Raw genomic sequence first — 72089 nt, 5'->3', positions numbered from 1 at the left:
GTAGCATGCAGCAAAACAACGTGCTTGTACGCAGTTTGACTTCTGCTGATGGTTAAATAGCATAGACAGGCAGTCTTCAAACGATGCTTTATTTAACGAGCTTCGTGTCGTGAATGGTGACACAGAGAAACGACTTTGTATCTAAAAGCCACAGAGGATAGTTATCAGACTTGTGCTTTTTTGAGCCTATTCGATGCTTAAACTTACCTGCCTTAAATAAAAAAAAGAATGACATAATTTCAGTGTCAGAAATATGAGCACAGAAATGTTTACCATATTTAGAAAAATGGGTCCGACGTCCGATAGCAATTGACAATACACAAGATGGCTACTTATTGCCAATACTACATCGAATTGCAGAAATCATAGTCTGAATCAATGGTCACTACGTTAGCACCGATTAAATCGAATGAAGTATTTCACCAACCTCTCTATGTTTCGGGTTCTACATCCGGTGTCATCGCAAAGCATTCCATCAAACGGCTAATTTTTAGCACGAAAAGAAGTCCGTCTATGCCCGGGTTCGTACCTGCACCGTGTCCCTAACGTTAGGAACCAAATACGTTCCCACTACGTTTTGTAACGACGCAACTACCAGCTTACATTTACGTAACTATCTTTGTAGTCAGCATTTTTTTGGAATCATGGGCATTATGTGTTACTTACTGCTCAATGAACTTTAAGGATCTAGTTGTTTTGTAAACTGTTTTGTGCTCGAAGTGGCACATTATTAAAGATGCCTATCGTTCCAGATGATACTGAAAGGAGCTGGACTATGGCTATGCGTTCTTATCGTTTCTTTGAAGGTTTGCCTGGCACAAAGTGCAACAAAGTGCTGGTGCTGCGCTATTATTTTCAATCAGACCAGAATATAGACTTTCACCATTCAGTCATCGACAGATTAAGGCGTCGCTTCCAGTTATCCGTATAGAATGACGTGACCTTACCGCGTGACGGCGAGATTATGTAAACAGCTGTTTGTACCTGAAACGATTGCAATAGCACTGGTGAACCTCGGCGAAGGTGGCAGAAATCATCTTATGAGGTTAAGGTTTACCACTATGGTTAGTAGAGGCCTATTATTAATCGGCCCAATTAATTGGCATGATGCTACTACAGACAAGTAAACCTGCGAAACGCACGTAACGTCATTACGTTTCAATCATGAACGTCTTCCACCTCGTAAGACTATTTATTTTTTTCGATACTTTTTAACGCCTAAGTATAATAAAATATGAAATGGAATAATTGGTAGCCCCACAAAAGCTACTTCTGCCCTCATTATTCCCCCTCATTCGAATCGGTAAATCGAATGGAAAAAAGGCTTCTTTGAATATGTGGTTGTAGTGATGACTATCTGTTGATAGGAATGACAATTTCATACAATAATAAGAATAATAACAATGATGCACACTTGACAATCGTTCTTTGCAAGATATAGCAAATAGCTTACATATTAAGTGAAAGACAATAAACGACATCCGTGCGGCACGCATCGTGCAAACTTTTGCTTATTTGCGCCGCCTCTTCTCAAGCAGTCCTAAGAAGTTGGACGAATCAAAGCCCACCCTCTTAGCATCGCGCCGGCCGCTGTCGTCGGTCACAGGAGTTCGTATCACCGGGATTCTTCACTTTCCAAATACAGGCTATAGTGTAATACCATTATTATTCAATATGCATGTATAGCCGATGGAGGCGCCATCTAACGTGACGACGGAAAATCACGGGGGCCAATCTGAGCTGCTCTTGGTCTATGCAAATGTTATTTACTCTACGGAATGGATGCTAAACGTGATTATAACAAAGATAATAAAATACGATAGTAGTTGGAAAAGACAGTTACTAAGTACAGGCGTGTATACATCAAGTTCGGGATTACTTACGTAGATGTTTATTATGGCGTGTGTGTCAAGCAGGCCGGCATTAAAAACTGTTTGTTATAGACGAGCACAGTTGTGTAGCTGTGTAGCTGGTAGCTAACAGCGTCTTGAATGTCATCAAATGATTAGAAATTTTCCCGTTGATATTTTTTTCCCTATGCTAGCCTGTGACATATAGGCGAAACCAAATACGTCCATGTGCATTGAATTTATCTTTGTCAGAATTATATAAAATTAGAGAATCACAAAGCAGTATACGTTGTCGCGCAATATTGTCCGACCTTGTCCCGCTATAAATGCAGCTACGTACAAGTCTATTGAAAAGAAGGTATCTTCTGCGGTCCAATGATTTTAAACAGCACATCTCAATGATACAGCAGACAAATTGGTTCTAACAGTCGACGTTTGTCCCCCCCCCACCCCCCCCAACCCCCTTTAACGAATCATAGATATTGCGTATAACGTCGGCTATCTAGAAGCGTGTCGAGGAGTCACCGGATGACCGTTGAACTCACAGGTAATTTTGTAGCGTCAACTATCAATCGACGGCTTGGGGTCTGTGCAGATTCTAGAACTGTAACGTACGGAACTTTATGAAGAAGTTTTACATTGGCCGACAGAGCCTTTCACACATATCAGTACCATATTTATCACCTATCGAGCTACAATATCAACAACGCATTGTATCGGTCGTTCCGCTAAGAGTCGTTCTAAGATGTACGAAAAATCATAAAGATTACAGTTAGTAGTGGCGAATAGGAATAAAGTACTACGTCAGCCAACGGACGTAAAGGACATCGCACGGTAACTTAAACCCGATTGTTGAAAGTTATGGCTAGAGCTAACGTCGCTTCAAATCTCGTGCGTACTACGCATAACTTCATGCGTTGTGTAAATGAAATAAGTTATTTAATAATTAATAGGGCCAATATAGCCTAACCGTACGATACTTGAATATTGAGACGATATGTATCAAATACACACTTCATGCAGGCTGGTGCATGAATTTATAGCGATATTATAATATAATAAAAGAAATAATAAGGTAATATTAGGTGAAGATACTACAATAAAAATAATATTTTCACCTAATATCCAAGCTGATATAATAATATTCCCAATCTCAGTAGGCCAGCATCCTATCAGCCTGGAATTTCAACATTCGTCCAGGGTTAGCAAGCAATGTAGACAAGCAAGATGTAAATCGTATCAGATTCAAATTATACTCAATGAGGTGCTACTTAAGGTTATTAATCGGCTTGAACTTTTTCGCTCTAGGTAAAGCGGCAGGTTTTACAGAGCCCCAGATCTTCTACACTTGAGGACGCAGCGCTATCGTTATGACTCGTTTGGTCGGACAGCTGAAGCCTGGCATAAATGGTGTTTTCCGTTTCACTCCTGTGCCAATCAGTATCCCGTGTTCATCTCAGCCAAGAGTGCATTCGCTGGGAGACGAATGTTTTACCGGCTATCCATGAACTTATCGCTTCGTAGCGAACAAACACTTTGCCCACTCTTCCTTTTCTCAGGTTTCCCTTAAGAATAGGCGACGATGACCTGATCTCTCGAATATGCATCGATAGGCTACTGAGACTTACGGCCCTATTTTAGCAGGCCCCCCTGTTCCCCCCGTCCCTGTTCCTCTTTGCTCGACCCGTCGCTCCCAGCGAGTAGAGAGGGAGTAGGCTAGTGTGTACAGTGTCTCCGTGCGTCTGTCTGCGTATGAGCGCCGCTCTGTGCTTTGGTAGGCGTCGGTTTCCTGTGAGACTTCCCGTCGACGCTCAGTTCCCAGAAGAACCGAGAGCGAATTCAGTCGTCTCAGGGCTCTGCTGCTTCTGATCAACATTGACTCGAACCTTACTTCTACTGCTACGTCAGTACTGCTCTCCAAGTCCTGTTGCGTCGTCGGTCAGCAGCACCGGTGGTCTGTGAAGTAATACACACATACATAGAGACAACAAGGGAGCAAGTTAGCTAGCGGCAGCAAGTGGACGGAAGAAGGCTGTCGCTGATGCGGGGAAGCTAAGATGCGACACGCTGCTCGATGCAGTAGCAGAGAGACAGGTTGCAGGTACTGAACGACTCAGGCCAGGAGAGACCTGCCTATGCGTGTGACCTGAGAGAAAAGAGTCAAAAAGATGAGGCAAGAGAAAGAATGAAGGTCTAACTGAATATTCCAAGCTTAGGCTATGCGATCCGATGCTATCCGCATCCAAAAACTAACAGAGTCTTAGGCCTCCCGTGAATCAGTGTCACACAATTTGTATGGGGCACAATCGCCACGGCGATGCACGGATCAACGAATATCAGAAAATTCTACACATTGAAAAACAGCGAACACGCTCTTCCAAGGCGAGCAAACCAGTCTTCCCGTTCTACTCCGTACCGCGATGTTTCGCCCCCTTTGCGCCGCGCCGGCTAGTTAAATACATATGCTACAAATTGTCATACTCGCCCGCCTTCCGACACAAAGATAGCCGCATAAACACAGCGAGATACATTCATTTGTAGCGTATTATGATTAGTTATTAGTTGGGGGGGAATTGAGACGAGTTACGAGTTTTTCTGGTCTTGACAATTCTGGATAGCTAGCATCGGCAATAATTAGTATCCGGAAATTGTTCAGAATCAATTGAACGCGATAAAGTGAAATTGAAAGATGTGGACAGAATCCTATTTAGAGATAGAGAGAAAACATTTGACGTACCTATCGGAACAACTAGATTGTTAACTACTGTATGTAATCTTGGGCCTTTTCTTCTGAAGTCTAGCCTTCCCCTTGGGGTTTCCTTCAGCGCACGCACATGTGCACGTATAGTAACGCCTATTGCACTAGGACATCAAAATGTAAATGAGACACCTAACTCGTTTGGACGTCATAATACACAAAGATATTTCTGATTTATCGAAGCACATGCTCCATGGTCACTTTTGATAGGGCTAAAGTACGGCAGCGATAGCAGATTACATTCAAACCGAGATCGCGTTGGGCCTGCTGATCAGAGAACGGGACCAATATGGTCTGGGTATCGTTTAGGGAAGGCAACAACACGTCACAGTGGTGCACTACCACTATAATCTATCGTGACTTGAAAATGCGCAGACTAAATCTTCGGAGTACTCTTTTGTCGCCGCGGTTTCTGACACTTGTGCAGATAAACTAAAAAATCGATAGGACCAAATGCATGTACATGGCTAGCCTCGCACAAACACCCTAATCACACGTTGGAGACGAATCTCGGTTCAGCGCTATCATCCTCGTCCTGCCAAACGTTGTTCGAGTCTAACTTTTTAGACGGATGCAGCTAATAAAAAATCAAAACGAAAACAAAAAAAAATGAAAAAACAGGTGAGAATCTTCGAGATTCGGTGCTTTGAAATTGAAAAGCTACGAAGTGTGTTCCCTAAATCGCGGGACGAAGAGGATATTACTATTATGCGCATGAGACACATGATTCTCCCTTGCTTCTCGAATATGGACCTGTGAATTTGAGAGTGCTGTCCCGTTCGATCTCTCCGTCTGTGTGAAAGCATGTTCTAGCTTCGTAACGAGCGCTACACAAGCGCAATGGCGTTGGTTAATGGTGTAGCCTGCAGAAACGGATCATTCCCACAGTTAAAGGCGAATGGCTTTTGCGAGCGTAGGTACAACCTTAAGCAGGTCAATAATGAGTCTCGACCTTAAAGGACACAAAAAGATAGATCACCTTTCACATTTTGAAAATCGTTTATGTTCTATGATGTAAATAATGTAGTATAAGGCACTCTTCTCAACTGACGTTTTACTCGACGCAAACATTTCCTCTGTGAAATTACGCTATCTGAAGAGTTTTCCTTCAACGTTTATTTGCTTGCTGAGGTAAAACCTGCTATATATAACTGCATTTTATCTCTGCAGCAAGCCCCCTACAATTTCCTGCCACCCAGCTGCAGTAACTCACTATCCCTTTGTTGTAACCCTCTGTATTTACATTTACCTAGGGTATTTTTTTAACTGTCTTACGAGTCTCTTCCTGCACTATCGCCATTCTTCTACCCTAATACGGTTAGAGTCGCTTCTTGAACTCATGATTTTTAGCTTGGCATACATGCATATGTCATAAAATAACGAATGAGACAAAATTAACGGGCAAACGTTTCGCCACTATTACGTGCACGTAATGATAAAACCACACCTGCAAACAAGTCTGGCTCGGTGCGTTTAAAAATTCAAAGAGCAGCTCACACATTACCTATGGAAATCTAATTCAGAGTAGTGATCGTGACGCTAGCTAGATGTTTCCATAGTCTTGAATCGCGTTGTGCTCCAATACTAGGATTGCATAAAATTGAACAGGGATTGGAAATTTGGAAATGAGTCTTTATGTAGAAAAGAAAGATGTACCTCAATCAGCGAACACTTGAATCCGCAGGTTTAAAAGGATGCAATTTTGAGAGGATCTTCAAACCTAAACGAAAAACGCCCGAACGTACCCCAAATCTTCTAATCTATGACCGAAATCTTGTTTTACCGTGGCTATGGAATACCGAACGCGTCGTTGAACTCTTATGAACGAAATGCAAACGTCTTTACCGAACGCAGCAACATAAACGCTCTCTATTATATCGTTGACGCACGAACGTCTAAAGAACGAATCAAAGGGCTGTTTGTGAAAGCGCTTGTTTGCATAGACTAACCCCACAATGCGGAAGTATGACTCGGACAAAGGGTGTATATTGTATTCATTATAGAATGGAAACTTAAAAATAATAGCCCTACAAAAGGCAGCACGGCCTATGGCATGACGGAAACGGACGGAAAATATATAACTATAGTACAAGTGTTTCTCTTATGCCGATCTGTCTTCTCTATTCGACGCGTTCCTTCTTCAATGAGTCATTTACAACACTCTTGCTATCTGATCTCAAATCTATCAGCAACTTATTTTCCTCGAGATTGGTGATAACAGTTTTTATCGAAGACCTACTATTATAACTACAGCAGAATTACAGATTCTCAATGCTTTTCCTTATTTATTAAAGCCATATTCTTCACTGTAGTGTTGGGTGAATCATTTGTTCTAAAACTCACGTATTTGTAATTACGTTCTTTGAAGGTTCATCAGTAGCTCTTGACCTTTCCTAACTGAAAGTTCTCATAGAAGAATAAATACGTGTTTTAATACAGACTAGCACATCAAAAAAAAAAAAATACACGCGAAATGCTCCAGTTTCTTTTTCTCAACAGGCAGATCGTAAAGGATGTTTTTCAGGAACGTATTAGAATGTATTCCAATACTCCCTCACAGAACCATAACTCTAAGGACTTGCCTATACGCCGTTGCAGGCTACGGGACTCTCAACGAGAGAAGCATGATCTATAAAGCCAGAAAGAAGTTAGACGGACTGTATAGTGCGGCAAGTGGCTCGGTAAAAATGACCCTGGACTATCCATGCTCAAATTTGTCGCGCTACGTAAACAACATCTCTCTGTTTAAGCGGGTCGCTATGTACATTGGCTACACAACATTCATCGGTGACCCAAATCGACGTAACATTGAAACTTTACGTGTATTATAACGAGCAACAATTGCACTTTTCGATACAAACGCATTTGCTGCTGAGAACGGAAAACGTACCTGAACGAAGTACCGAAATCGGATTAGAAATCGCACATCGATAGGACACAAAATTTATGCGAACAAGCCTCTTATACCAACAAAGTACTATATCAACTGAGCGTTATCCCAGAGTAATCCGCCCCCCAAACGTGCGATTCATGCGCCTTCATCCATGAAACCAAAATGTCATCATCGGCCGCAGTACCTCGAGACTGGCCCCCTATGTAGCGTGAGGCAAGTTCTATAGTGCGATTCGAATTTCGGGAATTACGAACTATGAATCTGTTCGGTAAAATTATATTATGGATCTTGAATCTTAAACTAAACGAGCTTCACCGAGAGCCTTCGACGGATAAACCTGTTACAACATACGTTCATAGTTAAGACCATTAAGTTGACCCATAAGAACAACTTACCTCTCTGACTGTTTATAACTGATAGATACTATAAGTATCCCGGTGAAATTCCAAAAAAAAAGATCATTCTATTGTTATCAAACGTAGACTTATAGTAAGTAGTCTGACGACTATTTGAAAAATATGGTGCTAATTCAAAGAGCGGCATATGAGTGAGACATTTTCTGGAATGACAAAGTATTTTTTGTCCCATGGCTTTTATCCCTTCGGTTCTTCAGCGACCCAGCTGTGAAATAGTAGCGATATAGTCCAATTTCGTATTATTGCTATTTTTCCGCTTGTGATTACTATCAAAACTTAATTTCCCAATAATTTTCATACAATAGAAATATGGTTAGCTTAATGGCTCAGCCTTAGCTAGTAAATGGTTTTTCTATTTGGCTATTGATCACGAACTAACATTTTGCCTAGGGCATTTAAATCTGATTCCACTCGTAGAGGTGTGGATTTATATCTAGGCTGTAAAATCGAAGGGTATGAGATAATACTGGTTTTTCGCATTTTTCTGATTCCGTTCCGTCAGATCCAAGGTCCGGCCCTTTTCGATATTTGTCCATTATGCAAAATCATCACCCCCTCCCCCTCAAAACATTCGGGACCCTCAAATGAGTTAAGGATTTTCGATTAGCTTCTGGTGGTTAGATCATACCAAAGCTGAGACGATAGCGGCACTATACAGGACGGATCCGGCAATGGAAGCGTTCTATCCAACTTGCCATATCACCCCGAACTGTTATGGCGCCGCCGCGCGGTTCCTCTCCGCTTGGTGTCCCTAAAGCTATAGCAAACACTGCTTCTAGTACTCCCCTCTAATGGGAAAGCCAACGACACTCTGACACGAGAACGAATGGCGAACTGATTTATCCCATGATCACGGCTGTTGAAGGGAGGACAAGGTTTCCCCGGCGACAGTTACTCGAGCCCAATGCGACAGCACCGCTTGCTGCTGTTTCCATAGTCACAGGGGTTGAGGGGGATGAAGAAGCCGTTGGCGATAGGGCGAAGAGATGGCTAAAAGCCGTTGTGAAAGTGTTTAGAACTATGTCCGCCCCCGACAACTGCAGCAATTACCTAATAACCAGCACTGTCAAACTTCCGAATGATATACACGTACCACAGCCGTGTCGTCTAAATTTTCACACGTTAAATTCGTTTATTTATGCTTTTTAACAGTGAAAATAGTATAGAACATGGAACAAATTCGTCATTAATATATAATGTATGGGTTTGACAGGATCGACTCGTACTAGGATCAGCTGAAATTTTCGGAAAACGCCACCCATACAGACACCACTGATTGTGCCTTAAACGCTTGTGTAAAGTAGTCTACAGAATTTATTTCGAGTCAGGTACGTATACAAAAGCGATATCAAGCATAAGAGACTATTTGACGCCTCGCAGATACTTACATCTGTCACAGACCTTCTTTTGTTTCGTGTGATAATATAGACATAAAGTTTATTAGTGCCAATAGACAATAGAGACATGATAAGTGTTACCAATTCTTAATAACCTGATCAAACAGAAGGGTATGTATATATGTCATGCACGACATTTAAGGCTACGTCTGGGTACAAAGACCTGCTTGCCGTCTATGGAGAGAACACAAAATGCAATTTATTTAATAGCTCCAAATACCTAATATCTATCAATGATCATCAAATTCAGTAACAGATTCAGTAACATGTAAAGATATTCACACATTGCTTCATAGGGCATAGGGGGTCGTCGCCTCAAGTCCGCCGTGAGCTCGGTGCGCGCACATCGCGCTAAGCATAACAACCTAATGGTTTAAAAAATGACGACAGCGCAGATACAAGGTACAATAGAATCTTATCACTACAGTGGCCTTAGGGGAAGTTCGGTGACAGCCTTCACCCTGAGAATTGAATCCTTCTGATCTTTCGCGATGCAGTTTAATAACTACTTTTTGTTGTTGTTGTTGTTATTAGTGCTAGGAGTGGTTCAGCGAGGCTAGATATTAAGTACTAAGTAACGATTGGGTGAAGACGGTTGTAAGTATTGCATCGTTAGTCAGCACGGTTTATATACATACCTCTGATCGCTTATCCGACAGGCACGCGAATGCTTCTCACACTGACCTGTGAGAATGACCGTTAGAAGCAAAGTGTGAGAGCGGAGATCCAAGCCAGACATGAATCTAGGCGGGTTGGACTGGGCTGGTCTAGGCTGGGAGAGAAAAGCAGCGAGCATCAGAAGAACGTATGGGAAGCAGCCCGCGCGTGTTGAGGCACGAAGAATTTAAATTTTGGCGGGAAGGCTAACGATGCGAAAGAGAACAAATTATCTAGCATTCATTTGTCTGTGTCGTACAGAAGACGATTCAAAGCGGGTAAAGGTTATCTGTTCGATTTGTTAATATAAATAATGCCTAGCGATATTCTCAATCAACTGATATGGACCGTAAACAAGGAACAGACGTGCACGTTTTTTTAAATCTACTATTTTCACCATTACTTTGTCTTTTGCCAGACTGCATACGTGGATTCGCCATGAAGTACTGCATTGCTACACGCTAGCCGACTAGCTGGATAGCGTCCTCAAAAAATATGTGAAAATAAAATTTCGACAATCTGTATTCATTCTTTTTTCAAAGACAAAATGTCATAATTAGTTAGTCATTATATCGAAATAGAACCGTTAACATCTGCTTGTGTGTGGGAGCTCTCGGTGACGTTCACAGCCAGCGATCCGATACGACCGTTGGATTCAACACATCGTCATGGACTTTGTGTGCTCCGGTCTCTGCATAGCTATCGTACAGGGTAATAAGGCCTCACCTACTGCTCCTCAAAATCACTTTGAATTCTTTCACAGATTTTATCATATAAGTAGTCAGTAAATATAGGCGTTGAAGCCAGATTGAGCTAGAGCAGCGGTTAAGCTTGACGCGCACGCACCACATATAATTATGATTGCGCGTAAAAATGTCAAGCTGACGTAAATCTGTGGTATAAGCCAATTCCCTTTAGTGCGGTCACGATGTTTTATTTCCATCTGTTTACGAGGAGATTCTCCGACAAAGACAAACGCTTTTGGCCCATCTGACATGTACACGAAGTGTTTTCCGTAATGTATCCGTCTGTATCTTATCTCATCTAAAACGAAATCGAAGAATGTATACGTTTTCTAGAGCGGTACACTTAATGTGATTTCAGTAGCATGACGTTGCACCCGAACGAGCATGTACTGCTGTGTATTAGTGAGTATTTATGATAGACATCAGCCAATTTGGATAAACTACTTCGTGAAGCACTGCAGTGCATGAAAGGTTATATACTTTGCGGAGGAAAACCTAATAACTGTAAGGGGTAGTCGCTTTTTAACCATTGGACGTATAGTTTTTAGAAACAAATAACGTGTGTTTCCTTTTAATACATAGATTCATTCGATGATCACAGCCCATCATCGGTTTTCAGCTGAAGGTTTGGTTATTCGCTCTTCATGTGAAGTAAGAAAACGCCCCGTATTCCCGATACACAAACGAATCGCTGCTACGGGGATGCAGACACGCATTATGATAATAATTTGTTTATGCTGGTCTGGATAGGAGTTGGAGCAAATATTAGAGCTTAGTGCTAATAGACGTTGCTATCTCTGTGACGAGCTGAGTAGATGGCGTTTGGCCAGTGGAGCGAGACGACGATCAGAGCACGTTTATTCTGTTCTGTACGTACAGCTGCTGCTGCTATGTAGTGAAGCCGGGTATTTGCCGCCGCCGCCGCCGCCGCCGCCGCCGCCGCCGCCGCCGCCGCGTTATGCTATTGCCGCCAGCTTTTGATTCAGTAGGGAGAGGCGCAGGAGGACGGAGGAGAAGGAGAACAGCTTCTAGTGGCCTTTGAAACGGCTGTGATGGCGTCGGCGTTGATGACGGCGCGAACACACCAACGGACCAAATACGTCCGTCTGTTCGTTCATGTATTTTTGTCCGATTGCGGTCGCTTGTCATGTCGGCGTCATCTTGGCGTTCGTGTTATTTGTAGCGCGCGTTGCATTCGAATTTAGGCTGTGTTCTGTTGTTTGGCTTTGTTTAGAATTGCAGCCGAGCGAGCAACAGCACAAGGCACAATGGACAGAACTTATGATCAAAGGACGTACGGCCAGACTGAATTGAGCTTCGCAGCTGTAGGGCGGTGGGCATTTGAATCGATCGGATTACAGTTCATCAAATCCAAACGTATAGAAACTTCAGATTCATCGGCAAAAACATAACACAATTTATCTTTTAGGTAGCTAATATTGATACATTCATAGCTCTGTCTAAGGCCACTCAGATATGTGCTTCATGTTGGTTAAGGATATTGGCGCTGTCCAAGCGTACTTCCGCGTTAAAACGATGTCTAAGGCCCAATTAACATCGTCACCAATGTATATTTACGGCAATACATTGCTCGGTCGATGGTAGGTACTGCGTCTAGGTACTATGCTTCCATAACAGGTCTATTTCTAAATGACGTGTGTATTTCTGGAGTTAACTCGGTGAAAGATATACGAGGTACGATTTCTTTGGCGTTTGATATCACTATCCACGCAACAGGTATTTATTTAAACGTCCCTTATAGTTGAAAATCTCCAGTCTTTTTTTTTAGTATAAATCTCTACAAAGATTTTTATTTTTCCAAAAAAAAAAAATGTATTTTCATTGCTCTAAAAAAAGAAGAAACACATAAATGCTATTGAACAGGTTCTTCAGTGTCGCCTTTGGGTGCGGCATTACTTCTTCTTCTTCTCATCATCATCATCATCATCACCCTAATTTATTTTGTAAGGTATGTTTTTTATTATCGAATATATTCTATAGGCTTTTTTATTCCATAAAGTATCTGATAACTTTTGAGAAAATGCACGCCGCAGCAGACAAACGACATCAGCGTTACCAGTGACCCGAATTATAATAATGCTTTGTAATGGAAAACTTTGAATTCAAATAATATCATTTGTATGGTTGTAACATAGAAATATTATTAGTATGACCTGTTAAAATATTCGAAATGGATCGTTGTTCGATTATTTTAATGTAATAAAGGTAACTTTAAATTAAATAAACTTTATAAACTTAGAAAAAGGCGACTGTGGTAGGAATCGAAACCACGGGGCCATCTATCGGGTAATTAGACACTAAAACACCCCATCCTATCAACATAGAATGGCTTTATTTATTTTATAATATATGAAATGTTATATAGAAAATTGAGATAAATTATGGAATATAATAACGAACAAATAATCCTATGGCAATTGCGTATCTTAAATTGTTTTTTAGAGCAGAATCGGCACTTGCGATGAAAGTTTTTTAATTCTAATATTTATATGCTTATGAGATTGACGCTATTAGAATAATTAATGTACATTATCGGGAGTATATATTAGGTTGGGTGATAGGTTTGATTTTTTTATTCCTGCAACGATAAGTTAGGTATGCTGTGTCACTGCTCACAACTTTTGCCTTCTTTCCGTCAAATCCGTGCCGTCTCGCCTGAAATTGGCAGGTTTTTTCTTGATGTTTTACGGCCACGTTTTGAATTGTATCCTATGTCGAAGACACTGCCGCAGAACTGATTGCTCTGTAAACGACAAAAGTGAAAATCCGTCAACACGTGGTCCGGACGATATGGAGGGTGCAATAAAATTTGCGATTCGAAAACCAGAAGAGCCGCTTTGACAACGTTTATTGTGTGGGGTCTCGCGTCGTCATGAAGCTGGATGACCTGACATCGTCCGTCGGGCCTTTTCTCTTGAAGTGCCTCGTTGACTTGATTCAATTGAGCCAATTACACGTACCGATCAACTGTCTGGTTCGTAGAAAGCAGTTCCTACTGAATCCTCGCAATCCTACCAAGCCCAAAACATAATCCTTTTTGGGCTTGAACTTTGGGCCCCGGCTTTTCTCCCGCCGCTGTCCACTGTGATTCCGTGTTATGGTGACGTAGAGACATCACTTCTTATCACCGATAAAAACTCTGTGCTAAAATCGGTCATGGTAGGTCACGACGCTCCAACCAGGTGAGGTGTTGAGATGCAGCATTAAAGCGTGACTTCTTATTGGATGAAGAAGGCTGTTGAGGAACCTAGACTCCAAGGCTCGGTGTAAACTCAAGGGACTTGAGGCGATTAACGACATTCTTGTGACAACCGCGTATCTTTTCGTTCAAATTCCAATTTGTTTGTTCGCCGTCTTCTTTAAAAAGTGCCTTAGATTATTGTCATCAATCTGAATGTCCCCACCAAGAGGGGGGCATTTTCTAACTCTCAAATACCGCTTTCAGACTTGGCGTTTCCAGCGATAGCGTTGCTTCCGTACACAAAGCAGATGCCCTTGACTGTTTCGACGGCGTTATGGCCTTAACAAAGTCTACACAAAACGCAAGGGGTATCGAAAATGTTGAAACAAAATGTTTAATTTAGAACATATATCTTTGAAGAGTTGCTTGAAGCTGAAATGCACTCGCAGCAAGCACCATTACAACAAGCTGATAAATCAGAGAAAGCGCATTCAATCGCTAGACCGGATTTTACTTCGCATCTATTCGATAATGGCGAAATAACGTAGCTTTTACTCATTTGTAATGGAAGAATTAGCGTTATATTTGATTATGGTCTAAATAACAATGCCACATCCATGTCAGTTCGAGTTCTCCAGTTTAACATGTCAACAGAATGCTGACTATCCTCTGACTTGGGTATTCGCTCCTGCGGTTTAACTTAATTGTGAACTTGAATTGAATTCTGTACTTAGCTAAAATTACAATTCACAAGTTAGATAAGCATCTCAATTTGAAATATATAAAAACTTGTTTGTTTTTAGAATAAAAACAAGGCGTTCTCAAGGAAAAGGATAGGCGAAGCTGAACTTCACTGATTTAATAGCATAACTACACTTCAGGAGTTCATTCACTGCCTTTAACCTGGTCGGCCGGAAAATTCGCACATCAACTATTGATTAAAATAAAACCAGCGACAAAAAAATGTCGCATTGTTGTCAATTCGCCTTTGCCACTAGAGTACTATAATATAGTGTTTGGCTTTCACTACCAAACGAAGCGATCGCATAGACGAACCTTAGTGAGGCCCGCATTGGACCAATCGGTATGTGCTTATATTGCCCGCCACTCAAAAATTTAAACTCGCCGCTTTTGTTGATTGACTGAAAGTTTTAGTGATATAGTCGATCTGGCTGGTTCATGTTTGTACCATCTCAGAAGAGCTCAAGGCAAAGGAAGAAAACCCCTTCGGTGGGCATGTGCTATTCTCCGCGAATTTCGTCCCTTTCTATCTTTGTGTCACTCCTGTTACGACAAAAAAAATGCCAATATCGCGGGCAATTCGAAGCCATTCAACTGGCTGGTTGGCCGGCTAGCAGGCAGCCCGAAGCAGAAGCCGTGGACGACATCGTTTAAACGAAACATTCGAACGCGGACAGAATAATAGCCGACGAGAAGCCAGAAAGGCGTAATGGGTAGGAGAGACCCAAGAGATGCGACGAACGTCAAGTAAAAAAATGCCTCTGAATGTGTCAGCTAGCTAGCTAGCTAGCTAGCTAGCTATCGGCATCAACATCAATAACAGCTCCGCAATGACAGTGCCGATAGTTTAAACTGCAGACGCTAGCAGGAGAAGCAAAGGCAACGAAGTGAATATAAACAATGTCGAAGCATAGCAAACCGACTTAGAAGGGCGCAGCCCGAACTGGGGGCTCGGAACAGGACGACATCATAACAGATAACTATTACTTTAGGTTAAAACTCTAGATGAATCTTTGGGACAACGACAGAGCTTAATAACACAGCATTATAAATAAAACACAGCATTTTCGTTAATAAGACTAAGAAGCGCTCAGGTTCATTGTACCGCTAAAAGAGAAAATTTACGAAAACGTGCTTTGCGAAAAAAACACTTCCGAAAAGATGTGATTGTACGAGGAACCCTGTTGTGATCAAGAGCAGAGAGTTAGGTCTTTAAAGTACTATGTGTTTCAGTAAGTTAGTTAAACAGTAAGAATAAGTAAAATGGTAAAGATTTTTAAATGGTTACGATTAAATAGTTCAAAAGTTTTCTAATGCAGCTGGAAGCACAGAAGTTTTGCGAAAAGGCAAAACTTTTTTCTGTTTATTTGGTATTATTCGAAGGCCAATAAACAATATCGTATACAGTTGTAGAGGCGTATTTTCGAAAATATCCAATGGTTCCGGCTGATAGAAGCTGCTCAGCGGAATCCCAGAAACGGAATTTGGGAAGAATGTAAAGTTGTATTGTGGACGAAAGTCCTCATTTGTTTTTAGACAACAGCCAAATCTTTTTCATTTAGTCTACTACTGTGATTGAGTAATGGGCCTTGTTAAACCCAGTCATTCCTCAATTCAGTGTTTAAATAGACATGTCAACAAAATATCGAAAAGGTTTAAATAGGTCTGATAGTTTGATAGATTGGTCTGATAGTTTATTCGACAGATCTTATTACGATAATGATAGACCTAATGGATGAAGTCTAATGAATGAACTCTATTTGACTGATCTATTTGGCAAGCAGATGTTAACGTGGACTTTGGGCTTCTCCAACCACGGCAATTGGTGTTTCTGAACACTAAATAATTTTCTACAGAATACAATAGCTGCAGAAATTTGTCGATGACCTAATACCTGCCTGTCGAAATTTTTAAATCAGAGGGCGCTGCAATCGCTGAGTTGGCCTAGAAGATGTAGATCCTTTTGCCATGCAATTACAGGCCCAGCTTGCAAATTTGCTGTATGTTCATCTATTTTTTAAAAATGATATGGCGAGAAGTATATCAGTGGTTCTTGATTGTGGATCACATAGCAGATGAAGATTGTAAGCTGGGGGTAAATGGCAAAACTAATGGAATTTACATAGAGAAACCTGCTTTATGTTTTACTGGCATGTTTTAAGTTGTACATGCTTTCCTAAAGTCTTAAAAAATCAATTAGCAAATTACTTGATCGGACGTACATAAACCTTAATGTTTCATTCTGATATCAGTCATCAAAGCTTAAGATTAATCGTCGGACTTCAACCCACCCTAATCCAGTAACCAATTCCTAGCGCAGCGTTGCTTTCATAGAGATTTGGCTTTGTTTATGTCTCAAAAAGTTCCCTGTTGTCAAGAGCTTTACTCTCACAGTGGATCACTTTGCGCAACGATAAGTCATACGGAAAATCAAACCTGTCCCAAATAGCCCCGGGTATAATCCCTGGGTAAAGGGCAAACATTACTTAAAAAGGAGACTTGTGCGTTTGACCCCCCGACAGAACTCGCTTCCGTTATGAAATTTACTTCGGACTGAGACACTGCAAAACTCCCAAATATTCGCAGTTACTTCTTCGGTGGACAGCTAAGTTGGAATCAGATGATGGTATTTCGTATGCCCCTCCGCATCCTGAGCAGCGAAACGTTGCGCAGGGATTCGTTCGGTAGGGCCACAGCATAATCGGTTCAGAACAGCGTTATTCCGCCGGCGGCGTTACCGAAGCCTGAAACATGCTACGCAGGAAGAACTAAACAAGCCGGTAGAAGCAAGATTCGCCAGTCGATTAGAATCCGATGAGCGAACACAAGCGCGATGGAGCAGGTAGGTATACAGCCGTCGGAATCAGTGGAGGCATTGAACAGATGAGAAGGACGGAGCCGGCCGGGGGTGGCAGGGTACTAGGGGGAGAGTAAAACGAAAAGGAAGCCAGTGAGTCCACTGGAGTGAGCCGGACCGAGTGACTAAGAAACATCGAGGAGCGGGCGAGAGGCACCGTGGGAACCGCATTCCATTCTCTTGAGTGCCAGAATAAAGCCGCAGCCGAGTAACAGCAGACACCGAAGAAAAACAGCCGCCAGCAGCAGCAACTAGCCGACGACGAAGAGGGGACGACGAAGAGGGGACGACGAAGATGACGAAGACGCCGCCTTCGTCCTGATCGTCGCCGATCTTCTGCGTCTTACTCTCACTCTATGCGCTTGGCTCCCCCTTTGGTTGACGCTTCCTTTCCTTTGCGCAGCGTCCGTGACCATTGCCTATGTCTATCTACCATTATATGATATTTCCCTTTGCTAGTTGTCTGCTTCGCTCGCTTGTACCTTGAAAGTTTGGCGCTTGCCTGTCGTTTGCTCCACATAGCTCATAAGGGGCGAGCGATGAGAAGACATGAACGAACGGGCAGGATCAAAATCTAGATATCTAGTCCTGAGACTTGAACCCCAGTTGAAGCAAGCTCTGATCGTCGAGCCTGACCCGGCCCACGTCGTCCTAAAGCGGGACTGAGAACCGTGAGTTTCGCTCATCCCAGATTCAAGCCGTTGGTATTAAGGTCGACACCGGATCAGAACCCTGGGTTCAAAAAGACGATGAAGAAGGAACGAAGAATGGGGCCGCGGCATCGCCCCCGAGAGTTGCCCGCCCCCCGTCGTCCATCTACTCGACTCGAATCGTTGAGAAATTCCTCGATTCATAAAAAACGAAGGCAGAAATAAAGAAGAAAAAGCAGGAGAGAGAGAGAGCGAGAGGGAGAGAGAGAGAGAGAGAGAGAGAGTTTGCAGCAACAGTAGCGGCTCCACCATCACCCGGCTGAACAGAACGCTAAGGATAAGGCCGCCATCCGAATTTTGAAACAACGTTTTCAAGATTTTTGGTAGCAGCAGCAATAGCGGTAACGTCGTTCCGTACACAGCCTGTAAGAGCTTGGACCTGCGTGATATCGGCCACAACGCAACAGTTGCTGAAAGCAAAAGAGGTTACACAAGCAAGGGCGAGCGCACCCGCCAGTATTAGGACCGGCAGCACCATCGTCATTAACGCGGATAACGACAACTAAGCTATGGACGGCCACTGTGCACAATATGGTTACTATCTTGCTGGGCGGTGGCCAGGGCCGTGTTATGCAAAAGGAGCGTAGGCAATACAAGATACATATATCGCGATGCTCATGCAGGTGTGTGAAAGCTTAGTCTAACCGTAGGAAGGACAAGATGTGTACGTCCCAGCCGAAGAAAACAGCAGACAAAAGCTGACTTTAGCTGATCGGAACTAAATGAACAATAATCGAGAACGGTTCTACGAAACTGACTGTGCATACATAGTATGCAGGGGGCATTGGATACTGAAGCCTGCCATAAAGAAAGACTTTGAAGGCAAAAAACAGTTGTATGAGTTAACGCAAATGTAAAACCAGCTGTAGAACCAGAATGAATCGCATGAATTTGAAATAGTAGGACAGCAACGCGATATAAAGGGTGTTTATGGCTCCGGCGCGTCTAGTTAGCGCCATATATCGGCGATCACTTCGAGTACTTCGGTCAACACAAGTTGCAAATAGACCTAGACTGAGTTCCTACGGATTTCTCGACACATCACCTGTTTTATCTAAACTTTAGTGATTTATTTAACCAAAAAGAACGATGCTGCATATTCCAGCAGCGGGCCTACACGGTACGACTATTGTCGCGCAAAGGATAAAAGTGTCTGAACATACTTAATATACAAGGGTACGTTGAAATATGGCTTTATAAGTTGCCCTAATCAGAGTTTGGTTAGTACCTTTCAATCTGAAATTTTTCATCTCAATGGCGAAATTGAGATAGATATATTCATACCAAAGCGTTATCGGATATGGACTAATAGTTTAACTCATCTCCTATTCTCGCTTTGGCTACTCAAAATCTTTTTGTTAACTGTTTGTCAATTAAACGATAAGCAGGATCGTGTTGCTTCAATCCAGTTGTTAGCTATACAACCGGCACACTCCATACATCAGAAAGGATCTCTATGAAATGTCTTTTTTATGACCGACAAACATTGACAAACCGGCAAAGGTTTTTTTTAGTACCTCTTTTATTCAGCTCGTAATTATTTTTATTATATGCACTACTATCATTGACCGGTATGCAAGATAATGTACGTCAGTTCTGTTCATCTCGGTCATATCGCGACAGTCAATCACAACATAAAAATAAACAAATCCTTCGTGAAATCTTGTGTGTCCTCGCAGGTGTTATTCTAGTTGAGGGTAGCAGATAACTACGAGGTCAACATTTTCAGGAAGCAGTTCAGGACGCAACAGTTCTTACTTCTACGCGCATTCTCTTATGGGAAGTGAACGACCGGCTGACAAGAAATATTGCTCAGATGTAACATTCCCTGTGTTCATCCTTCGTTTTGTCTTGGGTCTGTTCGCTCTCAAATGTGTCAGGATCGGCTCCTGTATTTCCCTGTAAATTAAAGACTTCTGAGCGAATAGCCAAATCCACCGGGTATATAAACAAATACACGAATACCTGATTCATTTGGATCGATCAGTTTTAACACTCGGGCTATTTTTGAGCTTCGGATTAGTATCGTGATTCTGTTTTTTTTATTGCTGAATTACCTGGTACGTCGCAGGTATTCTCAGACGAACACAAATTACTCTAACGGGAAGGCATATGCAATTCAGCAAGAACACTTTTCTACTTTTAAGTCAAGTGACTGCGTCCAAAGTGTCTAGGACTCATCATAAGGATACGAAAATAAATCACAATGGAGATAGCGACAGATGAAGGACAAAAGTGCACTAGGACCTTTAATTAAGGTGTTTATGAATGACAAATTTCGCTCTAACTAGGGAAGGCAGTACTTCGGTAAAGAGTAGTTCAAAGATAAAGGGGTGAAGAAGGGGGTCTGCGGTGATCTTGGCCATCCTATTATTTATCAGAAAAAATCATCATTAACTCTAGAGTTGAATGACCAGTCTAACGATTCAATTCTTCTAAAGTCAGTTTCCAAGGCTGCTAAGCAAACAAACGTGGTTGTTTATTTACGTTGATTACTTGTGGACCAATATGCAGTCCAACCGGTTGTTTCTCTCGAGGAAGCACGATTTTTTTTTATCACGGAGTTACTTCTAAAGTTTTATGAGTAGCCATATCAGAGGTAGCAGTACCGAGTAAGTTCAAAGTCAAAACAAATGCTACTTAAGCTATAAAGCGAATTTTTTCAAGCTGTTAGCATTTCTTTTTTTCGCTACTCATTTAAGCCTTAACCAATTGTAACCCTACTTTTAAGACTCCTTTACTACTTTAAAGCGGCGATATGCATGCTGGCAAGCGAAATCGCTAACAAATCCCATAATAATGACTCATACAATTATCACTGATTCCCAATCTTAAATCCAAACCAGGCTACATATTTGTCCACTCTTCAAATAAATATCCCCTAATCAATAGTACCTGATGACAACTTAAAAATAGAAAAACGAAACTTTTATTTTCTGAATAGTCCTAGGTCGACACAACTTTCGCTCTATTTTTACGCGCTTACTAGGCCGTTTTCTACTCAAAGAAGGCATTAACTTGAAGAGTCTGTTATCCCTTTATCAAATCTTCAACTTGCTCAGGGCTAAAGGTAACCCAGTGTTACATGGCCGCTCACGTAATGCTCATGCCGCATACTTTATCGTGCAATCAGTTTTCAACAAAAGTAACTTCTTTTTCGAGAACACACAAAAAATACAGAAGCTATTCAGCCGTGCTTAAAAATCAGCCTGTTCAACGGATCAAACACTCAATAAGTACGTTGTAGATATATACGACTTTGTAAATAGGTGTGCTGGGCTCTACGGTAGCCCATCGGTGAATCATGCTTAATGATTGGTGACATCCGTCAACTTACGTGCACGGTGTATTAAGTAGTCAAAAAAGTATCGGTCGTTTTAGGGTCGAACTTTTGCAAGGTACGTGCTTTTAGGTACGTGCTTCCATGCTTTCGACGACCTTGTATATTAGGGCTGAACATTATGGCAAGTAATGTTTGCAACCTTCAATTGAAACAAAATGGGCACCAAGGATGAAGTTCTGCAATGACCGAAATAGATAATAGTTGAATAAATGATGTACACACATGAGCGAGTGAATTTCTTCGCGTCAATCCATGGCAGACACGTAAAAATTCCCCCTTTAAAATCTTTCGGTTGTTACCAGATAGTTAAAGATGTATGTGGTCTAACATTGTTTGCCTAAAAGATGACGCCTTTACCATTCACAAGGTCTGATCGACATTTTTCAGTGATTTCAGTGGTGGAAATTTTGCCATTTGTTGACAATCGACAATCGTATTATCATTTCATCAGACGACAGCGGTAGCAGCAGCTCATAATGCACCATTAACCAGCGTGCGTAACATCATTTTGTACGTTGGTCTGGAGTTTGTCACAAATTTTGTTAGTGAAGCACATTCTCTTTATACACACATCATTGTTTTACGTATAAGTCATGATCAATCGTTTTAGACACGGCTCCCTTTGATGCCGTTTTTATAGAGTATTTTAGATGGATATAGGGTCGAGTAAATTACTCTGCCTCAATTCGGCCGACAGCGAAACTTCTTTGTGGCCAGCTTTTTTCAAAAAATTTAGGACATTTGTTTCTTGGCGATGTCGTGTGTGCTACTTAATCGTCGCAGTCATTCCGCCACGTCGAGGAGTAGCCTTTACCTTGAAATTCATAAGCCGTTTCCCCCAAAACAGCAACCATTTTGCACAGGCCTGGATATGATTAGTACCTTTATCGTAGTGTAAAATATAGGAAATTTTTGCGCAAATTTCACTTATTCCTAAGCCGCTCTACCTTAAATTTGAGGATAGGCGTTCGAACAGGTAGTGTAGCATATCTGTCACTGCTGAATCTCAGCTTTCCAATGACGCTAACCCCAGCTTAATCTTAATTTCTATTTTTTTACAGGTATTAAAGTCATCTAGCTAGAATAATGATCAATACTTTGTCGAAACTCAACATATGCAGTACCCACAACGTTTATGATTCCGATGAAGATCGGTAAGATTCCTGTAAATTTTTGTCAGGCTTACCTCGATTAACTTCTGAGGAAATCTTCTGATGATCGCCACATGGCGATCGGCATTGTCTAGGCATCATTACAGGTGGCAATGCACCGACAGATGTGGCTACATCAACTGACGGCGACATAGCGTCTGTCTTCAGGGACAGCGTATCACTACTGCCCGCTCACTGCTAATCCAGCAGCTGTTACTCTTCTATGTTCTTCTTGTGCCCCTCTAATCAATGGATCGCTTGCTTAACACTGTTTGTCGCTATCGAGTCGTTAACAAATACACAAACTATTAATAGCCACAGACACATATATCGTTGACACGCTGATTTCTTTTGCGCGCCAGATGAGATACATTACAGTCAAAGTGCAGCGCACGCATGCGCGAAGAGCTCTGAACAATTTTTTTATAAACGGTTTATCTTCTATAGGACTACACGTGAAGTTTATTAGTATGACTTAAAATTAAAGCCATAAAACTATGACTTAGAATTAAAATCATTACATACATATCCCTGCTAGCCAGACCCAGTTAGTACGATGTTTAGTAGCCTATGTGCTTTCTTGAATCGAATGTTTCCTATGTTGTTATGGAGTATTTTAGGCGTATCCCAGCCCAGATTGCATAAACACAGCTTTTCTGATCAGCATTAAAATGTCGGTCGGTCTCTTAAATTAAATAGGATTGTTATTTAAAACTGAAGGTTATATCTTCAAACGACAACTAATTATGTGCATCTATCCTATCTATCTGAACACGCTGAAATAGTTGGTGTGTATGGTGACGGGGGCAGCGGGGGGGAGAGGGGGTGGACGTCGTCTTTAAAGCTTTAGCAATTGTGAACATAAGAATAAGCAAATCCATGAATAAAGAGCCATATAGAGTTTGTTTTTCAAGTAACAAGTCATGAGTTGTAACAATTTATTTCTCTACTAAACACTGACACAACTTTCCTAAAGTTCCTTTGCCATAATTTACCATACTTTTTTTTACATTCGCCATCTTTGTTTGCCATATATTCGTTTGTTCTATATGACAATTACCAATACCTTCTCGTTGAAATTCGAAATCATCGTCATAATTATCTTCGCTAAATTTAGGCGCCATCTCTGATGAGCACGATCTAACTTTGTAATTAACATGATAGTAATCGGAAGATTCTTCCTTAGATCTTTATGGTTACTGCTGTAGTTGGTATTGTTGTCTGGCTGTGACGCAACTGTCAACGCTTTCTATCTTGTTGATTGATTTATATACTGTATACGAGAAGTTAACATCCTTCAATACAAGATCTACAAATTTCAGCGTTATCATTTCGTGTTTCAACGCCGACATCGACACTCTCTGTATGTACAGCTCCTATATACAGGACCATATCGCCATTTTGTTTATTTCATTTCATTCAACTTTACCATATATATATATATATATATAGGGGCTCGTATACTCGTCTGCATATGTACAAATTAGAGAAAGTGAAGCAGGTGAAACAATCGGTGACAGACGTAACCGATATCTTCGCTATTGTTTTGTTTTTATGTTTAACGGGGGCATAGTTGCAACGAGCATTAGTACATTATCTCTTTCGAGCAAATCACAACTTCAAAGCAATGTATCATTCGTCGACAAAATCACAGTCGGCATTTTATACATCGTAGCAATGAAACATGGACATCAATCAATATATCATTATATTGAGTGTTGCTTTTTGAGTTCGCCTTTAAGTAGTAATAGTTATATAAATAGCTGGCGTGTCTGACCGTTTCTGACGTATCACTAAAGTCATTGGCGAGCAACCTTTCATCACTCAGGTGACGCAGTTGGCTATTAGGTAAACGTTGTTTTTTAGTAGTTGTGCACGACATGTCCGTCGCAGGTTGATCTTTTAAAAGAACCTGAAGCGAAAGGATCCTGTTTGGTCGAAAAGAAGCAGTATAGACGTTTTCGTTACCTTCTATCGTCGTTCGAAAGGGTACTGAATGAGCGGGTGACGCCATCCGTTCATGCGGCATCCACCGTTCACCCCAGTGGATTTCGACTCTGGTCGGTGTCGATTCGCTGCCGAACGTGGCAATACTGCGCAATCTGTTGCCTTCATCGCTCCGTGCTGATCGTGCGCCTAATAGTTGTGCGGCAGTGGTGCCCCACGGCCGGATATTAGCAAAGACGTCCCGTCTCCATTTCGATTAGTCTTCCTACCCTTACTATGATTCTATACCAGTGCTGCTGTTTTTGTTTCGATCTTCCTATGAGAAGTGATATCGAATACATTTCGTAAGCATGTTCTGTTGCTGCTTTGGCTGTCATTGCGTTGGATATCAGCCCTGAGAGAACCTTTGGCAGTGCTGGCATTGTGCGTTTGCTCGCTTGTTGAAGCTGTTTTTAAGCATAACAAATTTTACGTAAATCATAGAATAAAAACAGCATATAATAATCCGTACGAATAAAGCTTAGAAAACAAGGTACGTCCCGAACAAACATTACCCGTAGGCTATTATGCTGTTTCGCGTAATCGTAATTGCGGGTACACGGATTAAACCCAAGAACCACCCAAGGTCTTTATGGTTCTGAGGAAACTTCATCGACATGGGCTTCATTCAGGCTTTATCCGTAACTCTTCTCTGAACTTGACCACGAATCGAGCGACGAGAATACAACGCGAAGGGTCCAGGCTATCTTGTGGCAGAAGAGCCGGAGCGAAGTTCGGCTCAAAGCGGACGTCGACTGGCACAGCGAATCTCACCTGCCGAGGGGCCATCTGTCCGAAAAGGCGGATTGTCCTTATTGAATAGACTAACACACTGGTCTGTGGTTAGAAGCAATACTCAGAATTCTTGCTCACTAAATGTACGCAGCTTTTACCTGAACGACTACCCCACGGGTAGCCAAGATATGGACGGTGCAGGCTTGTCTATAAGAACACAACACTCTCATGAAGACGTTCCAAACCTAAGGCAAAATTAGAGGAAAAGCTATCCAGTAGCATTTCCATTGCAGATGTTCCAAAAGCATAGTGGACATTCATGTATTAGAAGGACAACAGGTTTTGAGAAGTAGACGTTGAGATTCTTCATTAATGTTGGCATTCAGTTTCTGGAAATTTGCGGATGCATCTTGCAACTGTACCTTCTCACGCCAGGGGCCTGTCAGAGCAAGCCATTAAATACGACAGGATGGCAAAATGTCCTGCAAACGAGGCAATGTGCAGCGCACTCCATCCGTCTCGTGAAGCTAACCTGACATCGGCGCCAACTTTCACTAACAGCTTGACGAGCTCTAGATTACCGTCCAGGACCGACTTGTGGAGTGGGGTAAAGCCCTCCCTGTCAAAGACATTGACATTTACTTCGTGGCCTAGATCGCCATCAGAGAGCAACTTGAGTAGCAGTTTTGTATCACCAGACCTCAGAATCTGGTCGATATGTTTTGTCGATGAATTATCGATCGTGGGGCTGGAGACGGCCACGCTAGCAGCAGGAGACATCTTACTTGACGTATCGGGTCGTCGTTCCACGTTGTACCTTTCTAGGGGAACCAATCAGGTTAATGTAATACAGCCAGTGTTGTAAGGTATTACGGCTATCGGCAATTATGTGGCTTATTATACTTCAAATATCAGCTAATGCAGTAGGCTGACATGATGACGGTGATAATGCTGATAATTTCTCACCGTCGCTTGTATCCTTCGTTATGGCAGAATTCAGGAATGATAGAAGATCTGATGACGCACTCACTACGAATCACCTTTTCATCTGTCGTCTGTCACTTAACTGCTGTGTCGTGGCTTACTAAGATGCTACACACGCCGGACAGTCTATTAAATGGACGACTACCTCTCCGTCGGCTTTCTGTCTGTTATCTTCTAGCCGTCTGTCACGCTATTAAGCCACACCGGCCACACGGACCACTACCCATCGGAGCCGAGCACGTTCTGCTGAACCGACACTCGGAGCTCTGTCTGATAAGATTCAGCGATTTGCCGGGTTGACACGAAATGGGCGAGGGCAGTCAAACCCATTTCGCCGATCTGGCGAGGGTAATCAATGCTTGTGCTTCTGTATCGCTCCTGCTGCACCTGAGGCTGCTCGCTCGGTCTGGCTGGTTACGGCAGCGACGGCGATGGTGGCCACGCTGCTCGCTGCTTCTCTGGTCTGTCTGCTTGTTCGCCGTTGCTTCGTACTTGGGAGAGAAGGTCGTGGGAATAGTCTCATTGCGCAGAGGGAACCGGTAGAGTGGTCGTGTCGGCGGCGGGAGCGCCGATGATAACTACTATTGCCAGTGCTCCCGAGCTTTTCTTGTGAACTAAACTGATCCGAGCTGAACAGCCGTGGTTGTTCGACGATGTGATCCTGATCCGACCGCACTTCTCGCTCTGCTTATACTGGCGGCTGGCTGCGCGCTTGGTGCCTTGCCCGCTCGCTTGCCATAGATAGACGCTCGTTTCATTGTCTCACTTGTATTTGTTCATGCGGTAGGAGTGGTATGACGATTGGCGCACATGTGGACAAATATCAGCGTGTCTGCGACGTCAGCTGATCGTTGAACAATTTCGAAATTTGTTCACAGATTTGAACGTCGGACAGTAGCAGCAGCAGCAGCAGCAGCAGCAGCAGTTTCACCATTAATAACAGTTGAACAACAGGTAGTTCAAAGAGACGGGGATCAATGTAGAACCTAATTTACGTATGAAACAAATGTCTCATTAAAAATAATGACGGCAAGCCGAGCAACTGAAAATGCATACCACAGATTTAGCAGTTGTTGTTAGAAAAATCCGTCTCTTTAAATACTGTTGAGCTTGACGGCATCTCATTTCACTGCGTCCACATTATGGATCATCGCATATTATATAAACATTTTTAGCTGCATGTATTCCTTGTCATTACTGCTTTAATAACTGTTTAGCGATGGGACCGTTGAGCGCTCTTTCGAGCCACCCTTTTCGAAATTATGTCCGACAACATAGCGGCTGTGGTGAGAACTAACGTTTGTATATTCTCTGTTAGACCATGCATCGAATCACCACCATTTGTGTGTACCGTGCCTATTTACTGGTCGACTGGTGTAGGCAATGTCGACTTTATGGGAAGTTAGCACGACGGCTTGGCGGTCTATAATGCGGCTAGATATATGGGAATTTATCACGAAAGCCGATGATGATGGAGGAGGGAGCGACAAGAAGAACATTTTGGGGGAATGATGGGGTGGCTAAGACGAGGCGGCAGGGGCCTGCAAGAACGAGCTTAAGCTGCTCTAGGGAGTGAATATGGACAAGATCGTTGGCTGACGCGATGTCTACAATCAGTGTATACCTCATAGCTCCTAGCGTCTTGTCTGCTTGCTATTGTCAGGGCGGCTGGCGTTATGGTGAAGGATGAAGTACCAGCCGCCATGCCGTGTGATTCTCTCGTAGAGGTAGGTGACGGGGTGAGTGGAGCGAACATTCATCCGTTTACTCGCTCACTCATTTGGTTGCTTGCTTAGAAACAGAGGCTGCCTCTGGAAACAATCGGCGAATACCGCTTGTCACCGCTCGAGCAGGTGTGCCTGTTATGTGTACAAAACCTGAACCGAACAATGAACGGCTACTAGTATGCACTGATTAATTACACTCATATTGCACATATTGCAACTATATTAGCTAATGTAGAACGCAAATGATGATACGATGTTTCACCCAATTAATTAATTTGTAAACATTTAAGGTGTCCGAAGGGCCCTGTGCATGGTTCATGACGGGATGGCAGGCTATGACTCGGGGTCGATCAGTCGGCAGACTAAAAAGAGGAAGAACGTAGCACACCTCAAATGCAGTCCATTAGGAAACCCGTTGCATACTGCTATGCTGATTTCCAATAGTTCCCTTGCAAAAATAAAAATGCTGACACCTTAGCAAATATTCCTTCTTCTATTTTCCTCTCACCGCTAGGACGATAAATAGCTTGTTAGTTAAAAATAGCGCCGGGAAGTCCCTGCTAACACGAGGACAGGCCAAGTCAGGGCAGATAAAGCAAGAACGAACCTGTTGCATTCAACACGAAAAATTCAGTCAATATCTCACTGAACAATAACATAACTATAATCAGTTTCCTGTCACAAACATGTAGCGATCTTTGTGGAACGTAGTATTTCTACCTCTACTATTGGTAGAGCTCTTCTGGAGACATGTAGAAAGTGACATTTTAGTACGTTGCTGAGAAGTGCAACTTTCGAAGTTATTTTTCCTTAAACACCTAAACGAATACATGATGCGATTGTAGAATATAAAAAAAAATTACAATGTTATTTATCGCTAGAACGATACTATTACGCTGGCACGCCAGTCCTGACAGGCCATTGCCTCCACATTGAGCCTGCGCCAAGTCAAGGTAAACGATTCTAAATCCTATCCGTACAGGTTATCGTTCTAAGTAAAGCGGTATGATTTCATTTGGCAAAAAAGAAGTTTTCGTTCTGTGTTAATATAACCATACGGCCAGGTTCGCTAACGATGTAGAAACTCGGCAGCATTATAAACGGACAATATCTATGGCCAAGCGCTCGGAAAGCCTATTGAGATCTATCAAATAGTCCGAAATGTGAAGCAAAGGTTCCTATTGTTCCAATCATTTAGATGAAGACAGGAACACAGTTCTGTTATTAGTTCTTTCTGGGCCATGGAAATATCTTAACAACAAAGCAAGCAATAATCGCATAGTTCGCGGAAAGTTACCTCTCTTGGCGTGCTTAATTCGTAAAATGATGTTCATATACGTTCGCCATTATATACATATACATTATACATAGAGGCGACAGCATAAAAAAGAGAGAAAATAGCGGAAAGCGCCAAAGTGAGTGGATGAGTGGCGGTCCGGGGACCCATTGAAGGTTCAATAGCCTTCTGAACGCTGGTTTTGTGTGCCCCAGCCTTTAGTCGGAAATAGGAAGCCACTATTAAACGGGAAGAGCGCTGACCTAACCAACAAAGACATGTAGCATTATTCGTTTCACCTCTTGGGCCATCGTCATGGCACCAGGAAGGCCAGCGACCTGCCGCCATCAGCAGCAGCGTCGGCGGCAGTAACAACTCAACAAGTAAGACCGCCTGGGCCAAAACCCAGCAACCTGCTTCGTTTACTATCGAACGTATATATGCCTACATATAGACTGCATGTACGTATACATATATATATATATATGTATATATATCAACGAAAAAGATGAGGCAGAAAACAGTAGGGAAGTGACCCTTCCTGAATAGGAAGTCGAGTCCTGCTAGACTCCATATAGGCAGAGAACAGATCTAAGGCTAGGACGACAAGTCTGTCGGTCATGCTGAGAAGTAGCGGCGGCGGTGGCGGTGGCGGTGGCGACAATCCAAGCACCATATGCTGTTGCTCTTCGACAGGCCAGTCAAAAAAGGCTGACCTGAGCTGACTAGAACATCTATGGGCCCTCTTCCGCTATCATAGTAGTAATACTGGGGTACATTCTGGGAGCCTCCGGGTCAGCCGGAGCGATCGACAACAGGTTGCTGCTTATTTGAAATAGGTATACACACATGCACATTATACCTTCTAGCGTCAAAGTATCTGTAAGACTGACCAGCTGACTGGGCGCAGATGAAGACTCAAAACCTGATACGTAGGTGAGACGATAAGAGCGAGGGGCGCACGAAGCAAACAGATTAAAGCGACACCTTTATCCATAGTTTAGCTATAGATGAGCCAACTTTGAGCTGCTTTTCCGGCTCGTTGTTGAATGCTACTGTATTTAAGTACGGTGTCGATGCTCGACTAATCTGCATAACCAATTTGAAGTGTGACTTATTTTAAAAGTATCAAGGGCATGCAAATACGCAAAATCTGCAGGAACAGGTATCACTTAGATTGCTGTTAATTTCAATTATACGTGCGGCGTTACTAATTTCCCTACCACCTTTATATATGTATATATATATATATATATATAAGAGGCTGATTGAGTTGAACCAATTTGTGGGATTGTTGCCTGATTTTTCAATTTTTCAACAAAAAACTTCCTACAAGATTCTAACGTTAAACGCGCTTAGCTGCTGAAACTTTCTAAATACAGAGGAGAATAATACACACCGGCCTCCTATTGCCAAGTTCTAAACATAAAATCATTGCAAAAAATTCGAAAATATCCAATCAGTCTGATATGATTTGAGGACTGATGAAAATCAGTCGGAGCCTGTGGCTTCCGAGAGCAAGAGACAGGCAAAGGAACGTTACTTCAGTATACCAGAGACTTGTACGAGTCGTAAAATGTTTGTCGTTGAAACGATGATGTTTTTCATCTATACAAATCTAACACAAGAGACCAGTCTCAATACCGATACAACAGAGGCGATTTTCTGCCTCGAGCAGCTGTTACCCACGGTAGTTCATGAAATACTTGACAATAGAAAATTAACTATTCCTGACTATCGCAATGCATCAAGCTTTTTCAAGAAGACTCTATTTAGCTCACATTTCATAGGTAGTTCGTCGTAAGTTTCCAACTTATCTGTTGCTGCTGCCATTGTCTTTAATCGGGGAAGGTTCTCATTGCTTTACCTCAAAATAACGCGTCGATGCAATCGATTCCAATAGGTGTCCCCTGTGCCTTACAGTTGTTGAACGAAACGCAGACTGAAGAGAAATGTCTGAACTCGATGCAAGAGCAGGGCTGGTATTCTTGAAAAGTGATGTTGCCCCCTGCGGCGTGGGAATCTAGCCCATAGACGTTTGTAGGTAGTCTATAATGCAAGAAAGCGAAGCAGCGCTGACGAAAGCCACCATCGATAGTTTAAACGAACTTAACCGCCACTCCACGATCGAATACCTCGCCATGCAACGACGCGCTATCCGGCCAGTTCTCAATCGAGCATCGATGATTGTGGGTCAGTTGTTTGCGAGCCAGGAGATGTGCATCATGTGAAGCCCAAAGAATGCTCAGAGTACCCCAGCTTGGCACGAAAAACTTGTGCGGACAGGTAGTTTTTGGGACGCTCGTAACGAACGAGTAACCTCTGTACGAAGATTTCGTATGTGACCAAATAAGCACTTTGCAGTCAGTAACATTAATGGCAGCATTTGGTGACGCGCTTACATAGGCCCACTGCGTGCTTCCATTTAACTTTGGATAGTTACGTTGTACAGGAAGCTGCTTCCTGACTCAGTCGTGTAGTAACAATTGTCACAATTCCAAAAACTGTCGATGCATAGCCCAACACCGTCAAAAGTTGAATGATATTCGTGGTAGATGGCATCGGGAGAGGGCATCGAATGGCTGGCATTTCACATGGGTTTGGCTGAGGTGTCGCCGCGTTCTTTCACATAAAACAACACCATTCGCTCCGTGCCGTGTTGTTTCATAATGCGCTGCTGCCTGCTGTGACTTGGGCGATCTCCAGTAGCGTAATACGATGATCTTATTTAACATACGTTATTTTGCAAGGTAAACTAGTGTCTCAATAGGGATGCTAAGGTTACTGATAGGGCCAAATAGAGCAGCCAGCTACTGTGTAACTATTTTCGCATTAAAAAGTAGAAGGCCGAGAAAGCGCACCGGATTTACTATAGATATAACAGCGTCTTCGTATTGAAGATGAAAGGAAAAAGCAGAAAAAATTAATTCCTCAGGAACTGGACCCAGAACACGTGCGGTTTTTGCCGTGAACGAGGCAAGTGTCATCCTCTGTTTCTGTCTAGAGAAGGATCGATTTAGAGAGTTGTGACGAAAAAGGGTGGACATGATAGGGATTAATTGACACGGACGCAACCTGACTATTCGGGGCATTTGTGACAATGAGATGTTGCTCGAGTAGGAAAATGTAAGTGCTGCTAGAGGTTTCGATCCTTTAAGGAACATCATAAATTTGTATCGCGGTCTTCGACAATTCAGAGTAATCGATTATGCGATTACGTATAGTAATGCAAATTATAGATGCACGGTTTTTTTATTCCTTTCCTTCCTTAAATAATTCTGGACAATACTCTAATAAACTTTAAACCTGAACTTGAAACACTATCTCACAACAAGTCTATTCAGCCCATCGAAAAGTTCCATTTTATTTCAAATGAAGCTTTTCCCTAGATAAATTTATATGTACATAAATACTAGGTCGATATTACTTTCTTGACAAAGGCAGCAGAAGTGGCTATGGGACGCTACAGTTTGGAGCGGTAAAAAACCACTATCGAAATGAAGAGTCCACTAGCGGAACGAGGACATTGAACGATTTACGTTCAGCCTCAACGATATAGAACAGGACATCGCGCAGGAAACAGCTCAAAAATTATCCTCCTGTAGTCGCTGATCCCGTTGCGCTGTAATGAGATCAAGACCCCTCCTCCGGCTGTGATTCGATTTTTCCCTCTGTAGCTATGTAAAAGACAGAATGTATAAAACAATACCGAAAATAATACAAAACCTAAGATGCTGACGCTGTGTGAGACTGATGATGCTGATAAATCTAAGATTATGCTAAATAGATCGAGTTTTGCAACCGGTGTCTGGGAGGACGTTCGGCTGACATTGTTATTTGTGTGTGATGCTGATCTGAGCTAAATTCAGGTAAATAAAAATATGCACAAAAACTTGTGATTTTTATTTCGATGGCACTGCAACTTCCCGAACACTTTTGCCGCACAAGAACACAAAGCATTTCGAATGAAGTAAGGTCATTAATATTTATCTGCATTACGAAGAGAAACTTTTGATGAATTCGAACTTAAGAGCTAAATAAGGGTGCGGCACATATCATACAAGGTACACACGACTGAAGCCTAGTACTGTTTGTTACTTTTAGTGTATTTTTTTCTCAGACCGTTGCAGTTATCCCAGCCACTGCGACAGTAGCAGAAAGGATATTCTGAGCTTATTTCCTCATACTGGCGTCCGCGGGTCGTGTGAGTCCATGGAGCCAACAGGATCCATTGGCACATTTCCCAGGTAATCAGTTCCTTCCCAGGATTCCTTAATGTATCCCCCTCCGTCTGGCAATGACACAGTGAAAAACACGGCAAAATGAAAACTTACCCCCTGCCTAACGGTGTGCACTCCTCTGCCCATCCTGCCTACCAAGCTCGATGGCATGTGGTAACCTCGGATGGTGAGGTCGCACTGTGTTTAATCTTGTACACGCATAGAGCCTACTCATGGGAGTCCAGCTTACCAGTCGCGTCGCTTTTAGTGAGAACCTAGACGAACCAGATCAGAAGGGTACTAACCTATATTTATATCTGCTTTAAAGCCTCGAACTGCCGATCGGGGGTGGGCAAACGGGAAGAAGAAAGGACACAATTAACCAAACAAGACATTACATTGAACGACATGGATACTTATCAATTCTGAAAATTGAATGGGAACCCATTGATAAAAAAAAATGAACGAACTAGCTTAGACGGCTATGTTGTTGGATGCAGGAACCTGTTGTTCCTCATAAATATGCCCCATGTCAGCTAGAAGAGATTAACAAAAAGGGACAATAAAAATTATCAACATGGTAGGTACCATATCAGGTAATAATAGTACTTTCGTTGTATTGTTCAATCTGAACAAGAACTTAGCACGCGCACAACTGCATGCGAAATACGCAAATTTTTGTTTCAAGCCTAAGTTACTTGATTGTTTACCCTCTGCGATACAGACTTTTCCAGGACCTTACAATTGCAGAAGATAAGTTTTCCGTCTTTGTCGATACGATTCAAATGTTCTGCAAAATTGCTTCTAGCTACACACGAATGTAGCCGACTCAGCATGTGGTGTAGCATCACGTAAGTCGTATTTATGCTTGTATGCATAAATCCATTGAATATAAACGATGTAGAAATCGAATTCGTCAGTTACCTGTTGGTAATAAGGTGGTCGCAAGTGATGAGTCCAGAAGATGCCTCCTGTGCTATGGCGCAACTGTACTTTCAGCTGCTTCCAATCATCAGCCTTATATATATGTATAGGTTCCTCGACTAAACCTAATTCACTGTTTAGTATGAGGTGGCAAGATGTGTAACCTTACGCCTGCAGACGACGCTTCAAGAATGCAATAAAAAAGGCTAACAGTTGCGCACGTACTGCCTATAAAATAGGTAGCTAATGATCAATAATGAACGAGCCGCATGATTTCGCTGACTTGGCGATCGATTGCATTATAAAGCGATGCTCAACTGCAGTATCGAATGTAAAACGTTTTACGTTATGTGATAGCCTGCTATAAACAAGCTTAGCTAGAACTTTTCAATCGCGTCTGATGTCTCGTCTACCCCGCTCGAAGAAATTGCCCTTCGTCATTTTTACCTGACTCACTTTGAGTGCGTGTCTGAACGTGTCCCTCTGCGGATGGCATCAGTAGTAGGGCACGGCCGCGAAAGCGAACGGCGAGTAGGCGCTTATCGTCGGTAGCATTATTATTATTATCGGATACCAGACAGCAATCGCAAATAGACCCAGATTGGGTTGGTACGATAGTTCCTCTTATGATAGAGAAACACTGGCAGTAGTCGTCGCGGAGGGCCGTTCACACCCTGGCCACAGCCCAAGTGCTTCTGGGAGAGTAAAGATTGTTTCTAACCGGCGTGCGCGAATGGCCGTGTACTGGTGTCCGTATGTGTGGGAGAACTTCTATAGTACGGTAGAGGATTGGAGAAAGAAAAATAGCTGCACACAAGAACGTGTGCTACAGCTAAGTGAATGGCTGCTGGGTAGGTGGATGGGAGCGGAGCTGACGGTTACGATGAACTAAGCAGTGGAGGGCACGCGGGACACAAGAAGGCGCGCGGAAGGCCCAGCAAGAGACCGCGAGTGAACGAACGCTATGGCGAGCGAGCGGGTGGTCGGTCGAAGCGGACGCGCGTGAGGGATAACTGAGACAACATTATCGTCGATGTCGTCGACAGCCGGTAATAGCAACAATAGCCGTGGTGGTAGTTGGGAGGAATGGCGCCAGGGAACGGCCGGAACAGCGATAGATCTGAGACTTTGCTAAGGGATGAGAAAGTTACACAGCGCGTTCACGCGCGTAGACCCGTAAAATGCTACTGGGTTTGACATTTCACTGATATCCTATCCAATACTCATCAACTGTGGGAATCAACCTAAGCGCTATAGCCAGCATCGGAGGGCCGTGAAGCCATACTTAAAAGCCACGTTAAGAACTAAGTTATTATTGATTAAACGGATTATTCGACACTTTACTGCCGTAAAAAGATACATGCTGTAAGTTAAACAGATCGAAATCTTATAGATGTCATTGCTAGATATATTTTACTTGTTTGATCATACATGGCTTGATATTTGACAAATAATTTGAATTTTCATTCATTGCTTTTACATATCGCTTGTACGCAACATTAATATCAGTTTTTTAAGCGTTAATTAGCGTTCAATCCATCACTCTATATATATCACACTATATAAGTAACATATCGAATGCTGATGTAGCATGCATCGGGGTTAATTTGACAAAGCAGCTGAATTTTGATCCAGTTAAGCTATTAAGCTAGAGCAGGGTTTTCGACGTTTCTGTTGTTGTCTCACGCTGATACAACCGCACACAAAAAGGCTTATTTAAAAAAAAGGCCAACTCTTTATTTTCCTCATGGTACGTTAACTTCCTTAATCTGGATATTCTTGTAAGTGCTACGTTATCATAGAGGACGGTCTTTGTAGGACTGATGCTTCGCCTTTGGCTTTCAGGTCCAGGTTAGGGTCATGATAGAGGCCACGCAGATTAGTGTCTGAACGCTTGCCCTTTTAGGCAATTGCAGATATTTCCTCGTTGCTTCCATCCTTATTCTACCCTAGCCTTGTCTGAGACTCGTTGTGAATCGCTAGAGCAGTACGCATATTGGTTCGCCATTTCCCTTACTAGTACGATGGGAGCGAGTCGGAGGCCTGTATGTGGCAACCCTGGGAGCAGGCTACCGATTGTTGTCAAACACGCCACCAGCCTCCTCCGAAAGCAGGCCGTCTCATCTATAGATGACCGAGGGAGCCTAAGTATAGCGGAACGCACTCCCGCGATGCGACTGAGCTGAGCGTCTGCTCTTGACAGAGAAATTCTCCCACGAAGCAGCGGTTCTGTCGGAGGCGGACCGGCGAAGCTCTGCTTCTTGAAGTAAATCCTGCGGCGAGTGACACCTACTGAATATCGGGCGCGGGGTGGCGGGGCGGGGGTGGGGGTGGGGGGGCAAACACTTAGGACTGGTGGGAAACCATCGAAGCGGTGACTTTTCAGCGTTGTGCAAGTTAACAGGTAATTAAGCGTCGCATATTGACACAGTTTGTCTCGTCTTTTTTTTATTCCGCTTATGGATCTAGTTGAATACATATAATTAGACAAGCCGTTACGTTGTAAAGCCGAGTTCTCACCTAATGCAGTCATATTCTTGCAAATACGTTTCAGATGGGTTGGAATGCCAGCCTCAGTTGCTAGGCTTAAAAAAATGCTTTCTTCCATCTTGATCTTTAACCGTAGAGTAGTATCTTTCCCAAGGCGTTTAATAAGATCTTAGTTGTTACGTCACCGTGTGTCATCATTGAGGGTTCATTTTAATCCTAAAAATTGCCTAGAAACGAATGCAATTATAATTCTCTATGTATGGTCGTAGATCGAAACCTTAAGAAGCGGTTTCCTTTAAATGTACAACTCTAAACATATAAGCGACAGGAGATGGAATGAATTTATGATATTCGCTAATATAATTAGCACAAATTTCTAAACTGTAATTTACCTCTAAGTCTGTGTAATTACTTCACATGCATTAATAATACAAATAATAATAACCTAGGCTGTTCTCTTTAAGCGTCTAGTGCCAGTGACGCGTTCAAGATTTTGTTATCTGTCTGGACGAAGTGATCGTTGTAAGGCGCTAAAAAAAAGCTTGTCTCTAATTTTGAAGCAAAAAACTATGAAACCAGATTACTCAGAAACAAGCTCCTTGACTAGACAAAGAAGTACCTAGATAGAAACAATACGAATAATTGAATAAAACTGCTGGGTGATGTCATTGGTGGATCGTGCTGTCCATGTTTGCAGTGGCGTTGCTGTTCGTGTAACACAATGCGCGCCGCCCCCCCGTTAGCCGACGACTCGTGGCGCATCGAGCAATAACCCGCCAACAAATTCGACTAAAGATAATTTTTCTGTGTGGGCGAGGTTATCTCCGGGCGTAGGCAGCGCCATGGACCACAGCCGACGAAGGTACACAACTACACGCCGGCGAACATAGCAGTAACGGCCTGCTGGTGCTGCTGGCTGACTGACTGACTGACCGACCGACCGACCGACCGACCGACCGACCAACCGACCCAGTGTTGCTGGGCCCGTGGGAAACTGCAGCTGCTCTCGATGGAAGAAGCTCCATCGGAGAGTGGAGCGGATCCACCGGAGATTGCCAATAATTAACCTCGTACTATTGGGATCATTACTTGAGCCAGACTTGTGCAGGAAATTCTAGTTCTAATACTATGAAGTACTACTATGTACATTGACACGTGGAGACCGAAATACATTTGAATGAACGAACGAACGAACGAAAACATTAACAGCAACGGCAAAATCTCTAGGTACTATAGAAAAAAATCGCATAAAAGCTGTACTAATCATCAAGGGATTATATCCCTTATTTTGAAGAACACATCTTATTATTCGAGTCAAATATACACGCAGAGAAGGCTAAGTAATTTCGAAGTCAACGGTGTATGCTTCTGTCTCGTCTGGTCAAACAGACGAAATTATGGCTTCGCCAAACACTCTGTATATATATTCCATCTGTTAAACAATTTGCTTCCATTTATGTCTGGAATAAACCACTTCTGGTACTCGGGGCAATATAGTAGCAACGATCAACAGAATTGGATCGCTTCGTTTTGATGTATTTTGGTTGGCAGATGACATCTTCAACAGTTAACGCCGCCGGGTGTCTCAAGTTTAGTAATTTTCCATAAATTTTGAAATTTCGAATATCAAACGTCAGTGTACGCTAGCGTATCGAAGTAGAACTATGCGTTAATCGATCTACTCTCCAAGCCACCGTTTTCGCTATATAACAATCATCGTGATAACAAAAAGGCTTATATACTTCAAAAAACATTCTCATTGTCATTAGTACATTACCACTTATTTCCATTAGCATTGCGAACCAATTTGCTTTCTTGTTCAAACTAGTCTGGTAAAGTTAAGGTAATGACGATGTATGAAGATCTTTACGGTTTGTTGTCATTGTGTTGTTGTGACCTGTTAACCACTTTTGAGTCCCTTCTGGGACGACGCGCGATGATACTGTATTATATAAATTCGCAAATATACACGGTTTTGGCCATCCAACAATGCAATTAAGTATTATGTTTGAGCAATTTAAATATATAATGCTCGTATTTCGGGGGAGACGAATCTCTTACAATCAAGTGCAACTACTAGATAATCGGAAATGTTTATCTTTCCATCATTACTGCCAGAAGTATTGGCGTGAGGGAAAGCATTGACAGAACGACAATCGCACTCTATCTATCTATCTATCTATCTATCTATCTATCTATCTATCTATCTATCTATCTATCTATCTATCTATCTATCTATCTATCTATCTATCTATCTATCTATCTATCTATCTATCTATCTATCTATCTATCTATCTATCTATCTATCTATCTATCTATCTATCTATCTATCTATCTATCTATCTATCTATCTATCTATCTATCTATCTATCTATCTATCTATCTATCTATCTATCTATCTATCTATCTATCTATCTATCTATCTATCTATCTATCTATCTATCTATCTATCTATCTATCTATCTATCTATCTATCTATCTATCTATCTATCTATCTATCTATCTATCTATCTATCTATCTATCTATCTATCTATCTATCTATCTATCTATCTATCTATCTATCTATCTATCTATCTATCTATCTATCTATCTATCTATCTATCTATCTATCTATCTATCTATCTATCTATCTATCTATCTATCTATCTATCTATCTATCTATCTATCTATCTATCTATCTATCTATCTATCTATCTATCTATCTATCTATCTATCTATCTATCTATCTATCTATCTATCTATCTATCTATCTATCTATCTATCTATCTATCTATCTATCTATCTATCTATCTATCTATCTATCTATCTATCTATCTATCTATCTATCTATCTATCTATCTATCTATCTATCTATCTATCTATCTATCTATCTATCTATCTATCTATCTATCTATCTATCTATCTATCTATCTATCTATCTATCTATCTATCTATCTATCTATCTATCTATCTATCTATCTATCTATCTATCTATCTATCTATCTATCTATCTATCTATCTATCTATCTATCTATCTATCTATCTATCTATCTATCTATCTATCTATCTATCTATCTATCTATCTATCTATCTATCTATCTATCTATCTATCTATCTATCTATCTATCTATCTATCTATCTATCTATCTATCTATCTATCTATCTATCTATCTATCTATCTATCTATCTATCTATCTATCTATCTATCTATCTATCTATCTATCTATCTATCTATCTATCTATCTATCTATCTATCTATCTATCTATCTATCTATCTATCTATCTATCTATCTATCTATCTATCTATCTATCTATCTATCTATCTATCTATCTATCTATCTATCTATCTATCTATCTATCTATCTATCTATCTATCTATCTATCTATCTATCTATCTATCTATCTATCTATCTATCTATCTATCTATCTATCTATCTATCTATCTATCTATCTATCTATCTATCTATCTATCTATCTATCTATCTATCTATCTATCTATCTATCTATCTATCTATCTATCTATCTATCTATCTATCTATCTATCTATCTATCTATCTATCTATCTATCTATCTATCTATCTATCTATCTATCTATCTATCTATCTATCTATCTATCTATCTATCTATCTATCTATCTATCTATCTATCTATCTATCTATCTATCTATCTATCTATCTATCTATCTATCTATCTATCTATCTATCTATCTATCTATCTATCTATCTATCTATCTATCTATCTATCTATCTATCTATCTATCTATCTATCTATCTATCTATCTATCTATCTATCTATCTATCTATCTATCTATCTATCTATCTATCTATCTATCTATCTATCTATCTATCTATCTATCTATCTATCTATCTATCTATCTATCTATCTATCTATCTATCTATCTATCTATCTATCTATCTATCTATCTATCTATCTATCTATCTATCTATCTATCTATCTATCTATCTATCTATCTATCTATCTATCTATCTATCTATCTATCTATCTATCTATCTAATCTATCTAATCTATCTAATCTATCTAATCTATCTATCTATCTAATCTATCTAATCTATCTATCTATCTAAAATCTATCTATCTATCTATCTATCTATCTATCTATCTATCTATCTATCTATCTATCTATCTATCTATCTATCTATCTATCTATCTATCTATCTATCTATCTATCTATATAGATATATATGGACGCGCTGCGATGTGAAACTTCATCTTCTCAACTGGTGAACGGTCTGCGTTGTGATCGAGCCCCACCAATCTGTCGCTCACGACAGCCGTCGCGATAAACACTTCACTACTTACCCTATAGTGGTCGCCGGTCTTGTTGTTGATGCCGCGGTCGTACTCTTCACGAATTTAGCTGCCTCTACGTGTCGTCGTTTGCCAGCCAACCGCACGGGGAACTCTCTCAAGGATCGGTCTGCCGTTGGCTGCATTGCTGCTAATGCCACGAATAGTTTTTCACACACAGATACACATACGTACATAATCCAATATGCACAGTTTACACATCACAGATGGGTGCCACTCGTCCATTTGACGAGCAGCGATGCTCGTTTTTCCCATTGTCACACTGCTATTACAGCCGAAACTGCTGCTCTCGCGTCGCTGCAGTTACGACGGCCGCGTACGGGGCGTTTCCTTCGTTCGGCATTTCTTCGGTTGACTGATGATGATGATGATCGTGTCGCTGACGGTGTCGATGCTAAGGCTGACAACCAAAGGCGACGATCTGGTCATGACAGACGTAACGGCATAATGAAGCATCGTGTAATGGTGACGACGGCGGTGACGCTGGCACAGAGGGGCAAAGCCAGCTTCTTCATCCGCTGGTTCCATTCAATTGCTGTAGGAAAACCTTTCTTCAAATGTTGAGTATTACTGAATTGTTCCCTTTCACTATTTATATATTAACTAAATACGCTTACTTAATTGCTCCATCATAAAAGGAGGGCTAAGGTTTTGGTTAAAGGACGGTACATTGCTACCGCTCAATGGTTCAACACATGAATACCAGTATCATTCATAGGAAAATGATTAATGCTGTGAGATCTCAACCATATGAAAATACTCTGTTTTTTAAATTAAATCCAAGCATGCTTTTCGCCGTACTAGCAGCCCATGGCGCGTACTAGCGTACAAGGGACATTTCCATTTCCATGTGCGGACACTCGGTCTATTAGATCCTGTATACTTCAATGCATCGAATCTGGGGATGAATGAAAATTTACGATAATTTGATTGAATTCTATTAAATACCGGCATTTTCGTGGATATAATGGTCGGTTTCGAGACCTAGCTTTTGACAAGGCATAGTTGATCCTTTGATCGCTGCCAATTCAACAAACGTCGTGATGTTATGAGACAGGTATTGTTTAAAAAAAAACCATTAATGCCTCACGTTTAGATTATCGATAACTCAGTCAAGAGACAAAAGGAACCTTCTAACCGTACTGATTATTTGTTTCTAGATAACCTGTAGCATGCCGGATTTATCGTTTTGCAGGTTACGGTTGATCATGTCAGCTCCAGAGCTTTCGTTTGGCGTTGTACGTGCAGAATAATGTTCGATTCAAAGTTTTATTATAATTGAGTCTTTCTGCCGTCGTCATTGGCTTCGATCTAACGGTTCGTTAGAAAATGGTTATACTTTAGAATGCCGAAACGTTTAATCTGAAAGAGGCTAACAAATGCTTCCAACATAACTATGTAATACCAACACTACATGCAGCAGTAATCCGCTAATAGTACAATACAGGCAAATGTCATCTTCAACTTGCCTCCTTCTTGTTTGGCTACAGAAAGTGTTTCTATCAGTCATTTGGCGCCTAGCACTTCTGTTCTATTGAGGCTAAAAGTGTATGCGTGCCAGAAGCAGTACGCCAGTTGGCTGGGCCATGACTAAAAACATGAGCTATGCTAGCAAAGCCGACCGAAGCGGCCGCCGCTGGCCGTGGCAACTGTTTGTTTCCCGTCATCCGACATCATTTTTCCCATAGTCAGATCTCATAGGAAAACTCCCAGCAACAAACAGCGGGGATAGCAGTAGGAGCGGCCGTAACATCAGCAGTGACTGTACCGGGACGGCCCCGGTCAAAGTGGGTTCCCATAGTTGCGCTGTGGCATTTCATGCCGGTAGTGGTAGTTGACGATACGAGCAGTCGTGGCTGTAATTGTAATAGCATCTGCACAGAGCTGAGGTACGAAAAATAGACAGTTTCTACGGTTTCGGAAGGGAAAATAGGAACGAACTGTAACGTACACAATGATCAACGATTCATAACCACTGTTTCTTATTGAACATAATAATTAACAGAAAGTGATTCCGTTTTAGGAAGATTTTTCAATATATATTCCGAGTCCGTGGCTAACTTACTCTGAATTAGGCATCGCCGTATGTTCTAAAGTGACTACTGCATATAAATACGGCAAGATTATATATATATAATTTTTGATTAAAGAAGAAAACATAAGTAATCTACCCGTTACATTTTAGAATTCGTTCCTTAACTGACACTTACTTACTTGAGTACTCGCAGGTGTATTTAAATAAAGAAAAAAGTTGTACTTTAACTATTGTCTGTCTAACTATGCAAGCATGCCATCCATATATATGTACCATTCGATTCTTGAGTTACACACGGTGCACTTGAACGATCCTATATTTAGCTATTATGATATAACAAAATCCGTCCCGCTGTAAAGCTCATTTCGCGTTTGCAGAGCTTATAGCAACTTGCTTTCAGAAGTATGAGACTTAAAGGCGGATGAAAAAGCCGCGAATTTTCAAATGGGCCAGCTTAAACGCAGAATTAGAACGTTTGGTTTCATTAAATACAGCGACAGCTTGTGTAGACGCGCGCATTATACAGAATGAGCAAGACCTGAAAATCACTCGTCAAACTGGTGAAACCGATGAGAACGAATATCTTATTTGGGTCATTGAAGTGTTTAGTTTTGCTTTCTATCGGGCTTAAAAAGCCATTTGTATATAATTCAGTTACGATTCGTAAGATAAATCCGCTGATAAGAATTTACTTCTTCAAGTACTGCCACGTACCAGTAATTGAAAGATTTCTTCTATTTAATACTATAGGCATCAGAGCTAAGTTAAATAATGATTAACTAATCAACGTATATCGAATAACCACTCTCTGAAATAATACGATGTGTAAGCGGCCAAAGGCGCTGTCGTGCCCTTACGCTGTTTCACTAATTTTGAAAATGCCAAATGTACGCGCGGCCGATTTCTAGAAGTCATTCGTTCGTTTGCCGCGAGGCAGCGCTGCCGGTCGCTTCCAAGCATTTCCACGAGTTTCGTATACGAAGTGATGTTAGCAAGACAATCGCTATTGCTTCTTCGTTTGTAGGGCCACTTTGCCGTTAACCAGAAGACTCCTTGCAGCGCTATTTAGCATCAAACTGAGGTCAAACTCGATGTGTTTATTTTATTTTTATAAGTAATTACATTTCTATCAGTTAAAAACAGCAATAAAAAAAAAAGTCTATTTCACACTTCTCACTTCCGATCAGTGAATGCCTGAGCGATTCATCTTTCATATGTTTATTTGAATTTATTATTTATGCGAAAATTTTATATGAAAAAAAGGATCTATATGAAAAAATTGAAAAGGTTGTACTGAAGTTCGTTACGTTATAAGTTGAAGGAGTTGTTGAAGGAGGCCTACTAGTATCCTTAGTTATTGGGTTGCCAAGGTTTTTCCATCGGAGTTTCCTGTTGCCAGCAGTATGACACACGCTCACATTTTGCTTTACGGCTCGTTTTTCAGTAATGATTAATAGTACTCGTCTACTTTTACGGGTCACTGCGACCGCGTGTGGAATATGGATGTCCCAAAATTTAAATGCTACGTAATTAAAATATTACATATTTTTACGAATAATAAGAGAAGTTAGCGTGCATATATTTTCCAGTTGAAGATTTGAATGGGAGCAAGAAGATCGATATTAGAGTTAGGTATCAACAGTGAAGACTTAGGTTAGGCTACTCACAGATCCACAATTGTTTCTTCTTGCTTTAGCCTTCGAACCGTTAAGTTGCCACTTGCCTTACTAAGACCTATAACGAGCTTTTTTTACAATGAGCTACAGCAAGGCAGAGCTGAGGGATCTACTTGCTCGTAGGTACCACTTTTAAGACGATTCCACGCATGTTCACACACTATCGATACGGTAGTGCAAAGGGTAGGTAGATCGAAAAGCTGCTGGCCGAATATATACATATATATATATATGGGCAATGCATGTTATCGGAATCTGTTATTATAAATAGGTGCCGAGATGCATCGCTTCTTTCACGTCAGCCGTTTCTGTTGTCATTGTTTTTCCTGGCGTTTTTACCGTAGGCGCGCTTATTCCTTTTGTGCTTTTTGTCCAAAGTCACTTTGTTGTAACTGAACGCGACGACGTTATGTATTCATTCTCACAAAACACAGCGAGTAAAGGAAGTTTCCGACGCAATGAATACACACATCAACGAGCTTTGATCTAACGTTGTCGACGTCCCCAGGCGGGAAATTATCTGTGGCGCCGCGGTGTGTACCGACTCACAGCTGAGAACTGTAACATGTACAGCTTAGGCAGACGGCCACTGCACGGAAAAAAGGCGACTCTAATAGGGACAAAAAAGTCCAAAGGAGTCCGAATTTGAAACCGAAGGTTTCGGCATCATTTCTCGCGGGAACGCTACCGCCACACCGTTTGTGGGAACCGTAGCTACGAGCAGCTATCATTATCATCATCATCATCATCATCATCGCCGCCGCCGCCATAACCAACGACAACAACAACAATAGCGACGACGACAATAGCCACGGTACAAGCGCAGCCTATAGTTAGGCCTTTCGGCGCGATCTAATCACGAGAGATGGCATATAAGGGACAGGCCGGTTAAGCGGTTGAGAATTGTTACCGTCGCAAACGAAAAATACGGCAAGATAAATAAGTATATTTCAGTGTATATACAACAAAAGCGCTTGCTACAAAATGGAGTCGAGGGTAACAACTATTGCCGTGAGGTAAAAGTTACTGTTAATTGTTAATCTGTGAGTAGCAACTATGTGTGCTTCTAATTGAACTGTAACATATATCTAGCCGAACTTAAAAACCATATTTGCGTCAACGTAACTTGTGCGACGATAGATTGATTAAACTAAAAGGTGTCTTTGGTGTTTATGTTACAAGTCGGAATTTGTAGAGGAATCACGAGTTATTTGAATAGATATCTTTTCATAGCATGCAAATTATAACTTTGCACAGTTCGCGAACCATTACGCGATAGCTCATCAAGCACATGGCTAACCTAAATACGGTTCAATAACATATCTAACATTGACCAACGATTATTATGAGACAAAACAGAAATGGGTTCCGAGGGAATCTACATATCGTAAGCTAAAGTTACTTTTACGTTGTTGTACCCTTTGCAGTTTGAATCCTACAGGAATGTATATCTCTGCCTCCGTATTTCTACCCCAGGTAACTGGACGACATCTGTACATTCGCTTTTCATTGCTTTCATCCCCCTTATCATTGCTTAACGAGGATAGAATGCTCGCAATTCTTTTAAGTAGTCCACCAGCGTATGACTACAGAACACCGTCTGTACAAATGAAGAATAGCAGACCATTTCTATATTCTGCGTTCTATCAATTATTAGGATATTTTTACACAGGTGTATACAATAACTAGACATTCATCATGGACCATATGTCTTTGTGAAAGTAGATACTCTCGCGACGAGAGGTATATACAGACAAAACACCTTTGTGACGACCCAGTGATCATCTCTACATTCTCTTATGGAGGACAATACAGGAAGCCTTGAAAGCGTAAGGACTGTAAGCTCTTCCGTTTTTATTTTGGTGAAAAGAATATGCAGTGGTGAATCCCGATAATGAATCCTTTCGCTAACGCGCGTTTCATCAACACGTTCAAATCTCGACTTAAACTAGCGACGAAAGAAGGCTCAATTCAACTTTCGGACTGGGACGAGCATCTAAAGCATCTATCTCTGTTTTCAGATCCAAATATTCACGTGAAATCAAAGATATATGGCCCAAATAAGCACTACGGTCTTACGATTTATCATAGATTGCCTACAGTAGCTGCCGACATGGTTTATTGTTAGTAGAAGAACAATCACTTTCATTTTTGCATACGACGGGCTAGAGACTGCTTTAACTTCACACAACCTAGCTTTGATCTGGATCTTAACTTGGCTTACAATAATATGATGAGTATTATACATATATATATACGTATGGGGTGCGGTATCTAAATTGGAACAGGATTTGGCCGACTGTTTGTCGTAACTGGCACGTTTTTATCCGTCGCTCTTGTTACTAGAAGTAAGCCCGGAAGCACGTTTTGCTTGGTACGCACTTATGCGGTACAAACTTTGGGTCGTTTTTGCAGAATGTATGTAGCTTTTGAGAGATTTTGGGGAAAAAATTATTTAAGACAACAATAAGGCGCAAATTCTGTGAGGTAAATCTAAAGATCCTCGGCAGGTCGAACACTTAAGGGGCTCAAACATTTTTGAGGCCAGTTGGATTTGTAATGCGGAAACTAACTGGCCGGGTAAAATCGGATGCCGACATCGTGCTTCAAATCCCACTTTTTTCAGGTCAAGAATATCTTGAGTTCAATACAAGTTGTCGTGCTACGAGGCTGTATGTATGCTAGATAATTATTTCACCAATATATCTTATATATACCTTTATAGTAAATACGACAACTGAACAATCGAAGTTCTAAAAAGAAAAATTACTGCAACGTTATGTCTGTACACAGTAAATTAAATAGAAAATATTCCTACATGACAGAATTAATCTGACAAAAGTTTCAGAGCCGTTCGTCTCGGTGGTTGGTTCTCACGGTCGAAAGCCGACGGGTAGTGAGTTTCGAGGTGCGGGCTGGGGGAGAGCGTTCTGGCACGCGACCATTCTCTCCGCTTGAGGTCCAGCCCACATGCGATGCGGTTCTAGTGGCAATGGTGCATTCGATTGGCGTCACCAACGTGGGGGAGGAAACAACTTGAGAAACAAGAGATGGGAGATGCGAGCCGGCAGCAGTCGCTTGCTCAAGTCAAGTGCAACGATCGCGTGCGGTGCGATACTCAAGGGAAAAGGAGAGCAAAACGCGCAATGATCTAATGGCCGTAGAAGGTTCCAATCACATCTAGATCCGTGAGCAGACTCGGGTCAGGTAATAAGATGGATGCAGCACATCTCCCGTCTCTACAGTCCGTGTCATTGAGACGCTACTATACATATAGTCACTCATTCGCTCACTCAAGTTGATTAGAACGGCCGCACCACACGGTGCTTCAAACACGATGGAGAGGTTGACAAGTGAATCTAATCATTATACCGTTCTGGCATTGCTTAAATTTACGCATGAAACAGGCAGACCAGTGCTAGTGTTTTAACATGAAGCAGTCAGTTGTCTATTTGACAACGTGGGCAACTAACTTGGGGCAGTTGTGGCCGCTTAAATATTTTACACCTTTAAATTAAGTAGAAATAAATAGCTGCGGTTAATACGTCAATTATAGATTTTCTAAATATTCATTTGGTTTATTCTTTAGTGTTGTTTTAACACATATTTCGTCTGCTCCTAAACGCGTTCATCTAAACAACGCGCAAATGAATTAAAGACTATTTGGAGTCTTTGTTAGTTGATCTATTGAAAATCGCTCTTTGTTATTGTTGGTAATAATATTGACTGGAGGCGATTAAGCATTCCTGTATATTATAACTTTCTATGAGGCCTGTTCTTAAATTGATTTTTTACTTGTAGTCACTTTTTTCTGAAAAAGAAACGTGAATGTATGGTTCATGCAGCGACATGTTTATATTTTCCAGCTGAGCACGACCTTCCTTCACATGTTTGACTGCTATATCTTATTATATCAATTGAGACTCATGGGGCTGCTGTAGCAGCCAGGCAAGAAATGAGAGAAATGTAGCTGACAAAAATACCAATTTTACTGTCGAAATTAACTTATCAATTAGAATTATGCGTACTCTTCACCGACAAGACCAGTTTTAAGTGGACAGAAATACATTCTAAATAACCATGATTAAAGCTCGATACGAATCGGTCAGGATATTGGTGAACAGTCATGCTAAGACAGCGACTGGTGCCTTCATTTACTATTAAAAATGTCATACTAGAAGCGTATTCTATTGCTTGTTGTCCATGTTCACATGTTATATCGAAATAGGTAACGTCGCTAAAGATACATAATTAAGCAGATGTGGTAAGCCGTAAGACGTCTCCGATGCACAAAATTTGTATCCTCTAAAATGAAATGACTCTTGTTTCCGTTGCACTCTTGTGGTTACTGATCAACTCTACTATAACTTAATATGAATAGCATGTACACTTTTTGGTTCAGCAACTTATTACACTTTGTAAACTAAGTTTTAAATAGAGTACGTTTTCATTTTTGTTATTATCGATGAGATTAAAAACTACTAAAATTGTGTAACACAGTTGCCTTATTGTTAACGCAGATAACTCAGTTTAAAACTACACATTTATAAAGACGCCTCTGATACAATAGAAAAAAACACGTTTTTTATTTACCGTTCGGCGCGCTCACCTACGGTGTACAGGATGACATACATAATTCTCACTCATTCCGATGTACGTGGCACTCCTCGTCTTTTCAGCCGTATCATGCTTGTTTGATGGTCATCAGCGCGCAATAGAATACTCGACAGTCGTTCAGGTTTGAGATAATCTTTTACTTATACTACAGCACGTATATTATTAAAAGTGGCGATATCCTCTTATCAACAAAATAGTTTCCAATCATAAAATACATTGTATAGAAGCGCTATTAAATGAAAAAGTTAGCGCTAATTTCATAGAGCGTGTTATTATCAACAACCCTTAAAAAGACCTGAGTTATATTCAGCAGCTATATATCTCAATCAAAGAACCATCTGTACCCTTCACATCAAACTTACATTGTAATCTGTTCTAAATTCAATAAGAAAGTCGACCTGAATTTAGGACTGAAGCTCTATGTGAGGCTATCATACCATTGAGTAAGTATGTATAGAACAGTTGCGTTAATTGCCAGAATGCTAAGACAATGTGTTCAGCTGCAAAGTTTAGCGTCATCGGGACCTATTTTAACTTCAAACCGTGCTCCGCTGAGTACTTCGAATAGATCAAACACTGCAAACATTGAAGATGGGCCAGACCTCGGCGACTTTATTCAAGGCAGCATTACGAAGGTACTGTGTACTTTTTTTCCCCAATATACTGAAAGAACAAACTATTTCAACGAACACTATGGTTTACTGCGCCTCTTTTTTCTATAACCTTGCTCGTTTCCATGAAAAAATTTAACGTCGTTTATATAGGTACAATTTATAACCGCGCAATCTGTGCTTAAATTATTAAAAAGACAACTTTTTATGTAGTTTTTGGCGATTGTTCGAAAATAACATGTTTTAACAATATCGGCACTCTATATCGTTTATGTTATATTATAATTATCTTTCTTTTTTAATTATTAATACTTTTTTTCTAGTGAAAAAGGCCATTACTTTTCATTTTTGAATAATGTTTTCAACTGAACAAAATTATGGGTTGAAAATGAAAATCGGTAAGCATATTCATTAAAAAGTTTAAACGTCTGCTTTACCCCAAACCAACTTAGAACAATGGAAATCCTGACGCGATTTTTCAATCCTTTTACTATTCGTATTTCTCTTATTTAAAATACCGAAGCTATGTAGTTAGATTTTGTGGCACGATTGCCACCATTTGCTTACACACAAACCGTTTAGCACATACTAAACTGTATATTTTTAAGTTCATTTTGATTATAAATCGTTATCGTTAATATTTATCAAGTTTCAATCGTAAAATTGTCACAGTGCTTTTGTTTGACAATACAGGGTGACACATGGGCTAATTACAAGCACAAATTAAAACGTGAGCCGGGGGAAAACGAGAGATTAAGGCTACCCCCTTGGTTAAAAACCGAAATCCCACGCGGCCAAAACTACTCAAGGTTAGAACGCTATTGGTTAGAATATATATAAGCGCATACTTTTCGCACATAAAATGCGATTTATTGTGGAAATACGAATATGATGTATACAACTTAAAATTACATCTAAAAATATATTACAGACTGAAAGAATCGCTGCGAAGTAAGAAATTGTATACAGTATGCGAGGAGGCACGGTGCCCCAATATGTCCACCTGCTGGGGCGGAGGCGAGGACCACGTCGCCACAGCAACCATCATGGTGAGCGTCTATTATACAACCAATGTTAGCACTAATATTATATAATAGATTTTCTTGTATCTATTTGTTTGGCTTGGCTTCGCTTTAAAAATACTTAGACACTATGATCATATAACGGTTGATTCATGTTAATATTATCTTAGTGTTTTAACATCCAATTGCCTGTGATACTCATAGGTCTGATTACTATAGGACTAGCTTAGTAGCAGAACGAGGGTCACATATATTATGAGGCTATTGGCAATATTTTCTTTATCAATTTCAGGTTCTGGGCGATACTTGCACGCGGGCTTGTCGATTCTGTTCTATAAAGACATCTCGGAAACCCCCTCCGCCGGATCCAAACGAACCTGTAAGAGATGCACAAGCAGATTGTTCTGTCCTAAATATCATCTTGTATTGCTTACTTCTTGCCATGCTCGCGTTTTGATTAAAAATATGCAGAAGCGGTTTTTGCACCTGGCTTCACATTCAGTTAGTTGAACATAGCCTAGGATTTTTAAGCAATCTGATTTTCGTACATAATTTTCAGGTAAACACGGCTGTTGCCGTATGTGATTGGGGCATCGATTACGTGGTCCTCACTTCTGTTGACAGAGATGACCTTCCTGATGGAGGGGCTGCTCACTTTGCCCAAACGGTTTGTACTTTTCTATTGATATGATAACTCTGAAGTGACACAAAATTGCTTGTGAGTTTTCGCCTAGTTTATTGACTACTCTACAGTAGTACATCTCCTACCTTTCTTTTTGGTTCGTCGCTTGGATGAACGTATGTGTTATGCTAAATTTCAGCATTACCGGCAGAGGCTTACTGCTCATACTGCCATTTACGCTGACCTATATTTTTCGGACCATTTCGTTTGAGAAAACCGACTCTTAACTAACGCACAATTCATATAACTGCTCATTTTCAGGCAAGCTTTTAATGCGGTCAGCAACTAATCGTCTGAGGTTATGTGGTTGTCGGGTCTTTTCAGGTGACAGAAATAAAACGGATCAAACCAAATCTCCTAGTTGAGTGTCTGACAGGGGATTTCGGAGGTGATCTGGAAGGTGTGAAGACCGTTGCCGCGTCAGGTCTAGACGTTTACGCCCACAACATCGAGGTAAAGCTAAACGGACCATTTATCGCTAGTTAACGCAATTTTACATAAACTTTACTCGGGATGTCGTATTAATCTTGTAATTTCAGTGCGACATATATCCCTCTCATATTTTTGGCTTACGTTAGTAGATAAAGAACAATACCATAGAAAATCCGTTCAAATGTAATAAAGATGAGAGATCTATGAAGATCGGTGGAAATCATAGGAATGATATGCCGTGACCTTTATTGCACGGTTACACTTCTATTCATCAATCTGTAACCACACAAATATCCCGGAAGAGCGAAGCCGTTTCTTCTGCTTTTGCGGTTATTTAGCTGCTGCTCAGCTTTGCCAATCTGTAGTTTCCCAGGCTTTATTCAAAGCGATATATTTTAAATTAAGTTTGGTAAATCAAAATGGAACGTTATTTTACTCAAGGATGTTCTATTTTAACCGTTCTAATCGTTGGTTTTAATGGACTAATTCACAGCCGTTGGTAAAAAGATGTCCGAACGAGTGAAATGGTAATCATTCAAACACTATTTGAGTCCCGTTTCAGGAATACTTTATAAAACTGCTCAGTTCGCACTTCACCAAATGCATCCTTTCTTCCGATATAGCCCCGTTAAGTAGTAACAAGTTGCTCTGTTTATCGTTCGGAGCCGCTGCAATCATAACCCGCGTGTACACGGGCTTTAATGACGATAGCGAGGTCTAATTTTCTGGGCACTCATCTACAATTTGCGCTTTTTGTGACGAACGGGAGCTGTCAATTTTATACCCGAACTTCTGCTGAGTCTCAGTAAATAATTAATTCTTAATCCAGTCGACTGTGTATGTGATTAGTGATACTTCAGAGATTATATTGAAATATGTAAGACGTAAATATATTTTTGTAGAATGCACAAAAAATACATAGGATCGGCGAGGACAAGGAGAAAGCAGTAGTGGCAGCGAAGCATTAATCAAACATGATCATTTCTTTGGCACACGGTGGAGGCGCTTGTTCTGGAGAGTACACACTTAAAGGCACTTTCTCTATAACGCTTTTTGCCCATTAGGGTAACTGGGAAACGAGACACCATAAATTTTCCACTATACAAATTCCACATATAGCAGGTAGTGCATTACTTTTTACAGGGAATCATGACATTTGCACTTACTAACAAAAGCAGTCTATAAAAATGTCTTAATTCGTTATGTCAAGCCATGAATTTTACTGACACATTTTTGCCAATATACTTTATCAACTAGCGCGTACCTTAGGTCCACGGGTTAGTTTTGTAAATCTTAAACATGCAAATGAGTTTTTTTCCAAACAGACCTTTTCAACATAGAATTTTTTTCCATCGACCCAAGTCGTGCAACTAATATTAGCAGAGTCGTTCAAGCCGTTTCTGAGACATCGATACGAGTAGATAACATAGGTGTCTAAGTTACAATTTAAGATTTTTCGTGATACTCATTTTTTCTTAATACTTCATCCTTTGGCCCCTTGAATGCTTAAATATATGCAAAATGAATACTCTCAAAACTCTCAGAAGATTTTTGCTTTATTGTATGTTGAAACTTTACTCGTTTTAAAAGATGGGGTTCCATCCATAAACACCTACGGCACCCGTATAACACCACGGGTATTATAACACGCACACATGCCTTTATAAACCTTTACACAAAACTTTGTGTACCTCTGGCTTCACTTCGTGGCTATATTCTATCGAAGATCATTTCGCTCTTTGTCTGGTACGAAATAGGTCGTACCTGAGTTGCAATCGTTGATTCGCGATCGGCGGGCGAACTTCGATCAAAGTCTTGCTGTTTTGAAGACTGCTAAAGTTTTCGAGCCCAAACTTCTCACCAAAACATCGATTATGCTCGGGTTCGGCGAAACGGACGAACAGGTACGTTTCGTCAACCTACCATTGTGACAGCTGCTGCCGGTACTAAAATATCTCCTTAAATATTCTGCAGTAGCTTCTTGTATCTCTAACTACTTCTATCCATATACCCCGCGACCCGCGTTTGTGAATCTATTTTTATTTTAATTGACGGACCATCAATGGATGTCAGTTAGATACTTGTATGTTTAAAAGCGATAATATACTTTTCGCTTCTAATAACCACCTTGTTGACTTAGGTAAAACGAGCTATGAATCTTGTACGTGAAGCTGGAGTTGATTGCTTCACCCTTGGCCAATATATGCAACCGACAAAGCGACACGTTAAGGTAAAATGCTGAACATAAGTTTCTTATCTGAAGCATGTCAGCGTCTTCTTTTCGTGTACGATATATCAGCAGAAATTGCCTTATTAGAGTAACGATTATTAGGTTAGTATTTGGCAACAGGTACTAATGGTTAGAAACGAAGCTGGTATTGGTAAAATCAGTTGAAGCCGCCAACAGATAAACCAACCAGCATTTTTATTGTAACTTAATTAGCCTTGTAACTAAAGGCTTACCCTAATATATTTGTTTACAGGTGGTCGAATATGTTCATCCCGATAAGTTTAAACAGTGGGAGGAGTACGGTAATTCATTGGGTTTTGTGTATACGGCATCAGGTCCATTGGTACGCAGTAGCTACAAAGCTGGAGAATACTTTGTTAAAAAATATCTTAATAGAAGAAAGCAGGAAAAACTAAAACAGCAACAACAATACGTTTCTTCATTATTGTCAACAAGAACAACGTAAAACAGAGAGTATGTACAGGAAGTAAAAAGTATGAAACGTTAAGAAACGCAGTAGCTATATGAGTCAGCAACCGTAAACACAAAACAGTTGTAACGGAAATAGCATTTGCTTCGATCAAAAATAAGTCATATTCTTTCTAACAGAGACTGAATGTGGCAGGTAAACGATGAGGACGCAATGAGAATTAGTCTTAATGTAAAGTCTAATAAACTTCAATACATGGTTTAAACACTAATAATACAGATATATGGCTGTGATGTATAATATCGTATATAACAATATTACCTATACAGCATACCAATTTTGAGCCACAGGAAAATGTTATTCTTCTATTGTAGGTGTCTATTTAATGAAAAAAAGACTTTCATGTTTATTTTAAAGGTGCCATAAGCTGTATGTGAACTTTTCCTGCAAAGGTGGCCTTTCGTAAATAAATAAAAAGCTTTTTTTATGTAGATGTCTTAGCTAACATTTGTTAACTTGCGTTAGCTAATGCACGGAATTATTCGATATTCATTATGTTGATATTTTCTGGTAAGACGTAGTCTAGGCTGAAGATAACACATACAGAATTATTTATATAGAAATGAAGGTCTTCATTTCGATAAACGAAGTAGGGCTGAGAATTGGCTCATCGGCCGTGGAGTGGAGTGTGAACATGCTACTAAATATTCATCCATGCGTGTGCTTTTCGCATTAAACTATTAAGTGCCGAGATGAAGTTGCACGTACTGGGGCGCCTGATAAATCATGAACATTTAGAGGGGCATACTCTTCGAAATTTCAATACAATGTCTTAATAATCGATTTAATCATTTATTTGATTACTAAGTTATTGTATCATATTAGAATAGGGATATCTTGGTTACGATGAGATATATAGCAATAGAAAGATCAATTCATGTAATGTCCTTTTCGAGTAGATAGTCGTAATCTCCAAGAAAAGCCTTGATGCATCCTTTAGTTTAGCTCTTCAACGTTTTAAACGAAAACGATTATACGAACCTAATTAATGTTCGACCGAAACAGCATGCATTGTTGTGTCACTACATGTATTGTCGACCGTTAGCAATCGAGTGACAGTGGATTTGCCTGAAATTAAAATAGAGATTAAAATAAAAAAAAATTTTAAATAATATTAACCTGGTAGAACTTTATTGGCTTATAATTCCAAGCGATGACCAAGAACGCCTTAACACCTTCGCAATAACTAGCCGGAATGAAGGTTTCGGCTGGTTTCACTAATGCTTAACTCGAATGCAATAAAAAAACGTGTTTTTTTTTTTATATAATCTTCGGCGAGGTTACATTTTTACATCTATCAATACGAACAGCAATTCCTTTTTTGGATCGTTATTTTCTCCAAATATTAGTCTAGTATAAAAATACTCAATGATAGCCTTGTACAAGGTTCCAAAGTTGAGGTTAAGGAACCTGTGGCTGGATTAACAGTATTATAAGTAGTAGATTCAATCTATTGGTTTTCTTTGTATATAACAAGGAGCCTATGTTAATACTGTTTTCTCATTCCGCGGATGAGTTAGTCTGTTCTTTTATCTGCCAACTATTTCTCTCTGCTTTTCACACTATGGGTTACAAGGGCTGTCATCTTGATTGCTGACAAGGTAACCAAATCATCGGAACTCGCCAAGACTGAGGTTGCCATCAACGAGCATATTCGGGATTTAATTGTAGACAAATGTAAAAACCAAATATAAATGAAAGGCAAACAATAAGGAGGATCGGAAAGACGTTGGTGTACCTGCCTCATATTCGTTTGCTTCGAAATTATCAAAAGAGGGTAACGGTAATCATCTTATTTTTAACAAATCTAACTAATTTTTTAATAATTACTAAAGAAAGTGAAATTTCAATTTATAACAATAGATGCAATTTAATTTTACCAGCAATCAATTTTAGTAAAAATTCGTTTGTGAGTAATAACTTTGCAAACTGCTTCATCTTACTATTTTATTTCAGTAAATACTACTTGAAGTGATCTGTCTGTTTTATAACTAATATACACAAGTATGAGTTACTAACATTACAAAACCTGGTGGTGTATCCATAGCACTCTTTTTCGTTATCAAAGCTTCCCTTTGGGATTTTTTTCCACAAGTTTCATTTGTGGTACATATTACATATATATACATTAGATATGTCATGGTTTTTAGAAGCTACAGGTACTAGTCGACGAAAATTCCTGGGTAGAAAATCTAACACCTTAATAAATTAGTCTTGATGCTGTTGCTTTTTCTAAAGGTTCACTACGCTTAGTTCATTCAGTTTACCCGATTGGGACAGCGACCGCACGTCCCGCTGATGCAGGGCCAAACCATCGATGTGGCCCAGATACATCATCATGGAAAAATGCCCGCCTTTGATGCTGATCTTAAATAATGTTAAGCTTCATTGGTCGAAATTAACGCTGGAATTTTGTACGCCTTTTAAACGTTACTTTTGTATTTTTAAAGCAAAGCTTTCCTTAAACTAAGAGAGTCTTTTTTCAACTTTTTGTCACAAGTAAGAGTTGCGGGAGAAAATTGTTGCATTGTAACATGTGCAACGCCAAAAGCCTTTATTAACAAGCGCACCCTTTAGAAGCTCCTAAAATATTTATTGAAAATGTCTAACTTAGTCATTAGATGAGTCTGGCTGAATGATGAGCCTATTGCAAGAGTTTTACAGTTATTCAAGGAATTTGTCTGAAGTAATCTATAGACGCATCTGTGATGTGATTTCCTGCAAACTGATCATCTTGTTATTACATTATTTACTATAAATGGGTACTTGTAATTCACAGATTTCGTTGGACACGTAATTTCTGGGTAGTTTTTGCCTTTAGCTAACAAATTCTATTAGTTCAGTGCAGCAGTTTCCTCTCTGCTGTTGGAACCAGTTAAAGACTGCCATTAGGGCTCAACAACTGTGGACTAATGGCACCTAATTCTAGTAGGCGTATGCTTTGGTTATCACGTTTGCTTGGAAGTTTGTCTCTTCTTGCAATATTATGGAATTATGACTGTGCGATAATTTATATATCTTTAAATACATAAATAAATAGGCAGAGTGACATTTCTTCTAATATAGTAAAATCATTTCATTATACAAAATTGTGATTTGGTACAGGGCAAATCGTATTATTGATATCTGACAGTAACTTTCATATTGAACATTACACTAATGTAAAGTGAACAGTTTTGACGGTTCTTTGAGTTCCATGCCGTTCCATTTCTTTCATTCTCCAAGGTCAAAAAATTGCTCACTTATAATTGAATATATTATAGCTTACAGAAGCCCATATAGCTGCTCGATGTTACCCAAAAAAAAATAATTCCAAAAATAATAATAAAGTTTGATCAAAATAGAATGCTTTTCAATCGGTTTTAAGTCAACTCAAAATAGTTATTATACAAAAGTAGATTTGAAGGGATCCAAATAAAAACGTCTTTCATAAGTGTCTCGCAATTTATTTACAAGGCGAATATTCATATACATAGACATTATCTTGAGAGAGGCTACGGCCAGAGGAACAATTACACCATCAAACATAATCTTCCACTCACTAATTTAACATATCTATTACGAATAGCATTTTTCCACAATTTGCAGATGCTTCCACCAGATCATGTTCGCTGTACTTGTTCAAAATCGGGAACGCATCCCGTGAATAAATATTACAACTGGTGTATGTTTTTACGAGTTCATTCATTGTTTGGCTAGTTCGCGTATAAAGATTTGTGGATGGCACTTAGAGTATGTATGTATGTATGTATGTATATATATATATATCCACAAAAATGCAGTAATAACATAATGATTATTGCTTGGGCGAAAAGCGTAATTAATTTGCCCTAATTCACTTGCATTTTATGGTTTTATATTTCAGCGGAATGGATCACTCAGACTATATTTACCTCTTTCGCAATTAATAAAGAAGCCATACAATTGTACAGTACGATATCTTGCGAAGATTGTCTAGATCAAATAGATTATTTCAACCCGAATATGATGAACTCCCCACAAATTTCGTGCTCGTTTCCCTCACCTCATTAACATACGTATTATTAATCCGTTTTAGAGGTTACGGATTCTATTGGAGGAACTCACTTCTTGATTCCCATACCTGTTTAATGCGATCCGAGCACGTATGGGCTGGTAACAAGCTGAGAACTCAAGAGGCGAGAACATACAGCACAACCATATTCTTTCCACGGTACCTTCATGGCATAACATTCTTGCCGTTGTACGGCGCGGCATATTGACATAAACTGTGTTATAGAGATGAATAAAGGGACATATTTCTGAGTTGGGCCTTCACATTTACACAGATGTAAACGCGCGTACGCGTTTCAAACGAGTGTGGTAAGCTCATCAGGCCCTTTTCGGGTTTTCACTATCTATTGACGCAAATCAGCAAACGGGAATAGCACTGAACCACGATGAGGTGCACACCGGTACTTCACTGTATTGCGAGGCGTTAATGACGACGAAAAACAACCGTAGGTTTTGCTTTACATGGGCATCGTCATGTTGGCCCTCGTGTTTCTTCTTTGATCGAGAAACAGATTAGCTTTACAGTCTCAGGTTCGTTTCATTCATTCTTTTAACATAAGAATTGACACTGCTTTTGTTCTCTATATGATCCGTTGTCGTTGTAATAAACTTTATTATGATTATTATCATTTTCATTATTATTTGCATAGACTTTTCTCGGGCATTTCACAGCGGGTCATCCCAAACAATACGCTGCTCGTAGAACTCTATCACCTTCTGCAATTTAGATTGTAAGTAGTGTATGCGTCAGTGACTTCGACCGTTTGTAATAAATTAATTATAAAACTGTCTTAGACCTCTAAGAAGTCTAATAAAAAATAAAATAGCTGTAAAACAGCACTAAAGAGAATTGACATAGAATAAGTCACAAATCCGTTACCAAAACTCTAGCCTAATATATATGCTACTGTTTTAGCAAGTCTAGCTAACAGGTATCACTTAATTTTGGAAAAACACACATTGTGAAAGGCATAACTTACTAGGGACCTATTTCGCTTCGACTACAATTGTAGTTCATATAGAAAATTCATATAGAAATTCATTAGGTATTTCCGAAGGTCTACAAAATAATCTCTCTAGGCTTACCAACCTGCGGGTATTTGATATTCGCGATCTTGGCAGGAACTACTTGCGGAGCGTCATCTGAATGTTTCCATTTGATGAGGAATACCAATTCACCCTCGTGTTCCGTACAGCCCAGGATTCGCTCGACCTGTCAACATACAAATAAAAATCAATCGTAATCTAAACTGGATTGTACCTGTTAAATAATCTTACATATCTACTCTTTGCATATGATAAAAAAGGCACATCTTAGTAATTTATTATTACGATAAAAAATATTGCTTTTTTTCTAAAAATAGGTAGCCTTAAACAGTAAAAAATTACTACAACAAGAAAGTGAAACACAATAAATTTTTATTAAGGGACAAATCGGTTTACTCAAGCAAGAACCACTCTTAATTCTCCGAAACTCACAAAGTGTAATTGGTTGAAACCGTTGTTTTGTGTGGCTGCCAAATAACGACAGGCGTTCCTACCTCTTGGTTTAGCCCGTTGAATACGCGTTGCTTAGAGCCACTCGCTGAGTTTCGGTGACCCATACGACTATCTTCAGATTTGCTCGATTCACTTCCAGTGTTTTCTACAGTTTTTTCTCCTGAGCGTGTTTTCGAGTCGGTTGAGCGACGAGCTGTTGTTGTTGTCGTTGCCGTTGGTGTCGTCGTCGTAGTTATTGTTGCGGCCTTTGGAGACTCACTTGTTTGCGCTTGCGACTTGGTCGCCTTTTCATATTTGCTAACTGTGCAGGACGAAATAAAGTTGTCGATTATTTGTCATTTTCAGTCTAATTCAAAGCAGACGATCTGCGTTCGACATAGATAATAAAAAGACGAGCATCTACAGTAACTGCGCATATATGCCTTCTGGGCTCGATAATTATGGCAATCGACATTTTACTATAATTTAAATTACTTCTTGATACCTTTTGAGGAGGAGGGTCCTGTAATGACTGCAGTGCCAGAAACTGAACTAGCTTCGCTGTTTGACTTTGCCGAAGTAGCGCCAGCCTTCTCTGCGCTTCTTTTCGTTCCTCGACCACTCGACGCGGCTTGAGAACTTGTCTGGTTTTCTTTTCCGCCGGCAGCTACCTGCCTGCCTCGTTTGGTCTCTACCATCACGCACGAACTCAATGATGAGGCCCGTGTAAGCACCAAGTAGATGGACAAATGGGCTTTCCACGCTCGTTCCTGACCCGCCTACAAACACGCATGGATAACAAATTTTCACGCAGACTTTAAACAAAGCATTGGAATATTTTGACATTACTCAACATGACTGCTTATACTCTTGTAACGACAAAAAATTATATCTAGGCACCTCAACAACGACTCCATCGATTTTAATGATTGCTTTGTTGTGTAGCCTTCTGCGAAAAGACTCAGTAGTACATGCTTAGGGAGATGCCAGTTTAATCGTGCGAAATCCCTGACAAACTCTAGCGTTGTAAAACTGCATCGACACTATCCATCGAATAAGGAACGTCATTTGGTGATTTAAACGCTGCTGACTTCGCGGTCACCACAGCAGCCACTCAGATTATGTATTTTATATATATTTTTCTATTATTCATTTGGATTCTTTCCTATTTGCTATTCGAACTATACTCTATCCTCTTTCAACTGCTTGGCATATACTAGACGATATATACCACATGAAATAGGTCCGCTGTAGGTATTTACCTTTCGCACTTAGTTGAATATTATGTCGTGTGCTATTGATGAAGTTACTTGCAACCACGAGCGCATATACTACCTGCTTTTGTCTACTGTGCTCTCCGTGTATCTAGTGGGGCAAGGTTTAACTTTACTATGTGTGGTTTCACTCATATTTGATATTCTGTAGATGCCAAATAATTTTATGGCCACTGATGCAACAGTTAAACACCTAATTCACATATGTTTTTCTCCTGAGACTGCTGAGAGTAAAATTTAGTTATTTAAAGTTGTCGGGTAAACAGAGCGTCAGATTAACACAACGGAACGCCACTATCCAATCAGTATCAGATTGCGCCATTTTAGATTTCAACTTTGATGGGTAAATAAGCCTAGGTGTATTTCCACATTCCTATTTGACATGAAGCACACAGTAAAAAATAAACAAAGGTCAGTATTGTTATACCAGTGAGTGCGGTGATGGCCGGAAAATTAGTTGCTTATGAATTACGCATATGGTTTCCACCACTTCGAACAGAGACGGTTCAAATTAGATTGAAAAAAGCTAACCTCGTCGAAACCATCAATACTGGAAAACTTTGACAATATTGCCACTTCACAATATTTTAGAAAATATTGCATGTCTGTATATAAGGATAATAACGTTATTTGTAGATAAAATTTGCTCGTTAGAACCTACCTAAAGGGTGGTGAAACAAATTAGGCGGGATTTCTCTAATTCCGGGTGGTAGTGGCGGTTGGATTGTCGCTTCAAGGCTGAACTATATCAACAACAACATTTGCTCTCGCCCAATGCATGCGGTACACAATCCAACTACCGTTTGTAACCGATAGTTTGAGTCCAACGATGCACATAAAACTTGGCTTAAATATCGGAACTAAACAACTCACCGCGTATAATGTGCTTTGTCCGACCGATACTGTTTAATCGACGGACAGAAAACAATGCTGGTTCTAAAGAAGGCCTGCCAGCACGGATTGATTTAAATGCAGTTATTTGTTTCTTTGGCGATTAGGGGTGAGGGCCAGAACAATCTGGCACAGATTCTGTAAACGTTTGTTTTGTTTCTTGGCTTTTTTTTTTACAAACGACCTTGTGCCCAGCAATGCTTCAAAAATTTGTCGGACGACTCAAAACGACATATATATATATGTCGTTTTATATATATATATATATAGATCGAACGGTACTCGAATTGCAAGTTCTAGTTAAGTGAAATCTCAATTTTTGACGTTACTATTATTTCGATATTTAAAATGTAGTGATTAGGAAGATAAACGGAGTAATTCTACTCCATAAAAAGTTTTGCCACTATACGATATGTTTAAAAAAGACATAATACCCTTCGCTATGTATGTTAAGTGTTTGCAAAAGACCCTCTAATGGCTACTGCAATTAGATACACAATCACAAAGTAGATTTTATCTCTCGCGAACTACTAGTGCTGTTTTTTTTTCATTTTCCTTCAGACACTGTAATCTAGAAAGACTTCGCTGCTGTCAGCTTGCGCTAGCGGATATTGCACCGTTCAGATATGATGGTTTAATGTTTCCTTCAGAGCGAGGTACTGGCAAAAATCATATGAAGATTGTTAAGCACGGTTTAGAGTAAGTGGAAAACCTCGTTTAAATAATAGAAGAAGAAAAACACACTTTACCTAAATTTGCGGCTAGTATGAGAGTCAAAACACCCTGTATGGCGATAAGTGTTTATAAAATACAATTAAGTCAAACGTGATTTTAGCTCTGAGTTTAATATGCGTTGTTAACGAAGTAGCTTTGCCTCATTTCTATTGTACGTTTCGAATACAATGTTTCTCTTGTTTCGTTTAACAAGCAAAAGTCCAATACATCATTATTTCAGTATCAGAATAGATAAGTAAATTGTCATTAAATAATACATTTGTACACACACTTGGCGTGCGGAGAACTATACAACTCAATTTACTCCATATTACCATTATCTCGTAACTACGTGTGCGCACCGGCTATGCACTCAAAGAAAAATTTTACCAGGAATAGATTCCTCTATAACGTTGAACTTCATTAGTGTAGTTCAGGCAGATAGCAACTGGAACCGACGCCCGCCAAACCCTTTCCAAAATGAAGTGACGTATCTCGATCCAAATACATTTTTTGTGGCATGTTTAGGACCGGCTTGTGTTTGACCAACAAGCAGAAGATCTTTAGGTGGAATCCTAATGCTAGAGATATGTAAAATAATTAATCCCTTTTATAATTTCGGAACCTTGCTCAACGCGGCTTTTCCAATCGTTTTGTACTACCGTCGTAAATTGCAATTTTATTTAATTTTTATGTGAATCTTATTTTATGCTCTAAGCAAACTACAACTATGTTTCATCTAATTGAACAAAAAATATATATAGATTACTACACTGACTGGATTTTATATTGTTACACAGTTAAAAATTGATATTTAGATGTAGAAGGAATTCTCATGGGGTTGCTCGGCGTCACGATTTCAGCATCCTATTGTATGCGCGTAGGGGAAAACATGTGGTTTCGAGCCTTACAGTAACTATTGAAGCATGCAATGATCAGAAAAGTTAAGACTTAACTATCGTCATCAGCAGTCATGAACGACATCAATCTGTAGCTGCCATAATAGCGATCAGAATCTCCACTCAAGTCCGAATTCATTAGGTAAATACCATATTAAATAAATATAAGTGCGCGAGAACACGAGGCATAAACGTGTGCAACGGAAGTGTGACTTAATTTGGATATTAGGAGTCGGACCGGACTAAAGCCCCTTATGGTTATTCGAATAATCTAGAACAAGCAAATTTCAACGGTGTGCTTTGCGCCATACGGACACCATCGTGACGAAAACAGCACTCAGGTAGCGGGAAATAGATTGGCTGAAAAAGCTGGTCTCCATCCATTGAACACTGCCGAAAACAATAGATAATATTAGTGATGTACGTCTCTTCCTAGGTCTATCACTAGCGACGCGGATTGAACTAACTGTTCATGTTAAATGATATCAAACCGTGCACAAAGAGCCACTGTGTAGATTTGAACATACGCTATCAGAAGCCTATTTGGTAATTCTATTCGCGTCTCTCTTAATATGATAAGCTTCATCGGTCATCAGTTATTAGTGTTTTTCATTATCTTCAATGTATTTACTCTCTTCCAAACACATGAGTTTTTTTTTTTTCACCTGGTTCTGAAAAGCCAGCCCCATTCTGTTGTTGCGTTATCCTTTCAAATAGTACTACTACTTCTCAATAGATCTGGAATGAAACGAAAGAATTTCGTTGAAAACACAATGGTTCCCTCTCGTTGTTTTAGTAATTAGCGCTAAGCTAAGCAACTGTTGCTTTTATAATGACAAATGACGGTCCTTGCTACTTTAGTTGGCTAGAATGATATCGTGGAATAATAGATCCCAACAGGTTATTTCAAACCAGAAGCCAGTCTGAAAAGTCCGACGTATATAACCATACTTCTAAAAAGTTTACACTACGTATGCAAAAATGACTGACTGTGCTATGCAAAAATAATTCAATTATGCGCACAAAAAACTCCAAAGTTTTTTGATAAAATTCAACCTAAAACCGTTTTTACCTTTTCTTAGGCAGTTCGCGGAGCGCTACGCAGTCGATTCTCAGCTCTTTGTCCAGTCAAAAATCTATTTTTTGACTTCTTAACTTTGGAAAAGCGTCTTGTCGACTGACAGATCTATCTATTGAAATAAACGATAGTATAGCTCAAAAGATGCTTCCTCGTATTCTCAGGGTTCTATGGATGTTATTGCTGTCATGCAGCAAAACTGCTACATCTTTGACCGACGTCCAGTCCTTTTTCTTCAATTGAACTGCCCAATTTAATCAGTTGACGTTCACATCTATATGCAACAAGTTTTTCACGGGGATTTCGAAGTCTACAAAGAGCCACGCGTTTCAAGTTCGACTAGGCATACAATAAAATGTGATTTTATGGATATATTGTTTGTCCGGGATAAACCCATGATAGTTTGCATTCTAGGGTGCAGTAGAGGATCCGCATCTCATAGTCGATAATAATGGTAAATACAGAAAGTAATTTCTTTAGAGACTCCAAAGAGACTTTCGAGAGCCAGTAATTGACCGAAGGCCAATTACTGGCTCTAAAGTCCCATTCTAAAGTGTCATATGCCAATATGCAAGGAGATACAATAGGAACCAGATAATGCATTGCAGGCAGCCTTGCTACAGTACCACCCGTGTGTTTCAGAATCGGAGCCTTTCGATTGCTGTTCTAGAAGTTATACTTACTCCAAGACAGCCACCATTATCGAGAAACTCCATCTAATAGTGGTTTCATGTAGTAAGAAGGTCGACTTACCAGTCGATGTACAAACAAGGGACTTAGGTCAGGTAAACATGGCATACCGTCGTTAGCCTCTTAGAAGGTACCTGCCGTAGGACTAGAACTACTAAGTAAATTTATGTAGCTATCGACGCATTTATAGCTGGAATAGCCTTTACTACCCGTTATTCTCTATAATAGTCGAGTATTCTGGTGTGGCATATTAAGCACACTGCGGTTAGTATTTCTATAGTCCACGAGTATATTATTCATAGCAGTAGTGCGATGGTAGTGCTTCGTACGCTGAGCGTATGTTGCGGTAAATCCTTGTATGCTATTTAAAAAATTAGTCAAACCCATACGAGCTTTAAACTTTTAAGTTCGAGTAAAGTTTTTTTTCATTAATCTTGAATTTTTCGTTTGACTGGGTCAGATTACGAGAATCGGACATAATATGCTACCTCACTCTCTCAGATCCTCGTTACGTTGTGGCCGCAGAGGTAGCAGTTAACTTTTCACAATTATTAAATGCAATTTTTCGCCATTACAATATATATATATATATATATATATATATATATATATATATAACCAATTCTTACCTTCAAACCAATACCAACTTAGTCCAATTATTTACATTTTGTGATACGTATTTATTCACAAAGGACTATCTGCACATCGCAGTTTCATTAGCACTACTTCGAAGCTCCACGGTGATCACATCGAGAAACAGGGCAGGAACCAACCAGAAGATATGAGTTTTCTAATGTCAAAATATGCTTCTGGGGTTCTCTTTTCTTTTTTGTTTCTAATTTCTACTTGCCCTCAGGGGCGATCCGTTGATAGCCAACTCGATTTGGGCCTCGTCAACAAAAAAGTCAGCTGCGGGCGCCGATTGCTAAACACTTACATAGTCGTTGGTTTTTCACCAATACAACACGGAATTGCGTATGATACGGCCAAATGGAATTTGAACGGGCTGAAGGACGTGTTTGTATAGATGGAGCAAATAAAAAATGGCGTCAAATAGTGTATGTACAATTTGTTGGTTTTTCGAATTCCCAAAGTCCACGCTGTAGCTTCCTCAATGCGTCCTCTTTTTACCACATTGTAATGTTGCAAATGATATACTTTGGCATAATTATTAGAACAGATAATTGTATCATTCTAGAAATGTTTAATTTACATTTTCTAAATGCTCGCTTGCGTACGCCTGACGTCCCGGATAACTGCAAGAACGTTACACAAACATGTAAATAGAATCAGGACGCTACTTTTTTGTATCTCAATCTTGCCTAGGCACACTAGAGCGTATAATGCGCTAATAGTACAAACAAATACAGCTCAGAATTCTACGCCAATAAAAATGCAGCGCTCAAAGATAAGTTCATATTGAACTTGTCTGGTCATTGAGCGATATAGCAGCAGGTATCAACAACATTCTCATTCCGGCTATCAACGAAAAACATCAACTCATAAGGAAATATTGAGTCCAAGACGCCCTTGTAGCACTCAAATGTTATCAGAACAATGAAACAACATTATGATATAGGAAGCAAATGAAGCGCTTTGCTTCCTTGGTTAGCTGGTAAATACCTTATTTAATTAGAAAAATACTTAGATATACATATCGTTGTTCCTCTGTTTGCTCGTCTAATCACTATTAAAAGTCATAGTGATATGTTTTTAAAGTCGTTTGTCGTATGCCGAGTTTATTTAATAGAAACAAAAAAATAGGAAACAGTGTATTTTCGAACAGTAACATCATAAGAATCTGATGATTGGCTAAATTCTGAAAATGAATCATTACAATATAATACAAAACCCGTCTATGTGCGGTGTCTATAGTATTTGCGATTTTGTCTAAAATTTCTCTCACAGGAAAAATCATCGAATAAGGCCCTCTACTGTGTCAGATGTTGTTTTTACATAGACTCAAATGAGTCAGCAGATGTTAGATTAAATTTTGGCTTGATCATCTACCTGTTATTTTTCATTTTTATCGGTACGCGCTATTGAACCTGGTCTGCGAAGGTGGTAAGTAGAGCTCAGTCATTGTATTACTGAGCCATCTCTAGGGACAAATGCACGCTACTTTGTTTGCCTTCTAGGAAGATTAAACTGAATTTAATTTAATACGACTTATTATTTAGTGATCAAGTAGTTATATGTTAATATATATATACGTCATTTGTTTATGTTTGGGGTCCATTAAATCTTAGCACGTCGCCTCGCCATCGCAGAGTTAAGTATTTTTTTTCCAAGATGAAACACTATTTGAATCTGCAAGGCCCAAGTAAGATGCAGCGTTAAGGATTTTTTAATAGAACCACATGTAGGTGACGTGTGCAGCACAAGTCTGATATCCGAAACAGATGAGAGGGGTAAAGCAATGCGAGAGAGTAATAAGTATTATGAAACAGACATGAGAAGAATAAGTTGAATGTTCTTTCAATTGTAGTTATATTGGACCCTGTCAAGCTGATCCTATTCGTGGACAGAAAACCGACTTGTTTAACTTAACAATTACGTCGTACAGAGCAAACACTGCCAGTCACTCCAGTGAAAATGCTTCACTCTTTCGTTGAAGCTCCGAGACTACATTAGAAGTTCTTTTCGCACTATTTCGACTAACTAAGTTGTTTAACTTCATCATGAATTGGACAGAAACCATTTACTCTAGGTTTGGGCACCAATCGCCCTGGTCAGCTCCACAATTGTTTTGCCATTATATTCTGGCTAACCTAACCTAACCTAAGACCTATTTGCAGCAAGACCCGCTAGTTAATGGGATACGTATAACTGCCCAATGCGAAATATGAGATCGAGGTCATAGCTATGAAGCTTTTAATTGAGTTTAATTCAACTTGATTTTATCAAAAGTGTTTGACCTGCTTCGAGAAGGCGTAAGTTAGTTGATAGTTTGGGATAAAAATCGTGTCGTAGCTATGAAGCAGATGCATGGCGTCGTATAACCCATCTGCTTAATTAACTAAATCAATAATTATAAGTATTTCCTTGGTATGGTTCCGAAACATATTTTTGAAACTTTAGGTTTGCTATTGAGGAACGATTTTAGCTGAAGTACCTGCGATTTTTAGTATATATGTGTAATGCTTTTCATACAATTTCAAAGCTAATGAACCTAGTGTAGGCAAACGGTAACGACGAGCGCGAAAACAATGTCGTACTATATATCGAAGTAACATACGGTCGGCCTTGCACGTGTACAATAACATATATTATATATATACAAAATATAGTCTTCCCTCGTCCGTTTAATCAAATCACCCAATTATATTTGCTCATTAGTTCGGAGTTTCCAATAATAAATTGGTTGCGTTTTCAAAGTTCATTTTTCAGCTAGGAACTTGAAGATCACAAAGAAATATTAAAAAAGAAAAAAGGCTTCATGCTATCGAATAACTTAAGGCAGCTTGAGTTTACTTATAAGTAAAAACTAATAGGTAAAAAAAAAAGAACTATTTCATGTCACCTAATCGATAAAATCATAAGAAGATAAACGTTACCGCTAATCGTCACACGGTCTTGTAAGTCGAGTGTGAATTGCTTCGAGACACTTTGATAGAACTTGTAATATGGCTTGATTACTCTTATCATTTCGATTCATTGGTCATCCAAGTTTGGCGTGTAAGAGCTTGTTAATTTGAATGAGATATTCATTAGATGTTCGATGCTAAACGGCATGGAAAAGAGCGTGCCTCTATGCTTCAGCACTCATTCAAAGCTTCAGCAGCCTGAAGTGAGCATTATATATGCAGTTACTTAAGTAATTTGATCAAATTAATATTAGTTTTACTAAAAGTATCATAATGGACATTCTTACCCCCGCGATCTTTCAAATTATTATCATTAGTTGGAGCCATCCGGTAAAACGGAAAAAGGGTTTTTCGCGAATTATTTGTTTCTTTCTTAAACTAGTCCTTTCTCTCAGCACTTGCAAAACAGTGGCGGCGACCGTAACTATAAGGGACACGGGCGTCGTAAGTCTAGATCGTACTAATACAACGGCCTGCTGTGTAGTGTTATTCTCATTGTTCGTCTGCTATGGCGTTAATGTGCAACTTCGAGAGCGCTGCCGGTTGAGGCTGATCGTCTTCATGGCGTTAAAGATGTCAACAGTAAGTTAACGCTGCACGAATAGGCATCAAGACATAGAAATACTGTCTGAATGCTGCAGCAAAGCCACATGTAGCCCGAACGTACTGTACGTCAGTGGCGTGATAAAATGCCAAATCGCAGAAAATTCACGCTACTATTCCCTAGAGTAATTGGAGTCTTGAAGTAATTCATTTCTTAGCTTATATCTAAGGGGTTACACGAGCGTTGCAGGACTGACGCTCCAGCTGGAAGAACTGTGGTCCTTTGTGCCTGCTAAACGTTAAGAATAAGCTAAAATGGTCGTTGACCAATAGACGGCCTTGGCGAACATAATGGCATAACTACTTGTTATAATTAGACGTAGACGCTTTTGCATGTTCCAATGTCCTCCGTATAAAAAGGACGAATAACTGTGCCATACAATTTGTTTCATAACATGGTCAATTTGTTCCGCTAATATTTATTTAGGCATTACATCTTGCGGTGACTTTAAAGGGAAGTACGTCACGCTCAGACCGTATCGACTATGAGCCACAACACCTGGCCCCGTAGCTGAATACAATTGCATTAGCAAGATTGTTAGGCATACACATAGGCATCGGTCCTATATAGGCATATTCTTGTGAAATGAAACCCATACTAGAGGATTTCGGCGTTAGAATTGGCTAACGTTTGTAACTTGAAGCAAAAGTAAACTTGCATGAATATATATGTGTCAAAAGCATGGGATCATCGATGTTCGTTACGCTTTACGTTTCTTTTCAGTCGCATTTATTCGTTTGCCTAGCAACAGGGGGGTGAAAGGCATTCCCAGGAATAAAAATATTTTAGAGCGTCTTAGATGTATCATGAGCTCAACGAACGTTTGATACAAGTTTAGACACACAGGACTTTAAAGCACTGCCAAAAGCAATAATTGCTTGGGATCTTTGTATGTTTCTACTAGCAACTGACTAGGCACTCGCCTATGATCAGGTCAGGTACCCTTAAGGTGAAACAAGGCATAGACGCACTCTATTTCATGTTATGAACTAACCGTCTAGAGCAATTCTTAAAACTCGAAACATTTATTTGGATTGTTTGTATTAGGGTTTTGTTCTGCAATGTCAGAATAGCTTGCTCTACAAAAGATACTTTTTAACTCAGCTGCGGTCCAACAATTATAAGACAATTCTTCAAACATTAACAGTGACGCGCATTATTTTACCTTGGTAAGCATGAACATGGGGCCATCGCCGGTTCAAATTTCAGCCTTTGCAAATGGTTACCAAGGCATAGAGTTACCATGTCGTTTTATAGGTCTCTTAGAGAGACCTCAAATAAGTCTAGCAAGGCCCATTCCAGTTAGACCTTCATTGCTAAGAGGAGCCCTCGACGCTACGCCTAAAAGGTAGTCCCGAGCACTTATTAGCTCAATAGAAATAGCTGCGTGTGTTAAAAAAAAACTGAGCTTGATCTTGGTTTACACTAAGTCTCAAGATACATAGTTGAAATTTGTTCTTGACGTTTTTGCGCGTAACACTCACAACAACAACAACGTACTACATGTATGCATGTACGGTTCTACTTTATTCATTCAATTTATCCTAATATACAGGGTAATCTTAGTATGGAAAATGGTTTTTAATCGGTAGAGATATAATGGAAAAGCATCAAATCTCAAGTTCTCCAATAATGTTTACTTGGTCAGCCGGTTGAGGAAGCGCCTTTTTCCCG

General features: G+C 40.3%; 3 protein-coding genes and 1 long non-coding RNA gene across 12 annotated transcripts in view; 1 reads left to right on the top strand and 3 right to left on the bottom strand.

Annotated features, from left to right (window-relative positions):
- Positions 1-2159, bottom strand: part of LOC111255446 (uncharacterized) — an 18779-nt gene extending 16620 nt beyond the window's left edge. The window contains exons 1-3 of the mRNA XM_086983426.1: positions 1454-2159; positions 428-984; positions 1-141 (exon numbers count right to left, since the gene is read on the bottom strand). The exon at positions 1-141 is cut by the window's left edge and continues 15 nt beyond it. The gene's annotated coding sequence lies outside the window, so the exon portion shown is untranslated. The remainder of the gene's footprint in view (positions 142-427; positions 985-1453) is intronic.
- Positions 2160-19692: 17533 nt separating this feature from the next.
- LOC147759032 (uncharacterized) lies at positions 19693-49670 on the bottom strand. 2 transcript variants are annotated; one of them, XR_015322904.1, is made up of 5 exons: positions 44715-49670; positions 41364-41907; positions 34574-37290; positions 31211-33720; positions 19693-20126 (listed from the first exon to the last, which is right to left on the bottom strand). It is a non-coding gene; the product is annotated as an uncharacterized LOC147759032 (long non-coding RNA). The 2 variants fall into 2 exon arrangements; XR_015322903.1 differs by lacking the exon at positions 31211-33720 and having other exon boundaries at positions 19699-20126; positions 41364-49645.
- An 83-nt stretch (positions 49671-49753) lies between these two features.
- Las (lipoyl synthase, mitochondrial) lies at positions 49754-55594 on the top strand. 5 transcript variants are annotated; one of them, XM_022810978.2, is made up of 10 exons: positions 49754-49821; positions 50090-50335; positions 51005-51120; positions 51243-51360; positions 51626-51712; positions 51893-52000; positions 52340-52468; positions 54205-54351; positions 54588-54677; positions 54931-55594. In XM_022810978.2, the coding sequence occupies exons 2-10, from the start codon at positions 50150-50152 to the stop codon at positions 55141-55143; spliced, it is 1194 nt and encodes a 397-aa protein (XP_022666713.1). In that variant the 5' UTR covers positions 49754-49821; positions 50090-50149; the 3' UTR covers positions 55144-55594. The 5 variants fall into 5 exon arrangements, with proteins under 5 accessions (XP_022666713.1, XP_086838480.1, XP_086838472.1 ...); XM_086982354.1 differs by having other exon boundaries at positions 49756-49821; positions 50269-50335; XM_086982346.1 differs by having other exon boundaries at positions 49757-49821; positions 50094-50335.
- Positions 55595-58592: 2998 nt separating this feature from the next.
- On the bottom strand, positions 58593-62773 carry LOC111252695 (uncharacterized). 4 transcript variants are annotated; one of them, XM_022811008.2, is made up of 6 exons: positions 62614-62757; positions 61941-62043; positions 61184-61457; positions 60741-61000; positions 60290-60412; positions 58593-59916 (listed from the first exon to the last, which is right to left on the bottom strand). In XM_022811008.2, the coding sequence occupies exons 3-6, from the start codon at positions 61374-61376 to the stop codon at positions 59866-59868; spliced, it is 627 nt and encodes a 208-aa protein (XP_022666743.1). In that variant the 5' UTR covers positions 61377-61457; positions 61941-62043; positions 62614-62757; the 3' UTR covers positions 58593-59865. The 4 variants fall into 4 exon arrangements, with proteins under 4 accessions (XP_022666743.1, XP_022666751.1, XP_022666734.1 ...); XM_022811016.2 differs by lacking the exon at positions 62614-62757 and adding an exon at positions 62380-62583; XM_022810999.2 differs by lacking the exon at positions 61941-62043 and having other exon boundaries at positions 62614-62773.
- Between the last annotated feature and the right edge of the window lie 9316 nt (positions 62774-72089).

The sequence above is a fragment of the Varroa destructor genome, unplaced genomic scaffold (genome assembly GCF_002443255.2).
Source record: "Varroa destructor unplaced genomic scaffold, Vdes_3.0 BEIS01000001.1, whole genome shotgun sequence".
NCBI classification, from domain to species: Eukaryota; Metazoa; Arthropoda; class Arachnida; order Mesostigmata; family Varroidae; genus Varroa; species Varroa destructor.
This window is presented reverse-complemented; position numbering and strand designations above follow the sequence as displayed.

Bases quoted from the DNA above. Each gene is read 5' to 3' on its own strand.
- LOC111252695 (XM_022810999.2), bottom strand. From the start codon at position 61,376: ATGGTAGAGACCAAACGAGGCAGGCAGGTAGCTGCCGGCGGAAAAGAA. The intron at 61,001-61,183 runs GTATCAAGAAGT...CGTCCTGCACAG, and splicing joins AGGACCCTCCTCCTCAAAAG to TTAGCAAATATGAAAAGGCG. The intron at 59,917-60,289 runs GTTGGTAAGCCT...TCTAAATTGCAG, and splicing joins CGAATATCAAATACCCGCAG to AAGGTGATAGAGTTCTACGA.
- Las (XM_022810978.2), top strand. From the start codon at position 50,150: ATGTATAGAACAGTTGCGTTAATTGCCAGAATGCTAAGACAATGTGTT. The intron at 50,336-51,004 runs GTACTGTGTACT...TTGACAATACAG, and splicing joins TTCAAGGCAGCATTACGAAG to GGTGACACATGGGCTAATTA. The intron at 54,352-54,587 runs GTACGTTTCGTC...TTGTTGACTTAG, and splicing joins TCGGCGAAACGGACGAACAG to GTAAAACGAGCTATGAATCT.